General features: G+C 41.2%; 4 pseudogenes and 1 gene segment (V, D, J or C); 2 read left to right on the forward strand and 3 right to left on the reverse strand.

Moving 5' to 3' along the window:
* The window catches only part of LOC146548598 (histone H1 pseudogene), an 8,311-nt pseudogene extending 7,378 nt beyond the window's left edge, over window positions 1-933 (forward strand).
* A 12,366-nt stretch (window positions 934-13,299) lies between these two features.
* Window positions 13,300-15,590, reverse strand: LOC146548599 (Ig kappa-b4 chain C region pseudogene; annotated as a pseudogene).
* A 23,687-nt stretch (window positions 15,591-39,277) lies between these two features.
* LOC146548600 (Ig kappa-b4 chain C region pseudogene) lies at window positions 39,278-45,319 on the reverse strand (annotated as a pseudogene).
* Window positions 45,320-47,015: 1,696 nt separating this feature from the next.
* Window positions 47,016-48,135, forward strand: LOC146548601 (Ig kappa chain V region 3368-like). The segment is given in 2 exon segments: window positions 47,016-47,136; window positions 47,330-48,135. Coding segments are annotated over 2 exon segments (360 nt in total).
* A 138-nt stretch (window positions 48,136-48,273) lies between these two features.
* LOC146548602 (Ig kappa-b4 chain C region pseudogene) lies at window positions 48,274-49,479 on the reverse strand (annotated as a pseudogene). Its single transcript, XR_014890524.1, has 2 exons — window positions 49,371-49,479; window positions 48,274-48,779 (listed from the first exon to the last, which is right to left on the reverse strand). The product of XR_014890524.1 is annotated as an Ig kappa-b4 chain C region pseudogene (transcript).
* Window positions 49,480-72,089: the final 22,610 nt, after the last annotated feature.

Below are 72,089 nucleotides of genomic sequence, written 5' to 3' on the forward strand. Positions count from 1 at the left end.
AGACATTCATGACGCCCTGCAGAGCTTAAACCACTCTGCAGAAAGACATGTGATGTGCACACCCGGAGGAAGCACCACCAAGTTGAGATGTTTTTCAAAATGTTACTTTTTTAGTTTCACTATTAAATTAACAATTTCTTTGGTTGCTCGTAAGATGCAGTTTGCCATGAGATGAGCTCAATGAATGGGGTAACTGCTAATACATTTATTAAACTGTGTACCTTTCAGTAATTTAGGGTGATTTGACATATGCTGAGTATAAAAAGGTTTGCATTGAAACTGTCAGACATGACGTATTCATACCTGGGAACTTTTCAGGCATAAAGGTCAAAAAGGGGGGAAATGTTAGATTTGTATTGTTGATTGTCATTTATGCTTAGAAATATTTACTTATATATGCTTAGAGTTTTGTAATTAGTTGTAGATTGGTAGAGGTTTTGATCCTTGATAGTCTGCAAACTTTGTGTGTACTTTGGGAGCATGAGAGGTCATACCGTGTCTTATTGTTTTATGGTAGGATTAACGTAGTTGCGTCTGTTCTAGTCTAAGTGCTCTTTGTTTAGATGAACTGCAGGACTTCCTCACCGTGTTATCTAGGATGAACCATCTAGGGTGAGGGGGAGGCTACCCTCTTCCTGACCAAGGATGTTTGACCCTTTGATCAGCAGTCCCCACACACACACACACACACACACACACACACACACACACACACACACACACAGGCAAGGTACTCTTTGTTTGTATGTAGACGTCGTATGTTAATGAACCTATGCATATTCATGTAACCTCAATAAAAGGACAGTGTATGGGAGAACGGACGAGAGCTACTGGGGTCAAGCGAAGGAACGGCGCTCTGTCTGGTTCTCTCCCGTGCACGAGTAACATGAAGAACTTTGCCTATTTGTGTCTTGCTTAGCAGTGTAATTATATTGTCTTCAACGTTCCAGCGGATGGGTTCAAGCTACAAACCTAACAGAAACTCTCCTGTAAATATTCAAACTGGGAAGTAGTTATTAAATGAGAATATTTTAGTAAACTGCAGTACTGATATATGTATGTATGTAGATTGCTCAGCTACATTCTTGGTCACAGAAATATTTCACATGATTTGATCTGAAGATTTAAAGTTTAGTTCATCAAGTCTTTAACTTCATCTTTGTGACATAAATTATTCTGACATTTACACTTTTTAACCTGCACTGATGTTCTGAAAGAGACATTTTTAGTGTCTCCTATGTTGATAAAGAAAGTTTAGTTTTTCTTTGGGTTATTTTATCAATTCTGACTTTGAAGAAAACCAGGACGGGTCTCATCACGGGTCACATGCAGGTTACAATAATCTGTCACCATGTTTTCTACTTCTTCTACACCCAACAGCAAAGATCATCACAAAATCCCACATGATGGAAAATAATGCAACTGCAAAAGACTTTAAAACTATTTATAACAGGGAGCAGCTGTTGGCTGTGATTCTATTTTTAACTTATAGCTTTTTCTTTTCTTTTTTTAGTTGTTTTCATTTTTTTTACATTTACACTCTGATGTGATACAGCACATGTGATTCTCTCAGTCAAAGTTACTGAAGCAGAGATTTTCAGTGTATGGAAGCATCACTGCTGAACCTGAAGGATGATTATCAGACAGAAGAGCAGCTGAATGGAAACACATGAAAACCACTATTTGAAGACCTCAGTTTTTATTTGAAGTATTAAAACCATCAACAGTGCCACAAGCATGAAAACATGAAAACTATCAAAGCAATACAGACACAGAGGGAGCAGACTGAGAGAAGCTGCAGACTAAAGCCAGTATCAGAGTCCCAGTGAGTCAGCTCAGGACTGGGAACACTGGTCTGTCATCAGAGTCTCTGAGAGTGGAGTGTGGGAGCCCTGGGTGGCCTCACAGGTCACAGAGCCCACCTTCTCCCACTGGTCTGCAGGGAGCCTCAGGGTGCTGCTCCAGCTGTAGTGGCCGTCATTCTGCAGCGCCCCGGGGCTCCTGCTCTCCTCCCAGCTGATGCTGCCACTGCCATCCACCTTCCAGGACAGCCTCCAGTCTGAGGGGAAGCCCTTGTTGGCCACACACATGACTGTAGCCTTCCCCTGCTGCAGCTCCTCACTAGAGGGCGCCAGCACGGTCAGGGAGGGGGGGACTCGACCCACTGCAGAGAGAGAGAGAGATGTTAGAGAAACTGGGAGTTTGGGTGGAAATGCTCTCCAGATGTTTCACTTCCCTCTCTGAGCTTGGTAACCATGGTAACAGACAGGCTTCACTGCTGAACCATGGCAACAGACGAGTTTCAGTACCAAAGATAAAAATATTAAAGTGTTTCTTTGACTTCTGATGGTCTCGTCTGTTATCTGTGAACTATTACTTAGTTTTATAATTAGAATTAAAATAATCAGAAAATTAATTTATCAAAATTTTATTGAACCTCTATATTTAAACAATTTAGTATATAAAACAGGAAAAAACAAACTTATTTTTTGTCTTTGGACATAATAAAAAATAAGTAAAAGACACATTAAATCTCATAAACTGAGCCCAACTCAGTCAGCAGAGTATGGTTAAAAGGCTGATAACAAGTAGTTCAATCAACGCGGAGTTGCTTTAACCCCAAGTTAAGCACGCGCACGAGGATACATAAAGCCCTGATTAGTGGAGCACAGATTAAGCGAGTCACCATGGAGACGGAGGGAAAGAAGGCGCGGTCAATGTATTTTACAGCGCTTGACGCCGAAATTCTGATGGCAGCATATGCTGATAACACGCAAATTTTGCAGAAAAAAAGTAACACAGCCTCAGCTGCAAAAAAAAGGGAGCATGCATGGCAAAACATAGCCGACAGAGTCAATGCGTGAGTGTTAATTTAAACATTGATCTAGGGATTTCCACCCATTTAACACGTTATTTTATTATATTTTATTTTTTATTTTATACATTTTATTTTGTGATGATGTGAGCACAAGTGCAACCCAACAGGCCCCAAACGTTCCTGGCAGCAAGTAAAAATGAAATATAAAAATATAGTCCAAACAGGTAAGGTGTAATTGTATTATGAGCCATAGTGCTTGGTCTGTTTGTCCGATGTAAATCAATTGCAGTTAGAGGCTACATTAATTTTCTTTCTGTAAGCACTTATTGAAATTATCTGAGCACATTACAAGTACATATTTGCTTACTCTGTATGCTCAAATGTGACCCGTTATGGCCACTAGAAAAAAAAACGGAGGCCCGAAAAACAGGTGGGGGTCCTCCACCACCACCACTCACAGAGCCTGGCCACTTGGCTTCCACATTTGTGATAATGTTGGCAGCATCACATATGATCTTCACAGTGCAGAGAACACAAATTAGCATCCATTACTATAATGAAATGATTTGTTAGTTTGAAATGCTACAGGGAACTATGTACCTGTACATCAGGGGTGCCCAATCCCGGTCCTCGAGAGCTACTGTCCTGCAGCTTTTAGATGCATCCTTGTTCCCACACACCTGAATCAAATGAATGGCTTGTTATCAGGCCTTTGCCAAACATGATGGCATGCTGAAGAGATCAAACCATTTGATTCAGGTGTGTGGGAACAAGGATGCATCTAAAAGCTGCAGGACGGTAGCTCTCGAGGACCGGGATTGGGCACCCCTGATGTACATTAACGCTGTGGAGAGACTTCCTGTTCACATACTCTCCTTCATTTACTGAAGGAGCAATGATTGGAATGTGAGTGCCATCTGTACAGCCAATCACGCCTGGGAACCGTGAAAGTAAATGTAAAATTTAAGTAGTAGTTCAAGTATCACCACATCATAAATTAAGTTTTGTTCATCCTGATACCTGCAATTTTGTGGCATCCCTCTTTGATAAATCTTGTGGGTCTGTGACCGGGGAACACCACAGACGAGTACAGGAGACGTGTCAGTGCAACTGTAACATTCCTGACTGCCCGACAGACGGTAGCCTTGGAAACGTGCTCAGCGTCACCAATATTATACAGAAAGCTCCCGTTTGCAAAAATACGAAGTGCAATACAAATAATATGTAATGAACTGAGAGGATGTCCGCGATGTGTCACATGAGCAATATTAGGCCTGAGGATGTTCTTCAAATGAATTATAGATTGTGCTGAAAAACGGTAACGTTCACACAGAAAATCATCAGGGAATGATAAAATGTCCAAACGCGCTCTAATCACTCTCTCCCGGCGGAGAGCTCTGCGGAGAATTTGGGCTTCAACATCTACTGGCTCTTCAAGGAAGGGGCACGCCATGTCTGACACTTCCTACAGTCAGGTTTCTGACAAAGAGGCGGAGAACGTCAGGGTTAGTTGAAGTAAACCTGCTAGGGAGCAGGTTAGCTTCACGGAGTGTGTCGTCATAGTAACTCACTCAGGATTAATCTAAACTCGCTTTGTGAAACCGAAAACCCAGAGTTTTCGTTCACTCAGGGTATACTTAGTCAGAGTTTGCACTAAACTGGCTTCCTGAAATAGGGCCCTGAACTCAGGATGGATAATAATGTTTTTGTCCTTCATTTTCAGAGTGTCTCTCTGCCTGACCTCCGTGGTTTTGGAGTTCAGTGTTTTATTTTTATAAATAAAACACTGAACCAGCAGTTCAAGAAATGACTTTCTATAAATGGGCATTAAAAGTGTCATGGTCAGGGGGAGCTGGCTGTGTTTTTCCATGATGTCTCTGTGCTTCCACCTCTGGGCGGAGCCCTCGTCAGCACACCTGCCATGCTCACCTGATTGTGATCCAGGACAAGCGGCAGTGTTTAAGACCAGCATCAGCATCTCTTCTTTGCTGGTCCGTCTGCCCAAAACATGTTAGTCACTGTCACTGGCTGGTTTTCTGACCCAGCGCTCTGAGTGTATTTTGTATTTCTTATGTTAGATTTGTGATTATAGTTCATGTGTTATTCCTATTTAACTTTTAGTTGAGGTTAAAGTTAGCCATTATTTATCATTGTCTTCTTGGTTTCTGTGTTTGGGTTCTTGTCTAGTTTATCATGTGTGCCAAGTCTGCTAAACTGGTATTATCTTGTCTGTGTTTCCTGTTTTATTATGTAAAGGTCCTGTGTTTCCCTTGGTCAGTGTGCTTAGTTTTATACCTCCTCGGCTGTGTCCCAATCCAGTGACCGCACGCTTCGGAGTACGCGCAGTTCACGTACTACGTACGGTGCGTACTATAAGTACGAGAAGGGTGGAAGTGAGAGGCTTGTGAAATGGGACGGTCTATCCTTCGTCGCGCTGTTCAGGTTGCCTAGCAACCATGATACTATCCGTGAGAAATGTTTCATACAGCTTTGTGTGACAGAAATGAAGGAGAAAAAAAATGTTTTGTTGGTCATTCATTTTTGTCATGACATCACTTAGTTGAGTATCTGAGGCTGAGACCACGGGACTATATATATATATATATTACAGCAGTGAGCTTGAACTCTGTGTCAAAGATTCAAGTTGCAGTTATTTATATTTTCTATCACCTTAATCTTCACTCAAAGACAAGTATCTGTGACAGTGTATATACAGATGTATTATATATAAGAGACAAATATTGTTCGCTTAATATGTTGGCATTATTAAATTTGGCTCAGTGCTTACATATATGTGTAAAAAGTAAAATGTATGAGCTGTGAAAACTGTTTCTGATAAAATGAAGAGTAGACTGATATATGAAATATTCCTTTATTGGGTGAGAAAATCAGACCATGTCATAACTGCTTTAAGTCACACAGAATAGATATCAGAGCCTTAAACAGGCTGACGTCTGCTAAATGGGTCAAACTGGGCAGAAAGTCTACAAACACATAACATCCTTATAGAATATGATGTAACACTATAGATCAACTTAGCTCAGAATATATAAAGCATATAAACAATTACAGCAACATGATGCAACAAATACATCAGTGCTACTGATCCAAAATACTCAAAGCTTCATAGAACTGAAACCAACATTTATCTTTACATACTTTAGGTTTCTGAACATTAAACTTGTTGCTGCCTTTCATGGTGTGTAACTTGAAGGCCCTGAGTACTTTCTCCCACACTGAAAACACTGGGATGATCACATTATTTGAACATTACCTAATAAGACTGATTCAGCACAGACAGTTATGTTAAACTTTCCTAGCAGTCCTTCACAAACAGGGAACAGTCTGTCTATTCTCTCCATCTGTCAGCTGCTGCTGGCTCTTCCTCCTCCTCTTCCTCACACACTGTTGAGTTTGTCCTGGTGGATCATCAGGGGTGCAAAGCCTCACAGATGATGTGCAGCAGTGGGTCCCTCAGTCTGTTCTCACTCTGGACACTTGCAGTCGTCACACATAGAAATCAAATGTGTGATAAGCTGCAGGATTCAAACACAAGTGTAACTTATAAACACATGTTCATACTTTTATTCCACAATCAGAGAGAAAGAAACAGAGAGAGAGTGCAGGACAGACAGACAGGTGACAGTCTCAGGTGTACACACTGCTACAAACAGGAGGATTTAGTGTTTGTGTTATTACGAGTGCTAAACAAGAAGAGTTCCAGATGTTACAGTGGACACATGTGTGACTGCTGTGATTAAAGCATCTTTCTTTCAGCTTAACGAGTGAACCGTCAGCTCGTTCAAACACACGTTAAAGTGCGTTTGGCTCGACACCACCGAACAGAGGCAGCAATATAACACAGCTCACATTAACAGTGCAGTGAATCCTGCTTGTGCCGTGATATTCAGGACTGCAAACCGAGCAGCATCACCGACTTTCAGCTTGTTGTGTTTGTGGATATATGACTGACTTTAATTTCCCACAAAATCATCAGATTCTCTTCAAGATTAAGGTCGACGATCGAACGGCGTAGATTTTAAACTAAAGGCTTTAAAACCAAGTCAGTACAAACATCACTAATGTCACATAACTTTGCCGACATCTGGCCAACAATGTTCTTTGTTATTAAACATTTGCACATAAATAAGTGACATAATATTCAGTACTTACTTTCAAAAGTTTACTGTTCGACACCAACTTCAGTCATCCGGCAGTTTTTTTTTTCGGAAAAATATCAACACCCACCGATGCGCTATGAATCCTGGGACAAAGCATACACCGACCCATCCTTCAAATTGAGGGAAATAAGGGACACATTTGTCGGCCGCTTTTGGAGCAGCCTTCAAATTGGGACAGCCTTTGTCGCGTTGCTGTGGCGTAATCGGCCTTCAAGGCTACGGACCCTGAATTGTGATACAGCCTGTTTCCTGTTTAAATTTAAAGAGGTCTTCTCTGGCATGGTCAGCTGTGGTTACATCGCCCCTGGTGCTGTATTAGATAATTACATGGAGAAACCTTTTGAATACAAACGCGCTCACACACAGGTACTCACAGACACACACTATCTTAGCTGCTGCCTCTAAGCATGTTGTGCATTATCGGTCTTGTGTGCTGCTCAGTAACATTCAGTATTTATTATTTACTGTAACTTGTGCTTATTTTGGTTGTTGTTCTCTTTTTGCTCGTTTTCTTCTTTTTTTCCCAGCAGCTGATTTAGTGTCTTTCTCTCTGTTTTTCTTTTTTGTGTTAGCTTCTTCCCCAACTTGTCGTTTGTTTTTCTTTCCTTTCCTATCCCCCGGTCCTGTCTGTTTTGATTGTAATAACTTAACGGTAAAAAAATAAAGAAATAAATAATAAAAATCAATCAAGTGGGCCAATATGGCAAAGTGGTAATGATCCACGCGGGAAAATAAATCTTCAGCATCTTTCTTTTTCCTTCAGACCATAATTCTGATTGCAACAGTGCCGGACAGGACAGTGAAATTATAATAATAATAATTTTATAGAAGCATCTGTTGCTGCCCATCAACCTGGGAATCGTTATAAGACAATTTTCAAAGAATCTGAAGTTCATTATTCTGCAGTGACAAAATAAGATAAGTCCCAACAAAGGAGCCAAAAAAGGAAAAATCAAAATAAAATGTTTGATTGTGGTTGTGAGCCACCACTGAACATAACAGCTTCACTGCTCCTTGTTACTGATTCTCCAGTTATTTGAACACTGCTGAAGAGAAGAAGACCATTCTTGTAAAAGATTTCCCCGTATGCCATAATAATGGTGGTGACACAAAGCTCTAACACATCTATCTAACATCTCCCTGTCATCAAACATGGTTTGAACTGTCTGGTATCCTTGGAGTACACAGCATACGATTCATGACATTTCCATTCTCATTAGAGTATTCAGTGATCCCTCAGACATTTTAATCCAAGAAGACACAATTCATACTTCATTTAGACGAACTGTAACAGAATAAGTGGTTCAGGAAAATCTGTCCTGGAAACAGAACAGCCTGATGGATTATGAATGGCTTGAGTAGGTCACATGCCAAAGATCAAGTAAAAAATTCTCTCTTTAGTAAACAGCATCATCAGATTGATACACGTTTCTGTATCAGTCAGTCAGATGATTTCCATAGAGAGGCACTTTGCATCAGCAGCACCATGCTCCAGTGCTCTGGGAGAGTTTATAGTCCTGAGAGTTGAACACTGGATGACTGACAGCTGTCCTTCATCACAACAGAAGCCACAGAAATCCTCCTCATCAAAAACATGACTTTGATCTGCGTCCTCATCTGGACTCTCCTCTGCTGCTGCTTCACAGGTAAAGTCCAGAGAATCAAACTCCTCTCCTCTATCAACATCTGTCCCTCTGAAATGAAGCCCACAAAACCATGAAGCTGCTTTATGTTTTTGTCTCTGTGTCCTCAGAGTCCAGAGGACAGATCACAGTGACTCAGCCTGGAGCAGTGAGCTCTGCTGTGGGAGGATCTGTGAGCATCAAGTGTACGACCAGTCAGAATGTTTATAACAACAACTACTTACACTGGTACCAACAGAAAGATGGAGGAGTTCCTAAACTGCTCATTACCTATGTTAGCAATCGACAATCAGGGATTCCAGCTCGTTTTACAGGCAGTGGATCAAACTCTGACTTCACTCTGACCATCAGTGGAGTCCAGGCTGAAGATGCAGCAGTTTATTACTGTCAGAGTTTTCACTATCCTAACAGTCAGCATGTGTTCACACAGTGAAAAACAGTCGTACAAAAACCTCCCTCAGTCAGACTGAACAGAAACTGAAGTGACTGCTGCAGCTGGAAGATACTGCAGAGACTGATACAGTTCACTGAGGACACACACACACACACACACACACACACACACACACACACACACACACACACACACACACACACACAGACAGCATTAACATTGAGTGTATTGCTGTAAATTAAAAGACCACCAAATACTTTGAACACACAGAAAACATCAGTAGATAAATTAAGTATTTATTAATTAGCTGCTGTAGAAATTTAAATAGTAAACTTTTGAATCCAGCATTCGTTTCCTCTTTCCCATCATTGCTTAGACTCCACTTTGTTAATTGCTTTATCAGAGCATAACTTTGAAATCTTTAAATGATTTTTTTAGTTTGAATCTTAAGTCTTAAATTTTAAAGCAACATGAATAAATAAGGAGCTACAGAAAAAGCACTTTACTGCTCACAGACGTTCCTACATGATAGAGAACAAATAAGTTTAGAGTTCAGAGTTATCTCAGCACAGATGTGTTTACACATTTTAATATTATTTTACCTCAGACTGAATAAGAGCTGAACTGACTGCTGCAGAGACTGATGGATTTCCTCCAGATTTACCTTAAACAGCATCATAACCACTCATAACAACACTATTAATAGAAGCAGTAATAAACATGCATTTCACTCTTTATACAATGTAATCAGAGTATACAATGAATGCATTGTAACTGTATTTGGTATCAATAAACACAGATTTGTGTGTGATTGTGATTCATGACTTCAACTTGGAAGCTGATCTTCTCTGAGCTGAAGACTCTGCCTCTCATTCCACTTTTCAAAGTCGTGCCAGGTGGTCCTTGGGCACTGTTCTCGGCTCGTGCTAGGACATCCGACTGATGGCTGTTGCCTCTGGTTCTCTGAGACTCTCACCCTCTGGGTGCCCCATCTGGGGCCTTCCTCCTTCTCCTGCTGTGGCCTCCTGGATCTCCTGGATCTCCTGGATCTATCGCTGTCTGCCTCTGACACCCAGGAGGGCATTATTGCACCTCCCTGCCCTCATTATTGTCTACCTTTTGTGACAATGACACACACCACAAAAAGATTGTTAATTTATGTATCTGTGCATTTTCATATCTCTGTGTTCCAGGTGCTGTATGTTTTTGTTCCCTTTGTTTTTTCTTACAGGTGCAGCAGTTGGTGACACATTGTTGGACAACACGACAACAGGCAGAGGAAACAAGAGGAACCATAGAGAACTTATAGAGCTGATCTTGCAACATGTTTTTGGCACCACAGTGCATTCAGATCATAATTCAGATTGCATAAACTGCCAGACATGACAGGATTAAACAACATATATTAATAACATGTTTCTGTACAGGAGTATTTGAGTAAAGTAGCTCAGAGGTAAGGCAGGACAAAACCATTTAAGAATTTAAAAAGAAACACAAAAACATCAAATTACCAGGACAATGTCTCTGTTTCCCATTTTAATATCATGATTCAAACAGGAATTAAATGCAATTTGTAAACATTTAGATATAAAATTAACTAAACTGAAGCAAAGTAGTAAAAAGTAAAATATTTATAGCTTTCAGGCTCTCGGACGCTAAAAGTTTAAATACACTGATATCCTGGAAAGATGAAATGGATATGGATATCGTGAATAATTAAATGAAGTGCTCACTCAGGTTAAAACACCATCACATGAGACACATCACACTTCTACATCTGGCTGGCTCTGTGTATACTAATGTTTGTTATTCAATGTCCTGTCATGTTTGCTGTATGGCAGGCAGCATGAAGGTTCCTGGATTCAGGATTCTTACACGGAAACAAATTTAAAGAGGCAGCTTTATTTGTTGGGAAATAATGCACAAAATAAACATTTACGAAAAACAAACCAAAACTTGAACATGGAAAATAAGAACTAGACTCTGGGGGACTAGAGACAGAAACACTAGGAAATAAGGAGCATGGAACTAGGAATGATGGACAGAAACATGGAGAAACTTACAGCACATGGGACAACACGACAACAGGCAGAGGAAACACACAAGGGAATGACACACAGGAGGAGAGCACAGATGGAAATAATCACACATAAGGAGACCAAGGGGAAGCAAAACTGAACACAGGACAAGGACTATCAGAAGAAAACAGGAAGCATGACGAATATGTAGATGCAGAAAAGACACTGTGACTGGGGGAACAAAAACAGAGACAGACACTAGACACTGAGACATGGAGACATGACTGCCTGTGCAACAGAGGGAACAATAAACATGGAGACAAGAGCTTATACACAGGCTTGAGATGGACACTGAGGGAGGGAGAACTAGGATCACTAAGAACTTAAGAAAAAAAGATAACCAAAACCATGAATAAAAGTAATCAAAGAATATAAATTAACAACACAGACAAAACACTGGGTCACAGATCCAGCACTGTGACATGTCCGCTTCTAAACAGGACTTTTTTTTACATACTTAGCATGCTAAAACAAAAACAGAAGGACAAAGTATTGTTTAAAATACTCATTTAAAATTGATTTATTTCCAGACATCCAGTCTGGATCCTGAAAGAAAAGAGTTTGTATCATCATGATTGAGCTAAAACCTCTGAGTGTAAAGAAACACAGCTTTCTTCTTAATCGTACAGTTTGGTTGTCTGAAATCAAAAATGAAAAAACTGTAATAAATAAATGCAAAATAAGAAGGCATTTTACTATTTTGGTATTATATCCACATTATCACATGCTGATGATCTGACAATAATAATGAAACTATACATGCATCCCATCCTATTCCAGCTGTCTTAAGGTCAGAGGCAGGGTACACCCTGGACAAGTCAAATAGTGAAACTAATAAAGACTTTAACAAAAAGAATGAATAATTCAAATAATGTCACGATCTGCAGCAGCAGATTGTGTGGAGCGGAGAGTGAGAGGACCCAAAATCAGACACGTGGAAACAGGATGGAATTTACCAGAAAGCGAGGCGTTCATTGAGACTGCATGAAAAATACAAAGCAAAGGAAAAACAGGACTAAGACACAAATACCTAAACTGGGCAAAAACCAACACTGTGAATGTCGTGCATGAAGCATGAAACATGAAAGCTGTAACTTCAATAACTCTGATATTCTTTATTATTAACTGGGAGAAAAAGTGCCGACTCAGTCTTTTGTTCCAGGACAGACTGTCTCTGTCAGATGTAAAACCAGCAAGCGTCCTCCTGACAGACCGTGGTCTTTGTCTTGTGTTAAGAGGTTTAGTGAAGTGAGTTTCTCTCATTTTGCTGTGAACACCAGAAGAGATTAACTTCTATATAAGTTGATTAAAGCAGACCTGTAGTCTCTCATCTGCCTGCATTCCTGTGTTTGTTCTGTTAGTCTGTTCTTAACATCATGTCCACTGTCGAGCTCAATTCTGTCGTCATTATTTGAGTCCAGTTATTGTCTCGCTGCCTTCTGTGAGTTACTCAGCCTCTGTTTTGTGTGCTTTAACTCTCAGACTCCTGATCTCCACCTCATCCTGACAATTAGAGATCCTCAGCTAAGTCTCCACCTGCTTCACCTCTGCCACCACCAGCTTCTAGACTCTTCTCTGCTTTGGTGCTTCATCACAGTTTCACTGTCAAATAGTTCATTAATCAAACTTCAGTAAATCTTCACTTAAACTTGATTTAAATGATCTCTGTTTAAACATACAGATGACACCCTGCTCTTTAATTTTACTTATTAGGTTTTAGATCAGATTAAAATGTAGATCATAAAACAACTTTGAGACTAGAAATTATGAAGAGCACACAGATAATCTATGGTTGACATGACCTCAACATCTTATAGAGAAATATTTAATATGTGGATTAAAAAATATATTTAACCATTTTCACTGCACATTACACTTGATGTGTCTGTTTACATTTTTATTTTGGTCTGGTTTAATAAATATTACAAAATCTTAATTTTTTAATGTGCATTTATTAAACTCACAGAGTCAAAGAACATGTTTTCTCGGTACGTTTTTATTCTTTTAAGAGTTTGAAATATCAGCTTTACAACAGACACAAAAGGATGAAACTAGAGGAGATTGTTGCTCTGATTGTTGTCATTATGAGATGGAAACATGACTGTTTAATGAGTTTATTTTTTAAATCTGCAAACACAAAGAAACAGGCAGAAGAAAATCAACATCAAAGACTCAGTGATTGACATCAGGACTGGGAACACTGGTCTCTCCTCAGTATCTCTGAGACCGGAGTCTGGGAGCCCTGGGTGGCCTCACAGGTCACAGAGCCCACCTTCCCCCACTGGTCTGCAGTGAGCGTCAGGGTGCTGCTCCAGCTGTAGAGGCCGTCATTCTGCAGCACTCCAGGAGTCCTGCTCTCCTCCCCTCTGATGCTGCTGCTGCCACTGCTGTCGCTCGTCTTCCAGGACAGACTCCAGTCTGAGGGGAAGCCCTTGTTGGCCACACACATGAGCGTGGCCTTCCCCTGCTCCAGCTCCTTGTTGGAGGGACCCAGCACCTTCAGGGCGGGGCGGGTATCACCTAGGAAACACCAATCAGCTTAGAGGACACGAACCACAATTTGAATTTCTCCGTTAAGAAGTTTCTGTCAGGTGTTTTTTCTGCTCCACCAGTCATTCACTCACACATTGTTTCACTTCCCTTTAAGAAACCTCTCATGCATATCAGCACAGAGAGAATCATCACACAGTTTGAGCTGAAATATGTTCAAACTACACTGGAAATAAAAGAAGCAGATGTGGAAACATTTACAGCAGAAGTTTGGCTTTAAAATGATTAGAAGTCTAAATCATGGACGACTGAAGAAATGAGTGGACACAAGCACAGAGCAGCTACTCATTCATGTAGATTTGAAATGTTATTGAACAGCTCACATGATTTCAAACTAAATCTGAAACATCTGACACGATAAAAACATCAGAAAGCAAACTTTGACTCATCCAAACAGCAGCTGATGTGGTGGAAATTTACAAACTAATCATAAGATGATGAAGTTTACTCTTGTCTACATTTTACTGTGACAGAAATGTAGATTAAACAAGAGAAACTCGCAGAGCTCATCTGAATTAGTCCAGTAAAAAGGACAAACATCAAAAACTAAATTATTTTAATAAAAAAAAATACTTTTCTCTCATCTAAGCAGCCTAACAAGTAGTTATAAAAGAAAATGATAAAACATTTAATAATAAACACAGTTTAATTAACTTACTTCCAACATCCAGTCTGGTTCCTCCACCAAAAGTCCACCACAGTGATACAAACTCATTGAGGCGCCGTACAAAAACCTCTGACTGTAGAGAGACACGGCTCTCTGACTCTGTCAGACTGAACTAAACCTACAAGCCCTCAAAATACAACTTTACCATCAGAACTACAAATAATAATTAATACTATGAAACATCCCAGATTTTCATTGGAAATTGTCCTGAGTGTCTGAATATTCATTTCCAAAGCTGACTTTGTTTCTTAGGACAAAATTTATGAATAAAATAATTAATCAGTTACACAAAAAGTTTCCTAGCCTTTCATATTAAATGAAATCAAAGAAAAGAAAATTAAATTAAAGAGAAAAAGGACATAGAAGTAACTTTGTTTTTGACTTACTTCCAACATCCAGTCTGGTTCCTCCACCGAACGTGTACCACAGTGATACAAACTGATTGAGGCGCCGTACAAAAACCTCTGACTGTAGAGAGACACGGCTCTCTGACTCTGAAACAAACAAACTCAACAAAATCATTCACTGTTTGTATAATTTATTAATATTATAATAGTGTAATTAAAACAAATAAAGCCCATTACAACAATATTTAAAGAATCTGATTTCAAAATGTAGATTTTACAGCTTTCACATGTGAAAACATCTCTTGAAACCTGACACTTATTTTTTCACAGCTCTAAACACTGAAACTAATTCTCAGCCTAAAACGCTTCAAAAACACTTCAGATTCATGTCGTTATGTTTTGAATTTCACAAAAATATTAAGTTCTGGAAAGTGTACCAGCATTTTTTTCTATAATTTTTTTTTTACATTTCTGAAGGAACATGTCCATTGTTAAGACGCTGCCTACACATACAGGGTTTTTTTTAATGAGTTTTTATTTCTATTTTGGAATTCTGTCTACAAATAATGGTGTTTTAGGAAGTTTTGAAAATTCCTTCCAGGTAGATAGACGGTGCTCTGTGCTGTTCTCACTGTGAAGGCTTCTAACTGGTAAACATTACCATTCAATTCGGGTTTTATCACCATGTGTTGCTTTGGTTCACTTTTGACATGTTTCACACACACACACACACGTTTTCAAACGACTTCACTGACATTTATTCGTGAACACTTAAATGAACTCCAGTAAATGTTTCCCCATCACTGCTTTTCTCAGTTGCTTTGGTGAAAGTCTTACATCAGGAACGTCATTCTCACCACTCTTAATGCAGCTCTCCAAATATGTAAGGCCTTTTTCACCACACAGACTCATCTATGCAAAAGACACTTCATAAAACACTTTCACCGTCGTTTTAAGACATCAAAACAGGTTTTTTTGTTTTGTTATTTTTCTCAAAACCTCACCTACTTTGGAAAGAGTACTGCAAAAAATGTAGGCCTAATGTCACAAGGGGCCAAAGGCCTGTACGAAACTGGACTCAAGTGCTGGACCACATGTGGAGACGGTTGAGTTTGCTTCACACAAATCTTTATTTGGCACAAAAACACAGAGTTATACTTGACGTGGGATTCCTGACAAGAAAACGTAGCGTGGTGGCCTAAGGTGGCGTGGTGATCAAGAGGGAGAGAGGAAAAGGGGGTTAGTGGGTTCTCAGACTTCTCCAGGTGTGGTTGAATTTTAAAGAAGAGTATGGCTTATGTTGGAGTTGGTGGTACTTTGAGGGGAGTAGGTGAAGGTCCAGGTGAGCTGAATAGATTTAAGATGGGCTGACCTGAGCTCCAAGGGATCCTGTGAGAAGCAGTGGGAAGAGGGCAGCAGGTGTGATATTGAAATCCTTCCCAGGAGACGGAGCATGAAACTGCAGTGAGTATGGCCGAGTGCATAGACTTGGGCAAGGAGCATGAAGCATGGTAGCCTGTTAGCACCGAGGGTAAGTTGGCAAACTAGCAGTGAAGAGACGGCAACGCTGGTCTTAAATATCCTGAGTAGGTTGCTCCAGGTTGGCTCCATGTGAGGAGATGACGGCTCTGCCCAGGGGCAGATACAGGAGAACATGGTGGAAATTTACCAGCAGCTCACCCGGACTGTGACAGCTAATGAGAAGTTTAAAACTGTTTTCAGAAACAAAAATCAAGTCTGATGGTTTTTTTGCAAAAGCAAAATAATACTCATTATTATTGTGTCATGTGTCAGGAAAAGAAAATGTATACAATCTGAGACCACAGCACCAACTACTGTATAGTCCAGTAAAGTCATACTGCACATGTTTATTAGGTTATTAAGTACACCTGTTAAACTGCTTGTTAATCCAAATATCAGCCAATCACATATCAGCAGCTCATAGCATTTACACATGTAGACATGTTGGACACAGCCTGCTGAGGATTAATTCAAACATCATTAAGAAAGATAATTAAAAGTGTCATGGTTGTTGATGCCAGACAGGCTGATCTGCTGGGATTTCTTTACACAGCCATTTGTAGAGTTGATGGGAATGGTCTGAAAAATGTTGATGTCAAAGGCCAGAGGAGAACGGCCTGAAAGATTTGCGTTTATAGGACGGCAACAGTAACTCAATCAACCACTCGATACAAACAAGACGCAGAAGAGCATGTCTGCAAGCACAACATGCGACCTTGAAGCAGATGTGCTACAGCAGTAGAAGACTGCACTGCAGGGCCTGTCACCTAAGAACAGGAAACTGAGGTTATAATTCACATGAGCTGACCAAACTTGTAAGAACAAAAAAACAAAAACACGGTGCTCCAATGGCCTCCACAGTCACCAGATCTCAGTTAAAGACAGCATTTTTAGGATGTGCTTGAAAGGGGTGTCCAGCTGGCAAATCTGCAGCAATGATATGATGCTATTATGTCAATGAGGGGCAAAATCTCTGACTTGTTGAATCTATGCTACAAAGCATTCAGGCAGCTCAGAAAGCAAAAGGGGGTCCAGCCCGGTACTAGCAAGGTGTACCTAATAAAGTGGTCTGTGAGTGCATATAGTGTATGTTTCTGTGTAATTACAGTAGCAGTGCCATGGCATGGACGTGTGACACAAGACTGAGATTATGCATTTCCAAATGTTTCAACTTAAACGTCTTCTGAGAACATGTGTCCATATGTGATTATAATTGAAGAGCAATTTCACTGCTTTGAAGTCATTTGAGTGGAAACACTAATGCAGTGTTGGACAGTATTCAGCAAAGTGACAGATCTGGAGTTCTGTCTGACAAAACTGTTTCGAAGAGTTGTGAGATTCAAGTGGATCAACAAAGTAACAAATCCCTTTATTAGTGTAGAAACAACAGCAGTGTGTATGTGTGTATAAAAACAATGAGAAAGGCTAATTTGATTGGGGAAAAGCATCACTGATTTGAAACTGCAGCAAACTGACAGAAACTGTAATATATGTTTGAGGTGGATGGTACTGGAGGAAATCATGTTGTATCATGTTGTTTTTAACCATATTTAATTTTGGATCACAGCCATCTTAATGGTCTCCTATAGCAACATTTTAAAATTTACATTGTCATCAGAAACTTTAATAATCAACAACATCGCAAACAAAACCAATAAAATGTTATGCTTAATTAAAAAATGTGTTTCCAATAAGTCAAACAGCATGTCTCACTCAATAGTACTTTACATACAGTGAGTATAACTGCATTCATACAAATAATATGTGGTATTACATTCTTTCCAAATACCAGCACAGTGGCACAAGTGGTTTAGAAAACACTTTCTCCACAAAGTCTCTTGTATTCCCACTGTGAAGCTTTCAGTTAGGTCACATGATCTTCACCAGCAAGTAGAATTTACTCCAAAAAGTTACATTTATAGAGTTACATTGATTCAAGTAAGTGTGACCCACCACTGTACACCACCATAAAATCACTGACTAAATGCTTTCCATGAAATATTTAATGCTACAAACATGAACGAAGGAATTTAGAAAAGATTTGAATTTCTTACTTCTCTACATCTTAGCAAAGAGCAACTGTTAAATGAACTTATTTCAAATATAATCAGTTAGTAGTTCTTCAGAACCCATCAGGATCTGCGTGGCGTACAGAATGTTGTAAAAACATGTAGTGAAGTCCAGACCTTTACTTTTTCACATTATGCCTTTAAACTTGTTCAGATGATTTCCATAGAGAGGCACTTTGCATCAGCAGCACCATGCTCCAGTGCTCTGGGAGAGTTTATAGTCCTGAGAGTTGAACACTGGATGACTGACAGCTGTCCTTCATCACAACAGAAGCCACAGAAATCCTCCTCATCAAAAACATGACTTTGATCTGCGTCCTCATCTGGACTCTCCTCTGCTGCTGCTTCACAGGTAAAGTCCAGAGAATCAAACTCCTCTCCTCTATCAACATCTGTCCCTCTGAAATGAAGCCCACAAAACCATGAAGCTGCTTTATGTTTTTGTCTCTGTGTCCTCAGAGTCCAGAGGACAATATACAGTGACTCAGCCTGGAGCAGTGAGCTCTGCTGTGGGAGGATCTGTGAGCATCAAGTGTACGACCAGTCAGAATGTTTATAGCTCCAACTGTTTAGCCTGGTACCAACAGAAAGATGGAGGAGTTCCTAAACGTCTCATTAAGTATGCTAGCAGTCGAGAATCAGGGATTCCAGCTCGTTTTACAGGCAGTGGATCAAACTCTGACTTCACTCTGACCATCAGTGGAGTCCAGGCTGAAGATGCAGCAGTTTATTACTGTCAGAGTTTTCACTATCCTAACAGTCAGTATGTGTTCACACAGTGAAAAACAGTCGTACAAAAACCTCCCTCAGTCAGACTGAACAGAAACTGAAGTGACTGCTGCAGCTGGAAGATACTGCAGAGACTGATACAGTTCACTGAGGACACACACACACACACACACACACACACACACACACGTGCACACACACACGTGCACACACACACGTGCACACATTTGATTTCAATCTAAAAATAGTTTCTTTCTCGTTTTCCTTTACATTTAACTAAAAATAAGTCAGATGTTCCAAAGTCGAACAGTTATTGAAAAAACGCTTCATCATGACCTTTGACCTCAGTTTCATACTACAGCCGCCGTAATATAATCTATGATTTGTTAAATTTGAACAATTATCAGTAAAATAAGACCTTCCTGTTAACATATACAAAATACAATCATTAAATATCATACAGCTCGACATAAAAACTACATTTTATTTTAAATAATCTAAACATAAGTTTGCGGCTCAAAAACAGAAGTCATGAGTTGCTTTCATGATTAAATCACATGTGTCCATAACTACACATACATAACATCCAAATCATATGCAGTGACATATTTGTCACATATATACAACCCTTTTATTTTATTGCTGCAGCTACCAGTGTCGTCCAGTTGGGTGATCCTCTGCTCTTCATTCTTCAACCTTAGGGGTTAGACAACCCTTCAGTCGTGGCACAGATCAGGGGATTATTCTGCCCCGATTTCAAACAACGATCTGTGTATCCTCCAGAAAAAGGAACAGGAAGGTGTCCCCCTTTTTGCCCAAGAGCCTCTCGAACCTCGTTGGTCTGGTGTTCCTGGATTTCCGCCAACCCCTTCATGGTTATTGCTGTGTTTATGGGATCCATCCTTTTGTGGTGACTAGCTGGAGCCCAAACGCCATGACCCTTGGACCCAGTTGATGTCTCGGCAGTCACTGTGTCTGTCTCTGCTGCGGAGGATCCTCGCATATCTGTGACCTTGTCTGGTGTCTGTTCCTTTCTCTGTAAGAGACAGAAAACCAAAACACCTCTCTTCATAACCCTAATAATCGGGCGACCGTGGCTCAGGGGGTTGGGAAGCGTATCTGTAACCGGAAGGTTGCCGGTTCGATCCCCGGGCTCTCTGTCCTGGTCGTTGTGTCCTTGGGCAAGACACTTTACTCTACCGCCTACTGGTGTTGGCCAGAGGGGCCGATGGCGCGATATGGCAGCCTCGCCTCTGTCAGTCTGCCCCAGGGCAGCTGTGGCTACAACTGTAGCTGCCTCCACCAGTGTGTGAATGTGAGAGTGAATGAATAGTGGCATTGTAAAGCGCTTTGGGTGCCTTGAAAAGCGCTATATAAATCCAATCCATTATTATTATTATTATAATCTAATGTTGTTATCTACTGACCTACTAGTGATTCAGAATTGGTTTAAAAACATTCAGAATGTCCCAGGGACTTATTCTAATCATATCCTATGTGTGTGTAAGCGTGTTTGCATTTAGCCCTCTGCACTCAAAGTCAATACCTACAATATATCAGTCCGGACCATCACGCCGAACGAAGCTCATGACCTTCAAAAGACCAAGTGCCAACTCATTATAAGCACATTTGCAAGGTGTGTCTGAAAATTATTGAAACCCCTCTTTTTAACAAAAGACAAACAAATTAACAAATCTTCTAAACGCTATTCAGTTCATTTCAATGATTAATGCTTAAACATGGACGTGATGATCTATGCTTCTCACTGATTCTCTACAAAGGACCAGAAACTTCTCGGACCGCTATTAGCTTAAGCTTTACCATACCTAAGGTATTAAAGACACAAATAAAGTTATAAAAAGTTATGTTAAAACTCAACTTCCCCCCCCTTTTTTGACACATCCCAATGTGTCAAATCAACGGAGCTAGAACATTCAAAAAAGAAAAGGTTAGGCAGCTACAAGGTTTCCCAGATTGTTATGGTGATCTGCGTGTAATGTTCTGACTCAGGTATTTAATATTTTAATAAATGTCGTTTAATTAACTGCCACTACTTAAACTTAGCAAAAGGCATAATTGAAGAAAAGATCACAAACAATAACATGATATCAGTGTTTTGTAAGCGCGTGCGGCCTTCTGTGCTCGAAGCCTTTTCCCTCAATAGATCAGTCAGACATTCACGCTGACTGTAGCTTTTAACCCTTATTAACTTGAGCACAACTCTACAATGAGCAACAAATCGCGATATGTATAAAAATGATCATGGTTACACCTGCAATGAAAAATTATATCATTATCCTAACACCTGTAAATAGAAGATTCATCAGAAGTTATAACAATCACAGGAACACAAATGTTAGTATAAGGTCAAAAGCTTCAATAAATGATCATCGATGCAATGCTGTTACATGATTCTCATACAATAATACTGCTGATATTAAAATAACAGTAAAAGACCCCCTTTTATCCCGTTTCACTTGACCCATAAACGTGTATAGATGCCTCTTTTAAATTTTATTTCCCCCTGATTTCTCCCTCACTGACCACAGCAGGGGGATCTTAGTTTTGACTCAGCCATGAATCCAGCTCACCTGATTCATCAGTGAGCTCCACCATCACTGGTGTCTGACAGGGTGGCGCTGCATACTCTTCCTTTAATGTCACTATTTTCAACCTGTTAATTAGAGTGCTTAAACCTGAAGTCGACTACGTCCACAACAAGTCAATACAGCTGTAAATGTGGCCAATTATCAATCTATTACCAATCAATAACAACAGATAACTTCTATTTTATGCATGCGTTCAATCAACCACTCACCCAGAGGATCTCCAATCCCAGGAAATTCCTTCTCCTCATTTAATGAGTCTGTCCTCCTTCCATGCCCCGGTAACTGGTCCATCCAGAGCCATATGATCTCAAAATATACATACAACAAGCCAAACCACACCTTGGTCACACCAACCCTTTTCCGCCCCGAAGATGTCCAATGCCATCCTAGTCTGGACTGCCAAAGGTGACTTTAACGCTGACTGTTCTGACAATCCATTTTATAACGTTTCCTGGTCAGATTTGCCAATCTCTGCACCAGGGTTTTAATCGTTTTGCCATTTTCATTAGTTGTTATTTTTATTTAGTTTCGACTCCAGATTTTCAATTTTTACCAGTTGTAATTAGTTTTTACCAATTCTTTGCTAGTTTAGTCTAGTTTTTATTCTCTGAAAATCCTTAGTTTCAGTTTAGTTTTAGTTGTGTTTTGCAAAAATTAAGTGTAACAAACTCTCAGTTCCATCATATCAATCATGCTCTTCTGGTTATCCTTGGGTGTTGAGACTAATAACTATTAACTCTTGCCGCACCGAGTGTTCCTAATTTTGGTTGAAGTGAATTGATAACCTTTTTGAAGGCGATTGATTCACACATTTATTTAGATGTCCCAGTCCTGTTATCTCGGGATACATCACGCTGCCTTATCTGGGGTTAGCTATTTTCTGGGGATGCGGGTTGAGTGGGGGAGTTCCTCAAGGAGGGGGAGTGTGCTCCCCCTGATGAGGTCTTCTAGGTAAGCTAGGTTAACCTTCTTGTGTGAGCTTTTCAAGTGCACTTCGAGGTTTGTGGGATTTTTAGTTTTATACATGTCCCTCATAACCCCCTAATCACCCAATATTTCATTTTTGCACACTGTAGTACACATTTAGTTTTTGCTTGTAGCTCTCATACTCTACTTGCCACTCCTCTAAGTCCTGATGTTTCTTAGAGAGGACAACAGTATCTTTAAAATTATATCACATGTGTGGGGGTGTGGCCTTGCCAATTGTTTTTCTTTTTTTTTTAACTCAGGTTTTGTTTAATTTTTAAAAATAAACATCTAGTAAATAATTCGAGGGGTCTTTAAGGATTAAGCTTATTTAGTTTCACGGAGAACATGACTAATTTATTAATGTGTGCTCTACACATTGGGACTTTGTACTTATATTTATTTCACTTTTTCCTAATAGACAACTCTTTGACAAAGGCAGAGAGAATTCATAATTCAGGGGGAATTCATAGCAGAATAATTGAGCGAGATTCAAACATAGATTCTTCTGAGGATGCGAGTCATGTGAGCCAGATACGAGAGGGTCACAACCCAATAAGAACCACACAAAGATTATCGAGATGCAGTGGCAGATGTAATAGAGAAAAACACAGGGCCACCTGAAAACTGTCGTCCTATCTGGTCCAAAACCAACATGTAGGAGAATCTGGAATTTTTGACTTTGAGTTAAAAATAAAATATGGGTAAAATGCAGAAATGTTTTCCAGTAAAGTAAAAATAAGAGTCGCAATTATAGCTGAATCCATGACACCTAATTGTTTCTACAAGATCACGTCGTTGCTAAAAGTTATCAGTGATCTCAATGTGCGAACAGAACTCCCAGTATCTGGAGTTCAAGCTCCTCTTGGCTGAGAAACCAGGGACAAACATGTGAACAAGACCTGAATAATACCAATAATGAAAAGTTCTCTCCGAAAATCAAGAAAAGGAAGCCCCAATCAGATAAGAGTGTAGCAAAATATGGTTCACTCCACTTGCCTGACATGGTTAACAGTCCAAGGCATTTCAGTTGTAGAATGGTTGGGTGCAACAGTAAAACATATGTGAGATGTGGGAAGTGCCAAATGTTCCTTTGTGTCTCCAAATAAAAATCACAGTACTTCCTCAGATATCATAAATGAATTGGCTTTTGTGAAATAGAAAGCCCAGTGCAATCACTTGTTCCTGAACCAATGGCTTACAGCTAGTGAAGTGTCAGTGACTTCTAAGTTGATCCCTGATCTACATTTTTATGATAATGTTATATAAATAAGTTTTAATATCCTGCTTACAAAAATTTCAGAGGAACATGTAATCTTCTTAAATAGCTCTTGAATGTTGTTAGTTTCACATTCGTGATCAATGAACTCCCCTTGTGCACTGTAGTGCACATGTTGTAAAATTTAAATAAAATTAATTAAAAACAATTTTGTTTTTGTAATGTGTTTATTTTACCGTCCCAACACTTGATTTATCTTAAAAAGAAAAAAGAAAAAAGAAAAAGAAAAAATGAAAATACTTATCAATGCAACTAAACACATTTTGCTATAAATCTAGTTAATTTTAGTTAGTTTTGTGAACATTCATTACAGTTTTGGTTAGTTTTCCTTTTTGTCTTGATTTTATTTCCGTTAACGCAAATTTTCAACTTCTAGTTTTCTTTATTTCATTTGTTTTCTTTAATAATAATAACCTTGCTCTGCACCCTGGAATAAACATAATCAACTTGATCAACATTTTGCTGCGTGTCAATTCACCATCTTATCGATTCAAGTGCTCCATCCTTACGTGGTTTGTGACATTATGTTTATCTAAATCTCCACTTCGTCTCTAAATGTTTGAAGAATTTTTCAAGTTCGGGGTCAAATTTTGAGAATTTGACCATAAGTGAAAGTTATGGCGTTATCACCCCCTTTGGGGATTACCTTTTTCCAGTTTTGATGATATTCCTCCCCATTCTCTATTTTTTGCAAGTACCCCTCTTCGGTGGCGAGAAACTGTTGGTGTGATCAAGCGGGTCCTGTAAAAACAAAAGCTCAGGACAGAACAGTCACCAATCATGTACTTCATTCAAAATTAACATATATTGAACTTCATATTGATCCTCTGAGTGTAATGGTACATTTTAATTTGAATTTCTCAAAGCTAAACACAATAATTTTCTTTATTTCGCTCTGGTTGTTGTGCAGCACCACCCCGCAGCACATGCCCCTGTTATTCTATCTTACTTTTAAATTGTTGACTACTTCAAGAAAGCGCCCAAAAGACGGGGACCAGTGTTTATCATTACATATCTCCATTTTGAGTGTGGCTGTCTATCATTCCCCTGTTATTCATAGACCTCGGTGGAGGGCTTTTTTTTTTTTTGTTTTTTTTTACCTCTATAAAAATTAATTGACTCTTTACAGTGACCCACTATGGTTAATAATAACAACATGTTCAGTCATGAGTGGAATCCAACCTTTTCTTCACTTTAGCATTTAACATTCCCAACCATATAATATGATACATTAATCGAAACACAGTTATTAAACACAATTTTCTTAATGCAAACATCAGTAACTCAAAATTAGCAACCAAAGGGTTAAGTCTGCAGTTCACGCTTCTGTGAAGCTACAGCCTCCCCCTTTGGTCTCTGTCATTCTTCTGTTCTTGCAAACAAAACAAAGCAAGACAAAACCTCCACCCTTCTTCTACAGGCTGGGTGAATTGTCTGTGGACATTCAATAATCCTAAAGTCGGCACCGTTTTTGTCTCAGTATCAAGTCAGTTAAAACTTTTAGTCGTCAGTCCGTGACAGTCCATTCACATGCATACCTCCACACACATTCATACCAGATATTGCTGATAATGGAGTCTCACGCGCAACCTATTCGAGCCTCCCTCACCAGCAAGATGACGTCATCATTTTAAAGGAAACAATTCCTTTTTTTAGGACTGGATTGACTCGCTGCAATCCTTTTAGGCTCAGGACTTCTCATCCGATCAGTGTCCCATATAAGTGAATTTCTCCCAAGCTCATTATAATCATGGAGAAAAAATACTTTGCGACTGTTTTCAATAAGAATATTTTATAGCGCTTTAAAGTTCAATCTCTCAGGCCTGGATTAAAGAGCTGATTTGTTAAATCAGGAACTCACAAAATACCAAAATATCACCACCGGTGGATCACACCTCTCAGATGTTCTTATCTCAGTGCACTGTAACAAAAGCAAAAACAAACATAACCAATAAAACACTCATATAATAACAGATACTGGGGCCCATTGCAAACATGTCCAAAGATCAAACCCTCTTTCTCTCTCTTAGAGAAAGAGAACAATCCAAACCTCACTGATAGAATCAACCTAGTGTCAAACAAAACCCAAAAATCAACCAAAACTTCACACACTATATTGTGTAGGCATACAGGCACTGTAACTCCTTTTTGCACTGACAAAAACATGTTTGATTAACTTAATTCAATAGTGGACACTGGTTACACACAAATGTTTTGCTTTGGCAGAAACTTAAACAACTGAGTCAAATCAACACAACCTTTTCATATTCTCTCCGAAATAAAACTCACATCATTCACTCATGATTTTCGCTCTGTACCACTGCTCCTTATCAGGCTGTGTGAAGCACAATAAACAATTCAGTGGAGGCCTTGAGCCATACACAGACATCACGCACAGACATTGTTTTCACAACCAAACTACTTTAGACCCTGTCTCCTAAATCTACACAAATGCCCTCTGTGTGGCATGAAATGCATTTAACCAATAAACAATCAATGGCTTCTTATTGTTGTAACCGACTCCGTATTTGGATGTTTGTGTGCAGCATTTGTTAGTAAAGCATTCTTCATTGCATCAGCGTGTGTGTGTATCACTTCTCAGTGAATTGAATCAGCATTTCGATTTTTTTGCACGTGTGTGTGTCATTTCTCACTCAATCAACGAATGTATAGGTTCATATGTGTGTTTCTCTTCATTCTGAGTCAATGCATGTAGATGTGTGTGTTTGTGTGGGTGTTTGTGTTCATCACTTTCCTGTTCTGGTGTTCTGGGTAAACCACGGCCTGAAGCGTGCCCTGGGTCCTGCCCTCCTCCTTTTCAGTCCGTTTGCATCCGTTGGTGCTGCTGCTCAAAGTTCTGTCCATACTGGTTCTGGCCCCAGTTGAGGCAGTCCTTTTCTCCAGTGTCCTGCATCTTCTCCTTGTTCTGCTCCTCCTTAACTTGACCCTTTTGCTTCTGTAGCTCCTTCAGGACTTGCTCCTGCTGTTGGAGCTTTTTCGTCAGGTTTGGCGGCCTCCTGCTCCTGCAAGCTCCGGCCTGATTTCAAGTCCTGTGTCTGGGACTCCAAGCCTGATGGGTTCGATTATCAGCCAGCTCCTCCTGAGCCATGGTCAGTTTCTGCTCTGATGCCTTGAGCTCTTACTGAGGGCAGAAACCTCAGTCTTTTCCGTACAGGTCAGATTGAAGTCCATAGATGTTTCCCTTGCTTTGCTCCACGGCCTTTTACGGCTCTGCTGTTCGGCTCTTCTCAGAGTTCAGCTCCTGGCCGAGCCCCGACACCTGTGCCTTCAGCTTATTTTCTCCTGGTGTTTTGTCCATTCTGAGGTGCCTCCTGACCTCAGTTACTCCTCCTGTCTCTGGCACGCCCTTTTTGCTGCCCGATGATCATTGTTGGTCCATCACTGTCCTGCACAGCTTTGATGCAGAGTGGTTAAGGTCAGCATTGTTTTGCTCGGCCTCACTTTTCATCTGGGCTTAATGGGCGTCTCGTCACAGCTCTGTCAGCTGAAGCTGTCTTTTTTCATATGGCAAGAGTGTGAAGAGTGTGTGAGAGGGGTGTGTCCGATCAGGCACAATGCTGGTGGCTTTGCGAATGCCTCGTTTTCCAAATTCAGATTTTTATTTGTCACGTACACAGCAACAGAGGGAACAGTCTGTTGTTGGGATGGCTGAGGTCCTTCACGATCTTCCTGGCCTTGGTCCAGCACCGCCTGCTGTAGATTGAGTGCAGTTCAAGGTGCTCGGAGCGGATGGTGCGCTCAGCTGATCGCACAACCCTCTGTAGAGCTCGTCTGTCCGGCATGGTGCTGTTCCCGAAGCCTTTCTCAGTCTTCTCAGAAAGAAGAGATGCTGACGGAAATCTCCCCGTGTAGTGAAACGGGCCTTGGATTTAACGCTCTCCGTCTCTGCTGCATGAGATCATTTTCCTGCAGCACTGTTGACATTTTCAAGTTTTTGTTGTGGGTCCAGCTGCTTTAGCATTTGGTCAGGGTCACATCAAAGATGGTAGAGGAGAGAGCAAAGATGGTAGGGGAGAGCAGGAGTCCAGGGTCAGCCTCGGCTTTCCGGCAAAGCAGCCTGTAATCAAGCATAAAGAGAAAAAACAAAACAAAAACAAACGAACAGGAAAATGATGTTATTTTGGCTGCGTTATTCAGAGAGGGGAGAAACAACGGGACCAGGCCCTGTGTCAGCCTTCTCTCCCCCTTTTTTTGTTTTTTCTCACCATATAATCCACTCATGACCCACCAAGCTGACAGGACATCACAGGTACATGTTAAAATTCTTAAGATCGTGTTTAAAAGCACAAAAATTGGAATTTTCTTTCATCTGGTAATCACTTGTATTAATCAATCAGCAGAAAACATGTCACAATTTGACTTTTCTAACCACTAAATTTGTCGTGTTATCACTGGTTGGTCAGACCAGTGCCTTTTTTTCAAGTTAAGTTGTTGTCCTGAAACCCAGAGAGTTTATTTGTTAGTAGTGGATAAACTTTATTCTTTAACGGCGGGTGTATGTTAAGTTTCACTGCTTGAAACTTGCTGGAAAATCTTCACGTGTTCATGAATGTAAGCTGTTTCTTGGCTAATTTAACGTTTTTTTTCTCAAACAAGGCATTTCTCTAACATGTGCCTCTCTCTCACATTTCTCTGCTTGTGTGTTTTGTTTCACCTTTTGTTGTGATGCTCCGGACGCCTTCCCAACCTCCACAAGTCTGTTGGCCCCAATTTTATGTTTAAAAGCTTCTCTTAATTTCTCCTTTAATTCTCTGCTAGCTGCTGTCTTTTCCACAGCTGCTGATTCTTGCTGAGTGTGGTTTCCATTACTATAATTTGCTTCAGCTGCTGTGCTTGTGGGGGCAGTTGGTCCAGGCCCGTAGCCACCTGTATCAACACACTGAGAGATTTATTTAATATCATTTTTATCACAATCTTACTCTGCCGGCTGAAGTGCCGGTCTTAATCATGCTCGATTTATCTCTTCTATATCAAAACCCAGCCAAACATCAAACATTCACCCTAGTCATTCATAACCTTATTGGTAATATTATAATCAGCAAAATCAGCGTTTTAATTACAGGCATGTATCATTATTTGCAAATCATAATTATAAAACTCAAAAACACGCTAAACAGCAACAAAAGTCCTCTGTGCACGTCATAGCTCATTTGCATGTTCACACACAGTCTAAAAATAGCTCGCAGCGCTGCAGTGCGCTGTCGTCACACACAGGGTCACACAAAGCTCAGACAAAACTCTTTTATTTTATATTACAAAGACGTCTTATATTTACAATCACTGACAGGCCTGACAGATTCAGCGCCTAACAATTTTGACAAATTTATCATAACGGGTCCAACCGAAGAAAGTTAACTTTTTTGTAATCAATCAACCAGTATCTGTTTCTTCCAGAACAGCCTCTGGCCTAATCTCTAAAGAACCTAAACAATTTCGACAACTTTATCATAACGGGTCCAACCGAAGAAAGTTAACTTTTTTGTAATCAATTAACCAGTATCTGTTTCCACAGTCTCTGGCCTAAATTCTAAAGTCCCTAACTCAATTTAACTTTGTCCAAAAAAGCACATGACACCGTTTCCAACGATGAGGAGACTCGGTAACTCCTAGCTTATTTCAGGATGCCCTGTACCCCACAGATAAGCCAAACTGAACTAACCCTGTTCGACGACAGGTCAAAGCCGCGCGTCCACGGCCAGGAGGGGGCGTAACCCCCGGGCTATGCGCTTCTTAGCAGTTTCCGACTGCCGTCCTATAATAATTTTCACCTAACCGATTTTGACAAATTTATCATAACGGGTCCGACCGAAGAAAGTTAACTTTTTTGTAATCAATTAACCAATATCTGTTTCCTCCAGAACAGCCTATGGCCTAATTTCTAGAACAACACATAGCCAATTCCCTACCAAACTACTTGAGACTTTAACTCAATATCCTGGGACTAAAACCCAATATTTCTTCCTAGCAGTTTCCGACTGCATTAAACACTCATTAAACCATTAATTAACCATTAACCGACTTTAACTGCATAACACACACGGTGATTCTCATCAAAATCAAAACAGACCCTCTACCAGTAATTTCAGTGAGTAGACTTTAATTTAGTCATATCCAATTTGGCACACTTTGGAAATAATTCAACAGGTAGTGCCTTACCTTTAGATAAGCCGGCTTATGCCCACTCACGTCAGACCACTGGCTTGTGCCTGTCCGTTCGACAACCTCGGACCATCCAAACCTCTAACTTCCACCCCAATACCACAGGACGAGCCCCCAAACTGTTACGGATTCAAATATTGGGGATGGAGACAAGAGAAAAAACCACAATAACAACACTGGTCCGGCCGGGTTAAGTCAAACGATGATTTTAATGAACACACGCGTGGGAGATGGACACTGTATGCAGATAGCCTCGGATCTCAAAATGGTGGAGCATTGCTCAAACTCTTATAGCCTCTGGTGCCTCCACCTTATCATAAAACCTAAACATTCACATGCTTTCTCTCACACAGCGCCTAAGCTACGACCTTGGCTCCCCGTCTATCTGCTCCTGCTGAGATGGGGCAGAAAACTCCAGTATATTCTGTTCTCTTCTAATCAGACAAATAAGGCGATGACTTTCTGCGAACAGTATTTCTCATAACTCAGCAGTATAATGCATCATAAAACAATATCATTCATCCACAATAAATCAGCAGTCTAATGTAATGCAAATCAGTTTAACTAATGCAATAGTTATCAGCTTCTTCTAATTCAGGAGAATAATGCCAACTAAAACTACATAATAATTCCCAATCTTTAATTAGGGGTCTAACATGGCATAAAATAATATTATAATCTAACAATGGATTCACTAAAAGTCTTTAAATGTGTTTTGAACAATCATCATCAGATCAACCAAACTCCCTGTTGGAGTCAGTCAGTTCATTTCCATAGAGAGGTACTTTGCATCAGCAGCACCATGCTCCAGTGCTCTGGGAGAGTTTATAGTCCTGAGAGTTGAACACTGGATGACTGACAGCTGTCCTTCATCACAACAGAAGCCACAGAAATCCTCCTTATCAAAAACATGACTTTGATCTGCGTCCTCATCTGGACTCTCCTCTGCTGCTGCTTCACAGGTAAAGTCCAGAGAATCAAACTCCTCTCCTCTATCAACATCTGTCCCTCTGAAATGAAGCCCACAAAACCATGAAGCTGCTTTATGTTTTTGTCTCTGTGTCCTCAGAGTCCAGAGGACAATATACAGTGACTCAGCCTGGAGCAGTGAGCTCTGCTGTGGGAGGAACTGTCACCATAAAATGTACAACTGGACAGAATGTTTGGAGCTCCAACCTTTTATCCTGGTACCAACAGAAAGATGGAGGAGTTCCCAAACTGTTCATTTACTATGCTACCACTCGAGCATCAGGGATTCCAGATCGTTTTACAGGCAGTGGATCAAACAAAGATTTCACTCTGACCATCAGTCAGATTCAAACTGAAGATGCAGCAGTTTATTACTGTATGGGTGGATTTGATAGCAGCTACTGGGAACTGCGCACACAGTGAAAAGCCGTCGTACAAAAACCTCCCTCAGTCAGACTGAACAGAAGGTGAAGTGACTGCTGTGCCTGGAAGATACTGCAGAGACTGATACAGTTCACTGAGGACACACACACACACACACACACACACACACACACACACACACACACACACACACAGCTTTTCAGGCAACTTTCACAAAATGCAATGATATTCAAATCTCATAATCACATCAATTTAAACCAGGACCTTTTTGTTTTCTATTAAATAAATATTAGTGTTTTTATTTTTTTATTTTCGATAAAGTCAAAAATATTTAAAGTCTTGTAAAAACAATGAGTCTCCAAACACTTTTCAGATGGCTGATCCCCAATCAAATAGCAATAATGCTAATACTGATATCAAAAATATTCATTAAAGGCAGAAAATAGTTTGTATTCAGTCTGAAAATGTACAAATTGCAACATTACTTCATTGTTTACTTTGATGCTGTTTATTAGTTGTATCTCAATACTGGTACGACCTTTTTGACAACACAAAATATTTGCTTCATTCATTAAAATGTTGAAATAATCAGTTTTAATAAGCTGTGAAAAATCAAGGGAGAAAATTAATGATTAATAAATATAATATTTTTATTTACAAACATTATCATTGTTATCAAGATAATACATAGGAATACAAGTTATTTACAAAGAAACACGATTTACTGTGTGTTAACACAGTAAATCTAATTAGCCTGTTGATTTATCCATTATATGTCTTTTTTTCTTTTTTTTTAACTAGTTTATTTATTTCAATGAATCAGTCTGTTTGTAACCAGATCAAAACTGTTGTTTAATAAAATGTGTTAAATGTTTTTTTGTTTTTTTTTAAATCCATGTTAATGTATTTATATACATATATAACAAACAGCAGAAATAACAGGACATGTTCTGTTGAAAAATCTTTATTGTTGTAAAATATTGAGACAAGTTCATAAAACAGGCAACAAAGAGATGAAGAATAAAGAGACTGAGATTGAAAAAGACTGCAGACTGAGAGCTTTAGCAAATTTAAACAACAACAACAACAACAACGTCATGTCCCCAGTGAATCAGCTCAGGACTGTCTGCTGCACCCCGGGGCTCCTGCTCACTTCACAATCAATGCTGCTGCATCTGCGGCCGTCAACGATCCAGGACAGACTCCAGTCTGAGGGGAAGCCCTTGTTGGCCAAAATTCGTTTACAAACACAACTCACTAAAACAATTTTCTGCATAAACAGAGATATTTACTATACAATTAACCTTAATCTGAAACCAAGGAAGATGATGCAGAAGAATTTTTATTCATGTAAAATTTAGTTTATCCACAACTTACTGTGAAGATCATACAAAGAAAAATCATTGAAGGAACTGGTTTATCAACAGCAAGTAGGTAAAAATTTCAAACACAAATTTAGACATAAATTTCTGTCAGCCTCCCTGTGATATCAGGAAAAACAACAAAATAAAGTTTGGATGTTTTTTATCTCACCCAACAGCCAACAACTGAAGCAAATATAACATATTATTGTTGGAGATTTTGCGCTCAAAGAGCATTTGTTAACTGTCTATAAATTCTACAGGGTTCATGTGTGTCACATGCTAAATATGCTGTGAAAAACTTTTTTTAAACAAGTCCTGCTGGAGTCAGATGATTTCCATAGAGAGGCACTTTGCATCAGCAGCACCATGCTCCAGTGCTCTGGGAGAGTTTATAGTCCTGAGAGTTGAACACTGGATGACTGACAGCTGTCCTTCATCACAACAGAAGCCACAGAAATCCTCCTCATCAAAAACATGACTTTGATCTGCGTCCTCATCTGGACTCTCCTCTGCTGCTGCTTCACAGGTAAAGTCCAGAGAATCAAACTCCTCTCCTCTATCAACATCTGTCCCTCTGAAATGAAGCCCACAAAACCATGAAGCTGCTTTATGTTTTTGTCTCTGTGTCCTCAGAGTCCAGAGGACAGATCACAGTGACTCAGCCTGGAGCAGTGAGCTCTGCTGTGGGAGGAACTGTGAGCATCAAGTGTACGACCAGTCAGAATGTTCATGGCACCTACTATTTAGCCTGGTACCAACAGAAAGATGGAGGAGTTCCTAAACGTCTCATTTACTACACTAGCAATCGAGAATCAGGGATTCCAGATCGTTTTACAGGCAGTGGATCAAACTCTGACTTCACTCTGACCATCAGTGGAGTCCAGGCTGAAGATGCAGCAGTTTATTACTGTCAGAGTTTTCATGTTATCAACAGTCAGCATGTGTTCACACAGTGAAAAACAGTCGTACAAAAACCTCCCTCAGTCAGACTGAACAGAAACTGAAGTGACTGCTGCAGCTGGAAGATACTGCAGAGACTGATACAGTTCACTGAGGACACACACACACACACACACACACACACACACACACACACACACACACACACTGACAGATACTCGCTGTTATCTCTTAAACAACTACCATCATTTTTTGCGTAGTAAGGAAAAGTGGAAGAAAGTCTAGAGAATCTCCTCTTGCTTGAAAAATGATGATAAAGAAAGCTGGGCCGTGTATTGAAAAAAGCTTAGCTATGACCTTTGAACTCAGCTTGAAAATATTGAAATATAGAGAACTGAAAAATCTCATCAACTTGGCTTAAAAGAGTAAAAAACAGTGTAAATATCATTGTTGATAAAAAAAAACTTTTAAGAGTAAATGTAACAACTCCTTTCATTTTATTTTTATTAATCTTTGTTTGATAATGTCAGAAAAAAGCTTATATTATAAAAACATTACATTATAAAAGAAAAGTTTTTATTTAAAAAGCTTATATTTTATGATTTCAAAATGTTTGTATGCAGTGCCACTAATACTCTTGATAAATAAACATTTTGAATATCTTGTAAGTTTTTAAACATTCCCAGAAAACAACTTAATACAGCACAATTCAGTATAGATACAAGTATGGTATTGTCTTGATTATTATTTGCTCAGTGCTGTGATGAACAAGTTAATCCATTAACAGGTATACAGAACAAAGTTACGGTGCACAGACGCTCTGCTGATGATATATGATAAACTTTTCAGATTGGAGTGGTAAAGGAATCAAATATTTAGAACATATATTAGAAGGAACAGAATTTATCCCATTTGACAGACTAGTTACACAATATGGGATCAACAGGAAAAGATTTTTAGAATATCAACAAATTAAATCCATAGTAAAAAAGAAATTCAAACCGGGTCAAGTTGAACTACAAACACCACCAAGTGTGGTTCAATTTCTTACTCTTAAAACCCCCAAATTACTTTCCAAAATTTACAGAATGCTTTCTAAAACAGATGAATCAATATCACTTCCTATTGCAAAGTGGGAAGCGGATTTATCAGTCAGTTTAGACCAAAACTTCTGGTCTCAGATTTGCTTAAAAACCTTTAAATTGATTAAAAATCCCAGTCTGCAATTAATACAATACAAAATACTACATAGAGTGCACTATACAGGTCATCGGATGTTCAAGATGGGCTTTACATCTTCCAACAACTGCTCACACTGTCAAAGCAATACACCAGAAAATTACATTCACGCTCTTTGGTTCTGTCCACCAGTGCAGAAGTTTTGGCGCGAGATATGTGAGGACTTATCGAAGTGTCTGAAATGTAACATTCCAACTTCCCCCTTAGTGTGTTTGTTGGATGCATAGCCAAGAAAACAGTCCTCATGAACTGGAAAAATAAAAACAATCTTAATTCTAACCAATATAGAAATTATCTATTAGATTACATTAGTTTTGATACAGCCTCTGCCACCACATCAGATCAATTGCTCTGGGCTCCTTTGATCGGCTCCATCACCTAGTGGGGGGTCATAGTCTGGTCCTGCCTTCAATGTTGTGATTGGTGTGGGGGTAGGGACAGGCTTAGGGCGTCAGGGGGTTCCCCGGAGGCATCTTCCTTGGGGGGCTCAACCCGGGGTAGCGGTCATGTCCGGTTGGGGGCTCTGTTGGCTCTCAGGTGACTGTTTCCTCGCGGCTGCGTGCAGCGGGGCTAGGGGAGGGTCTGTGCTGACGGACGTGGGTTACTGACCTGGTAGCCTGGCTGCCCCTGGGTGGGTCCGGGATGGGCGTGAGGTTCTGGTGGCGCTCCGTCTCTAGGCTGGGGCCCTTGCCGGGCCTTGGGGGCTTGGGTCCTGGTAGGTGTGTTGCCAGGGTTGTGGGCGGGTGGGTGCATGGGGGCCCGGCCCTGGCGCAGGGTGCCGCCGGTGTGTCGAGCCACCTGGGGGGCTCTTCAACCGGTGGGGGAGATTGACACATCTTGCAGGAGCTTTCCTCTCCTCAGGAACTCTCTGCAGGAGGGGGAGATACAGGAGAGGTGGAGGAAGATCTCAGCCTGGGCGTCTATTGTCTCATGTAGTCTGGAAGATGAGTGGTGGGGGGGTGGGCGCAGTTTTCTCTGTGGTGGGGTTGGGTGGACTGTCCCGGGCTCTGTGGGGCCGGGAGGCGCTGCTGCACTGGGCCGCGGTCTGGATGGGCCTGGGCCCCCTTTCCCTGGCGGGTCGCGGAGTATGGGGGTGCCTACTGGGGTCAGCGGGGGAGCTGGCCCCAGGGAGGGGTCACCTGCCCCTCCCTACCTTCCCTCCCCATCTCCAGCTGCCTCCCTCTTCCCGCTCCACCACAACCACCCACACATGCAGGGCCTTGGAGTAGGGGTATGTCACCAGGGTGCAGAGGAGGCTATCCCCCCCCTCTGTCCCCTTCTGGCTGCCTCTGCCTCAATTTTATCTCACAACTTAGACATTCACATTACTCACACTCTCATTACACATACATATAGGATCTTGGGGGTGGGCACGATACACGGAGTCCAAGTTACCATCAGGGTGTACACCTCACCCCTGGTGTCGTTGCCCACCTCTCAATTTTAAATACACGTAGACATCGAGGGCTAGCAGGAGGGACCATGCGCTTACCTGCTGCTCTCTGGCAGGTAGCTCCATGCCCTCCTGGGTTTTAAATGCACCTTAGAACACACATGCATCAACACTACAATGAGCGGGTGGGGGGAGGTTTGGAGTCTTCTCTCACCCCCGTTATCTGCGGCCTGCTGGAGCGGGAGGGCCGGGAGGAGGAGTTGGCCGTCCGACTGCGGTCTGGGGTGTGGGCCTCCCTGCTGCTGCGGAGTCGGGGCGGTCTGCCTCTCCCCACCGCAGGGAAAAGGGTAACACCACCTGGGTCTGGGTGCAGTTCCCGCCTCCAGGGGCAAGGGTACCTAGACCCGGTTTGTAGAGTACGCTTGGGGAGTGTGATCGTGTGTACAGCGTCTCTTTATGTCTGTCTCCACGTCGGTTGAGTGTGAAGTGCACATGAGAGCATGAGGGTGGGAATGGATGTTTGTGTCTGTGTGTGCCTGTATGTCTGTGTCTATATGTCAGGTTGGGTATCAGACGCCACCTCTCTGGGGACATCTCAGGCCCTCCAAGGTTTGGAGGCCTATCTCCCCCCACCACCAGTTCCCCTGCCAGTGGCGGACTCCCTCAGACATCGGTGCGTTGGTGGTTCTTTGTATCTGGGGATGGGCATCCAGGTACACGCCGGCTCACTCCTTGGCGGCCGCTTATCGGGGCCTGGATCCTGGGGCTCGCTCGGGCCACTTTGGAGGTGGGGTGCCCCCGGCCTCTCGGCCTGGGGCTCGGTCACTCAGGCACAGCTGGCTGCCGGCGGAGCTCACGGGCACGTCACTGCAACCCCCCTGGCTTCTGCTCCGCGGCTGCTGGGTGAGTCCTCATCTGGGACTCTCCTCAGCTCTTTCTGGGACAGTGGCGCGGCTGCCCCTCTGTGGGTCTTCCTTGGTCTCTTGTGTTCTGGGGGCCTCTGGATGTCTGGAGTTTTGATCTCCTCCATACCTGCTTCATGCCCTGGAGGACGGGGCTGTGGCCCCCCCACACCCTCTAGCAGATTATTACATGAAGGAACCTTTTAAAAAAACAAGCGCGTCCATGCTCACAGGTGTACACACGGGTGATCACACCCACAAACTACACCCTTTTTGGCTCCTACCTCAAAGCACACTGTGTTCTGTTGATCGTATGTGCTGCACAATAATGTTTAATATTTAGTATTTACTGTCATATTCCCATATATCATTGTGATGTTGTTTATTCTATTACTCTTGTTCTCTTCTGCTTCCTTTCTTTTTTTCTTTCTCAACAGGTGATCCAGGTGATTGATATATGCATTTTTTTTTCTCTGCCCGTTCTGTTGGTTTTTGTCTTTTGCCCTTCTCCCCTGTCCCTCTTCTCAGCTGTTTCTCTTTCCCTCTTTCTTTCTCCCCTTCTTTCCCCCAGTCAAGTCTGTCCCGTATTCAGCAAGTGAAAATAAAATAAACAATAAAAGGTGAATCAAATGGACCATTACGGCAAGGCTGGGATGGTCAATTTGGTAAAGTAAATCCGTTGGGCATCTTTCTTTGCCTTTAGACAACAATTCTGATGGCAAAAGAGCCAAACGGGACAGGCAAAAAGAAAAAGAAAAAAAACAATGAATAATTCCAATAATGTCACGATCTGCAGCAGCAGATTGTGTGGAGCGGAGAGTGAGAGGACCCAAAATCAGACACGTGGAAACAGGATGGAATTTACCAGAAAGCGAGGCGTTCATTGAGACTGCATGAAAAATACAAAGCAAAGGAAAAACAGGACTAAGACACAAATACCTAAACTGGGCAAAAACCAACACTGTGAATGTCGTGCATGAAGCATGAAACATGAAAGCTGTAACTTCAATAACTCTGATATTCTTTATTATTAACTGGGAGAAAAAGTGCCGACTCAGTCTTTTGTTCCAGGACAGACTGTCTCTGTCAGATGTAAAACCAGCAAGCGTCCTCCTGACAGACCGTGGTCTTTTTCTTGTGTTAAGAGGTTTAGTGAAGTGAGTTTCTCATTTTGCTGTGAACACTAGAAGAGATTAACTTCTATATAAGTTGATTAAAGCAGACCTGTAGTCTCTCATCTGCCTGCATTCCTGTGTTTGTTCTGTTAGTCTGTTCTTAACATCATGTCCACTGTCGAGCTCAATTCTGTCGTCATTATGTGAGTCCAGTTGTTGTCTCGCTGCCTTCTGTGAGTTACTCAGCCTCTGTTTTGTGTGCTTTAACTCTCAGACTCCTGATCTCCACCTCATCCTGACAATTAGAGATCCTCAGCTAAGTCTCCACCTGCTTCACCTCTGCCACCACCAGCTTCTAGACTCTTCTCTGCTTTGGTGCTTCACAACAGTTTCACTGCCAAATAGTTCATTAATCAAACTTCAGTAAATCTTCACTTAAACTTGATTTAAATTATCTCTGTTTAAACATACAGATGACACCCTGCTCTTTAATTTTACTTATTAGGTTTTAGATCAGATTAAAATGTAGATCATAAAACAGCTTTGAGACTAGAAATTATGAAGAGCACACAGATAATCTATGGTTGACATGACCTCAACAGCTTATAGAGAAATATTTAATATGTGGATTAAAAAATATATTTAACCATTTTCACTGCACATTACACTTGATGTGTCTGTTTACATTTTTATTTTGGTCTGTTTTACAAATATTACAAAATCTTAATTTTTTAATGTGCATTTATTAAACTCACAGAGTCAAAGAACATGTTTTCTTGGTACATTTTTATTCTTTTAAGAGTTTGAAATATCAGCTTTACAACAGACACAAAAGGATGAAACTAGAGGAGATTGTTGCTCTGATTGTTGTCATTATGAGATGGAAACATGACTGTTTGATGAGTTTATTTTTTAAATCTGCAAACACAAAGAAACAAAGAGACAGAAGAAAATCAACATCAAAGACTCAGTGATTGACATCAGGACTGGGAACACTGGTCTCTCCTCAGTATCTCTGAGACCGGAGTCTGGGAGCCCTGGGTGGCCTCACAGGTCACAGAGCCCACCTTCCCCCACTGGTCTGCAGTGAGCGTCAGGGTGCTGCTCCAGCTGTAGAGGCCGTCATTCTGCAGCACTCCAGGAGTCCTGCTCTCCTCCCCTCTGATGCTGCTGCTGCCACTGCTGTCGCTCGTCTTCCAGGACAGACTCCAGTCTGAGGGGAAGCCCTTGTTGGCCACACACATGAGCGTGGCCTTCCCCTGCTCCAGCTCCTTGTTGGAGGGACCCAGCACCTTCAGGGCGGGGCGGGTATCACCTAGGAAACACCAATCAGCTTAGAGGACAGGAACCACAATTTGAATTTCTCCGTTAAGAAGTTTCTGTCAGGTGTTTTTTCTGCTCCACCAGTCATTCACTCACACATTGTTTCACTTCCCTTTAAGAAACCTCTCATGCATATCAGCACAGAGAGAATCATCACACAGTTTGAGCTGAAATATGTTCAAACTACACTGGAAATAAAAGAAGCAGATGTGGAAACATTTACAGCAGAAGTTTGGCTTTAAAATGATTAGAAGTCTAAATCATGGACGACTGAAGACATTAGTGGACACAAGCACAGAGCAGCTACTCATTCATGTAGATTTGAAATGTTATTGAACAGCTCACATGATTTCAAACTAAATCTGAAACATCTGACACGATAAAAACATCAGAAAGCAAACTTTGACTCATCAAACAGCAGCTGATGTGGTGGAAATTTACAAACTAATCATAAGATGATGAAGTTTACTCTTGTCTACATTTTACTGTGACAGAAATGTAGATTAAACAAGAGAAACTCGCAGAGCTCATCTGAATTAGTCCAGTAAAAAGGACAAACATCAAACACTAAATTATTTAAAAAAAATACTTTTCTCTCATCTAAGCAGCCTAACAAGTAGTTATTAAATAAAATGATACAATATTTAATAATAAACACAGTTTAATTAACTTACTTCCAACATCCAGTCTGGTTCCTCCACCAAAAGTCCACCACAGTGATACAAACTGATTGAGGCGCCGTACAAAAACCTCTGACTGTAGAGAGACACGGCTCTCTGACTCTGTCAGACTGAACTAAACCTACAAGCCCTCAAAATACAACTTTACCATCAGAACTACAAATAATAATTAATACTATGAAACATCCCAGATTTTCATTGGAAATTGTCCTGAGTGTCTGAATATTCATTTCCAAAGCTGACTTTGTTTCTTAGGACAAAATTTATGAATAAAATAATTAATCAGTTACACAAAAAGTTTCCTAGCCTTTCATATTAAATGAAATTAAAGAAAATACAATTAAATTAAAGAGAAAAAAGACATAGAAGTAACTTTGTTTTTGACTTACTTCCAACATCCAGTCTGGTTCCTCCACCGAACGTGTACCACAGTGATACAAACTCATTGAGGCGCCGTACAAAAACCTCTGACTGTAGAGAGACACGGCTCTCTGACTCTGAGACAAACAAACTCAACAAAATCATTCACTGTTTGTATCATTTTGTCAGCTCATGTGAAAACTGAAAATATTACAGTGCATCACATTTAAATAATGAATAATTTATTTGGAATGTAAAACTTTTGACTTTGATTTCTTGGGACTTTTTCCATCCATCCATCTTCATCCGCTTTATCCGAGGCCGGGTCGCGGGGGCAGCAACCTAAGCAAAGAGACTTGGGACTTTTTCTGATATCAAAATCTGAGAATAACAGAGTGGATCCAATTTACAGAAATGTAAATGTTAATTAATATGCATCAGTGTAAATGAAGACTTTGTGATTTCCTACATTTTTAGAGACTATATTCATAAATATAGAAAAATCAGATATATTTGTGTTTGATGCTCTGATAAACTGGCTGATCCACTCCATACAAAGATGCATATATATTGACAAAGGACACAAACATACAACGGTACTGAGCCAGCACTGAACAGCAAGACTAAGGCTACGTTCACACTGCAGGCGAAAGTGCATCAAATCCAACTTTTTTGACCCTAAGCGACTCATATCCGATCATGGTATGACAGAACAGCACAAATCCAATATTTTCCAAATCCGATCTAGTTCACTTTCGTATGTGGTACTGAATCCGATACATATCTGACGTTTTAGAAAGCGACTGCTGTGTGAATGGTCATGTTGCATTAAATCCGTCTTTTACATCACTGACACAAGACAGGTGCCAATTATCAGCGCCAGAATAGACAAACGAGAAAGCATGACAGCGGAAACTGGAGACGGAGCGAGTCAATGGACAAAAACTGAGGTTTTCGACTTTATTAGCATATGGGGAGACAATTCTATTCAAGCTAAACAACACGGAGGTAGCAGCCACTGCTCCAAACAAGGCCATTGTTAAAGCACAAGCTCTCTTTTTTCTCAGTGTCCTTCATTCTCTAATTAATTTGTAAAATTCTGTTGGCTGTGCAAAAGTTGATAGACTGCTGCAACAACACCTACTAGCTCTGTAGCCGCCATTTTTACTTCCGTAAACAGAGCGCGTTGTGTGTGACGTCTTCTTTTGCTCATGCGGGCCGATTCGAGGGCCGTGAACCGTTCACAGTAGAGTGCGTTTGATGTCACATTTTATTTGTAGTGTGAACAACCAGACAAAAAAATCGTAATTGAGCATTAAGACCTGCAGTTTGAACATAGCCTAAGACTGTGAACTCTACTGGAGGGATGAAGGCCATTTATGGGCTCAAATTGTGGTCATAAATATTTTGTACTTGTGAATCAAATGCATAGTTGTGAACTGAGTTTTGTAACCTTGTAAACCAAAATATGTGAAAGTTTTATGTTTGTGCATCTACAGATAAAAATTTGTGTGTGTGTCAAAAATATACACGAGTTATAATTTTTGTTTGTTGAGGTCTGGTTACAGATATAAAGCAAAAAACTATGTGCAAATCTCTGCGCTCATGTGTGTGACTCTCAACTTACAAATTTTGACCCGATTTTTCTTCCTTTCAGCTAATTGGTCAATGTCATGTCAATCACAAATTTAACAATTCAATCAGAGAACAGATGGGTTTGGCTGTCGGAGGGGCGCTTTACTGAGCTTCAGGTCCTGGAAGGGTAATACAGTTGGAAGCTGGAGGATCACTATATAAATATCAGATAAGCTTCATACAAACTAGGTCGCTTAATGATAGCTGTTGAAAGCATAAAGTTGTGGTATACCAGCAGTCAGAACTACCACTGCTTTTCTAGTACGCCAGTTATCTTAGCCACAGTTTCTCATGAATGAACATCATGTTTCCATGTGTAATTTGACATTTTTGGGAAGTTTTTTCTTTTTATCATTATTGTTATCCTTTGCATATGGAAGTTTAGGCTATGAGGACGATTGGAGATGAACAAAAATGTTGATGTAATATATACAGAATGTCAGAAAAGAAAAGTCTGTTATTGATGTGATTAGCAGAGTAATCCAAAGAGCGGGAATGTGCTGGAAATTTATTTTATTTTATGAATTTGTCACATGTTTTAGTAATATCACTTTTGGGTCACTTCAAGGTTCACATGTGGGGAAGCATTCAGCTTTTACTCTATTGCACAAAGTCAGACATCGTGAGAAAGTTGGTGACACCCAGAGGGGGAGAATTCAACAGGTGGTGAAGTCTTTTGTTAATAAGGTCTTTGAGGATGGGGAGAAGAGGCAAGGAGCAGTCTCTATGTGACACTGGAAGAGGAGACAAGGTTCTAAACTCTCTCTCTCTCTCTCGGACGAGACAAGGGTGAGAACAACAACTGTTTGACTGTATTTAAAGAGGGCTGTGCCATTCATCTTCAGGCTACGTCCACACTAGCCCAGATAGATTTGAAAACGGTGTTTTCATCTGAAAACACTTCACGTCCACACTAGGGTTTTCAGTTGTTTTCACAGAGTTGCGGGTCCACGCATGTGTGAAACGCAAGAAGATTCGACCTGCTTCATTTCTGTCTGCCGCGTATTTACTTTCCAGCTCTTTAAACGTCACAGCAAAATGTTGAGGAAAAGCACAGAGTTTTTTAAATGGACTAACAAGGAGGTGGAGTTGTTGCTGCGAGTAACACAAAAGTACAAAGTTGCAAAAGCGAGTAAGAGTTAAAGAATTTGAAGAAAAGCAATCTGGAGCATGTACAGACTGATATGAGTCTTAATAGAGCAAACAAAACAACTGCTGTATAATGCCCTCCGCTATCTTAGTTTAATTGGTCAAATGACTGCATCACATGACTAACATGCATCATCGTTTTAGAAAGTCTCCGTTTTCGCTGTCCGCACATGATGCGAACACACCATTTTCAAATGTATGCATTTTCGAGAGCGCAGCATTTTCCTTGAGTGAAAACGTTGTCTCAGTGTAGACGGGACGCCAAAACAGAGAGAAAACGATGTGTTTTCCAATGAAAACACATTAGTGTGGACGTAGCCTTAGAGACTGCGTTTCAGTGCCCCACTGAATGTCCTCTCTCTCACCTGCTTGGGAATTAAAAGGTGTTGGCTACTGCTCATCGTGTCTGTGGACTGTTAATGAAATTTCCATGACATCATTCTGCAGTGACAAAGTGAGGTAAGTAACTCACAACAAAAGAGCAAAAACTGAACAAGTGTTTGTTTACATTGTTGAGTCAACATTGATTATAAAACCTTCGGTGCTCTTTGGCACTGATTCTGCTGTTTGTTCTAAAGTCTTATAATTATGATTATGTCGCCTCATTCAGTGTCAATGATGGTGATGATACAGGAGGATAAAGGTGAGCTCTAACACATCTGTTCAAATTCATACAGCGTTCACATCCCCTCACTGTAGGGGTCGAGTTATATTTTTCCTTAACACCAGAAAAAGTCGCCAGATTTGTCGCTAGTCGCTTTTTAGAAAAAAAGTCGCTAAGGGGGTCTGAAAACTTGCTAAAAATAGCTACAAAGTCGCTAAGTTGGCAACACTGGACTGACGTTTAGTCCTTTTACAGCATCCTGCCATGCGATTGCATTTGCCCCTAACCATTGGGAACCCTCACATTAACTTTTATCGAGTGGAAAAAAGTCCTCGGTTAGCGTTCGTCCTCCAGCTTCACTGTTTATGTTATGCTAACATAGCTTTGTCGTGCTAGCGATCACGTAGCACATCATTATATACCAGGTAGTCCAACTTCAGTAACCCTACAAACGTCACTGCTGTTTACTTTCCTGTCTTTGTTTATGTTGGAAGTGATAGCAGAGCTGTACGTTTTAATTTGTTTCATAAATCTCTCAGTCAGAACATGGTGTAATATATTTAGATGGAAGTCTAAATATAAATTCTGTTTTCATGGATGGACGTTAAATTTAATTGTTATACCTGGTAGAGCAGCCACACTGATCATTTTATTAAAGATGAAAGAATTTATAAAGTATTTCAACTCTCAGTAATACTGCAGTGATCATTTGACTTAAGGACCTGCAGCGGAGTTTGGGCCCAGACATGGCTAACGACGTCAGACTTAAAGAACGGATACACAACATGAGGCGAGAGAAGGAGAAAAAAGCTCCACCCAGACTGAGCTCCTGATGGGTGAACAGTTTGAGGACAGAAAAAAATCCACCTCAGCACAAAAGCACATGAATCTTAATACACCATAGAAGCACATGACAAGAAACAGGCATGAGTAAGGGGTGAGAGTAAGTCGGTGTAGACAGCACATCCGGTCCTGCAGCATGGGCTGGGACTAGACCCGCCGTCTGACCTCAGCCTTGGAGATAAGCGTTCAAAGGTGTTTGGAATCCAGGATGGGGGACACAGGATGGGAACGAAGAGTCTACAGAGTCTGTCATCAGAAACAGAGTTTTTTTGTTGGTCATCTCCAGCCTTGAGACCACAGCTGGCGCCGATATGGTAGCCACATGAAAAGATGGTAGTTTCCTTTAGTGCAAACAACTGCATGTCAATTTTACAGTCGCTCTCAATGTTTATCAATCTCCCGTTGGAGATTTTGCGCTCAAAGACCATTTGTTAACTGTCTATAAATTCTACAGGGTTCATGTGTATCACATGCTAAATATGCTGTGAAAAACTTTTTTTAAACAAGTCCTGCTGGAGTCAGTCAGATCATTTCCATAGAGAGGCACTTTGCATCAGCAGCACCATGCTCCAGTGCTCTGGGAGAGTTTATAGTCCTGAGAGTTGAACACTGGATGACTGACAGCTGTCCTTCATCACAACAGAAGCCACAGAAATCCTCCTCATCAAAAACATGACTTTGATCTGCGTCCTCATCTGGACTCTCCTCTGCTGCTGCTTCACAGGTAAAGTCCAGAGAATCAAACTCCTCTCCTCTATCAACATCTGTCCCTCTGAAATGAAGCCCACAAAACCATGAAGCTGCTTTATGTTTTTGTCTCTGTGTCCTCAGAGTCCAGAGGACAGATCACAGTGACTCAGCCTGGAGCAGTGAGCTCTGCTGTGGGAGCAACTGTGAACATCAAGTGTACGACCAGTCAGGATGTTTATGGCAACGACTGTTTAGCCTGGTACCAACAGAAAGATGGAGGAGTTCCTAAACTGCTCATTTACTATGCTAGCACTCGATATTCAGGGATTCCAGCTCGTTTTACAGGCAGTGGATCAAACTCTGACTTCACTCTGACCATCAGTGGAGTCCAGGCTGAAGATGCAGCAGTTTATTACTGTCAGAGTTTTCACTCTACTAGTCAGTATGTGTTCACACAGTGAAAAACAGTCGTACAAAAACCTCCCTCAGTCAGACTGAACAGAAACTGAAGTGACTGCTGCAGCTGGAAGATACTGCAGAGACTGATACAGTTCACTGAGGACACACACACACACACACACACACACACACACACTAACATTTTATCAACGGTTAATGATGATTAAATGAATATGTATTGAAAAAAAGACTACTGTCCCTGTCAGATATCATGAATCATTCACATTCTGTTAATTTCTCACCTTTTGTTTGTTTTGCGAAAACCTGAAAGCCGCCAGACAGAGAATAAGAAAATCCTCACTCAACTTTGACCTCAGGTTCACACTGGAAAATATTCTCAAAGACTTGAATCAAAAATAAAAACTTTTATTAAACTTCTACAGCTTCTGCTCAAGAGCCAGTTAAACACCTGAAGGTCATTTTATTACACTGGAACAACAGATGGAACAATCTCACCACTAAGACCTGAGGTGCAGTTTTCATTCATAACACCTGATCTTACTCACAGGTGGAGACACATCTATCAATAGGAAATACTACAAACTCCATGTGCTGAGTTACAGTCATAACAATAAAAACCAGAGGAAATCTGAGCTCACAAAGGTTTTTGTGTTGGGAAACTTCCAGGAGTTCCAGTTTTTACAGCTTTTGCACATGTTCAGGACTGATGTTTGGAGTTTATCATCTCTTCTGACCTCATCATTCCTTCATGTGGTATGTTTCTCTATTTAAATCACTGTAAAAACCTATGTCAAAATGTCAAAAAATTGTTGTTGTTACTAATCACTTGTGAAAAGACCAAAGCAACTGCAAACCAGGAAAAAAATGTTCACAAACTACAATTCCATGTCCGAATATTCAATATCCTCTATATGTAATAATGTAAAGTGGAAATGGCTTCAGCACTGAGAAGGAAACAGCTGCAGCTGACTGACTCTGTGTGTTTGCATATGTGTCCTGCCTCTCTGCTCACAGCTGTTAAGAGGCCAGTGTTGATCAGTGGCTGTCCAGGCCTTTCAGAGCCACTCACACACCAGCAGCACAATGATGATGTCACTGACTCTACTGCTGGCCACCCTGGGGCTCCTTGTTCAGGGTGAGACTCTCTGTGAAAACTTTGCTTCAGCATGCAGCCAGGTTCACCACAATGATGTTCTGCTATGATGGAGAAACTCTGAAACCAGCAGCACTGACCTTCTTCCATCTGTTCTCCATGTTAGAGAAATGATCCTCTAATGTTTAGATGTTGATCATCTTTCTCTAAACTTCTCCTATTTTCATGTTTTCAGGTTCATCTGGAGATGTCGTCCTGACTCAGACTCCAGAAGCTCAGTCTGTTGTTCCAGGACAGACTGTCTCTATCAGATGTAAAGCCAGTTCAAGTGTTAGTTATGAGTTGCAGTGGTATCTTCAGAAATCTGGAGAATCTCCCAAACTCCTCATTTACAACGCAGACAGTCGGTACTCTGGAGTTTCTGAGCGTTTCAGTGGGAGTCGGTCTGGAACTGAATTCACTTTGACCATCAGTGGAGTTCAGGCTGAAGATGCAGGAGTTTATTACTGTCAGCAGGACAACAGCTTCCCGTTCACACAGTGAAAAACAGTCGTACAAAAACCTCCCTCAGTCAGACTGAACAGAAACTGAAGTGACTGCTGCAGCTGGAAGATACTGCAGAGACTGATACAGTTCACTGAGGACACATAAACACATTTTATTAGAGTTTTCCTTTCTAACTCAGTTTGAAGAACAATACAAAAATGATTCAAGAGCATAAACAAGACCTTATTGATTTTTAGTATCAGGCACAGTCCACTATGGACACTTGGACGTCCACCCCTGACCCAACCTGGACGTCAGTGTGACGTTTAACATTTAAACTTTGGACTGGGTCATTGTTGGACGTCATGTGCTCGTCTATGACAGGTGCAGGAAAATTACATGATTAATAAATATAGTATTTTTATTTACAAATATCATGATTGTTGTCATCAACATGATACATATGAATATAAATTATTTACAAACAAACATGGTTTACTGCGTTTTAGCCTTTTGACTTTTCCAGTATTTATATATTTTTCTTTCTTCTTTAAGTGGTTTATTTATTTCAATGAATCAGTGTGTTTGTAACCACATTAAAACTGTTATTTAATAAAGTATGTTGAAAACGTTCAAATCCATGTTAATATATTTATAAACATATATAACAAACAGCAGAAATAACAGGACATGTTCAGGTGAAAAATCTTTATTGCTGTAAAATCTTGACAAGTTCATAAAACAGGAAACAAACAGATTAAGAATAAAGAGACTGAGACTGAAAAAGACTGCAGACTGAGAGCTGTAGCAAAGTGTAGAAAACAACAACAATAACAGAAAACAGCATCATGCCCCCAGTGAATCAGCTCAGGACTGGGAACACTGGTCTCTCCTCAGAGTCTCTGAGAGTGGAGTATCGGAGCCCCTCGTGGCCTCACAGGTCACAGAGCCCACCTTCTCCCACTGGTCTGCAGGCAGCATCAGGGTGCTGCTCCAGCTGTAGAGCCTGTCTGTCTGCAGCGCCCCGGGGCTCCTGCTCACTTCCCAACCAATGCCGCTGCATCTGCGGCCGTCAACGATCCAGGACAGACTCCAGTCTGAGGGAAAGCCCTTGTTGGCCAGACATGTGAGCGTGGCATTCCCCTGCTCCAGCTCCTTACTGGAAGGGGCGAGCACCGTCAGGGTGGGACGGACATCACCTAGGAGACACCAATCAGCTTAGAGAACAGGTAACAGGTAGTTTCTGTCAGATGTTTTTCTGCTCCAACAGTCACTCACACGTTGTTTCACTTCCCTTTAAGAAACCTCTCAGCACAGAAATAACAGCAGTGAAATATGTCCAAACCACATACAGAAGGAAAAAAGTGCAACATTTGACAAAAGAGTGTTAAACTCACAAAAATCTGACTCACTCATGATTTTAAGGATTACTGGGAAATACGTTTAGAAAACAACTCAAACTATTTACTTCATAAACAGAGATATTTACTATACAGTTAACCTTGATCTGAAACTATCTAAGTTTAGTCTGTTTAATTTCATTTGAAGATTTTTATTCAAGTAAATGTTGTTTATCCACAACTTACCGTGAAGATCATGTACAGAAAAATCACTGAAGGAACAGTTTTATCAACAGCAAGTAGGTTAACGTTTCAAACACATATTTAGACATAAATTTCTGTCAGCCTCCTTGATATATCAGGGGAAAAAAGTTTTTAAATGTTTTTCTCTCAGCCAACAGTCAACAATTGAAGCAAATAAAAGATCTTATTTTTACAACAGTAACTTACTTCCAAATTCCAGTCTGGTTCCTCCACCAAAAGTCCACCACAGTGATACAAACTCATTGAGTCGCCGTACAAAAACCTCTGACTGTAGAGAGACACGGCTCTCTGACCGTCAGACTGAACTAAACCTACAGGCTCAACCAGTTAAAGCAAATAATTGTAGTGCATAACCTTGTGTTTTCCAAATTTAAATAATTTTTTATGTTTACTTTTCTAAAAGTCAGTTTGTTTCTCAGCCTACCAAAACCAAACCCCCAAAAAATAAAAAATAAAAATGCTAAACATAACTTGGACATTACTCAAGATATATATTTTTTCTAAAAAAAAAAAAAAAAAAATAGGACATAGAAGTAACTTTGTTTTTGACTTACTTCCAAATTCCAGTCTGGTTCCTCCACCGAACGTGTACCACAGTGATACAAACTCATTGAGCCGCCGTACAAAAACCTCTGACTGTAGAGAGACACGGCTCTCTGACTCTGAGACAAACAAACTCAACAAAATCATTCACTGTTTGTATCATTTGATAATATTATAATAATTAAAACAAATAAAGCCCATTACAACAATATTTAAAGAATCTGATTTCAAAATGTAGATTTTACAGCTTTCACATGTGAAAACATCTCTTGAAACCTGGCACTTATTTTTTCACAGCTCTAAACACTGAAATTAATTCTCAGCCTAAAATGCTTCAAAAACACTTCAGATTCATGTAGTTATGTTTTGAATTTCACAAAAATATTAAGTTCTGGAAAGTGTACCAGCATTTTTTTCTATAATTTTTTTTTAATTTCTGAAGGAACATGTCCATTGTTAAGACGCTGCCTACACATACAGGGTTTATTTAATGAGTTTTTATTTCTATTTTGGAATTCTGTCTACACAGCAAATTCAAAAGTGTTAAATGTTTTGGTGTTAATAGTCTTCTTGCAAAAGTAGAGTTAATTTTACTCTAAGCAGAGTCACATTCTTTTAATGTAACTCTGAGGTGTAAAATGATAGTAGTTAAAATCGAGTGTTAAAAATGAGTGTTTCTCTGTCAAATCTGGAGGTGTTACAATGGAAACATTAACTCTTGACCTCTTAACTCTGAACTCCTACAGGGGCTATGACACCAACAGAGTACATTCACAGACTCCGCCCCCAGCACGGCTCCAATCGAAGCTGAAGTGAAGCCGTTTCGGAACATTTTGCTCTACATATTTGAGTTGTTTGCCATGCTTGGTAAGTCATTTTTTCAAAGATTGTTTCAATTATTATCATGAGCTTTTACTTCTGTGGCTCTTTGGAGTTGAGACGAAGCTGTGTGAAAGGCATTAGCCATGTTGCTCGGTGATAGCATAATAATCTGTTTTAGCTAGCTGAAAGGTATTGTTTGCGGGCAAATACCACAGCCTTGAAAAAAGCTTGCATGTGAATTTTCAGTCAAACTTTTGGTCAAATACACCTAAAACAATGTCTAGAATGTGAAATGTTGGTATAATGGTGCTACTTGAAGCCTGAAAACGATCGCCCATAAAAAAATTTAAATAAAACAAAAAACCGAGCAAACAGCAGCAGCAGACGTCCTGACTGGATTCTACGTTAGCATTTAGATCCCTCCAGAGTTTTGTGCACACGGTTTAGGTAAAAATGAAAAAGGTTGAGGTTTTACATTTAGTTCAGTATTACCTGTTGCCTGTGTCTTTGTCTTTTGGGAAAATACTTTACACAAGTAATGGCTCAAAGCGGATTCCTTTTTTTTTTTTTTTTTTTAACTGTGCTGCAATTGTTTACTGGATTATTTGTGCCATCAATTAGTGTCAACTAATTTTTATTCAATCTCCGCACAGGATATGCTTGTGAAGATAGAATATGGGGGAGAGCAGAAGTGCGTTGAAGTTCCACAAAGGGATGAATGAAGGACATGCATATTGTATTGAAGAAATAAGTGATGAGATGCTGTTATTTGCATTTACCATGTCAGACCTTTTGATAAACAAAATTCTAATGAAAGTGAGAACGTGTACACTGTTACATCTTTCAGAAAATGTTTTGAAATTGTGGTGCACAGTTCAGAATAAATGTTTTTCAAAAACCATTGCATCTTTTTAGTAAATGTTTATTTCCAAAAGAAATTTCTAGAAGTTCAGAACAGTAAAATTCCCGCTTTTTAGAATGAATTAGAAGATAACTCTTACGTAGTTAAACTAAAATACTCTTTGAGAGTTAATATATAAACTCTTAACACCAAGTGTTAAATTATCAACTCCAGACAGATTTGGTGTTTAACACTAAATCAGAGTTAACGTACCAACTCTCCAAAACGAGTTAAATTAACACTCTCTGGTGTGGACCCATATAGACACTTTAATAGTGTTGAAATCAAATCCGACAGTGTTAATTTGGACATGCTGGATTTGCTGTCTACAAATAATGGTGTTTTAGGAAGTTTTGAAAATTCCTTCCAGGTAGATAGACGGTGCTCTGTGCTGTTCTCACTGTGAAGGCTTCTAACTGGTAAACATTACCATTCAATTCAGGTTTTATCACCATGTGTTGCTTTGGTTCACTTTTGACATGTTTCACACACACACACACGTTTTCAAACGACTTCACTGACATTTATTCGTGAACACTTAAATGAACTTCAGTAAATGTTTCCCCATCACTGCTTTTCTCAGTTGCTTTGGTGAAAGTCTTACATCAGGAACGTCATTCTCACCACTCTTAATGCAGCTCTCCAAATATGTAAGGCCTTTTTCACCACACAGACTCATCTATGCAAAAGACACTTCATAAAACACTTTCACCGTCGTTTTAAGACATCAAAACAGGTTTTTTTGTTTTGTCATTTTTCTCAAAACCTCACCTACTTTGGAAAGAGTGCTGCAAAAAATGTAGGCCTAATGTCACAAGGGGCCAAAGGCCTGTACGAAACTGGACTCAAGTGCTGGACCACATGTGGAGACGGTTGAGTTTGCTTCACACAAATCTTTATTTGGCACAAAAACACAGAGTTATACTTGACGTGGGATTCCTGACAAGAAAACGTAGCGTGGTGGCCTAAGGTGGCGTGGTGATCAAGAGGGAGAGAGGAAAAGGGGGTTAGTGGGTTCACAGACTTCTCCAGGTGTGCTTGAATTTTAAAGAGGAGTATGGCTTATGTTGCAGGTGGAGCTGGTGGTACTTTGAGGGGAGTAGGTGAAGGTCCAGGTGAGCTGAACAAAGTTAAGATGAGCTGACCTGAGCTCCAAGGGATCCTGTGAGAAGCAGTGGGAAGAGGGCAGCAGGTGTGATATTGAAATCCTTCCCAGGAGACGGAGCATGAAACTGCAGTGAGTATGGCCGAGTGCATAGACTTGGGCAAGGAGCATGAAGCATGGTAGCCTGTTAGCACCGAGGGTAAGTTGGCAAACTAGCAGTGAAGAGACGGCAACGCTGGTCTTGAATATCCTGAGTAGGTTGCTCCAGATTGGCTCCATGTGAGGAGATGACGGCTCTGCCCAGGGGCAGACACAGGAGAACATGGTGGAAATTTACCAGCAGCTCACCCGGACTGTGACAGCTAATGAGAAGTTTAAAACTGTTTTCAGAAACAAAAATCAAGTCTGATGGTTTTTGTATTTTTTTAACCTTACAAAACTGATGAAATGGAGAAAAGCAAAATAATACTCATTAAACTATATGTGTGTTCTGCTCACATCATCGACACATTGTCAGCCTGGCTGGGGGGCTTCTTTGCCCAGCCTGGAGTCTCCCGGTGTAGACTGCTCCCTGTGATAGTGTTTCCTCACCCGGCTCATGTAAAGATTGATTGATTGATTGATTGATTGTTTACTACAGTGCCGTGATCTTCCTCATGCTGTGTGTGTTTTGTTAGATTCTTCCCAGTTTAGGTTTTGTGGAGTTTTCTGTTCAGCAATAAAAGCTGCCACTTTGAGTTCAGTCCTGTTTCCAGTGAGTTTGAGTTTGGGTCCAATTCCTGCCTGGACACAGCCCGATCACGACAGTTGTGAGCTGTGAGTTGTGGATCAATGAAGAAACAACGGCAGTGTGTATGTGTGTATAAAACAATGAGAAAGGCTAATTTGATTGGGGAAAAGCATCACTGATTTGAGAACTGCACCAAAGCGACTGAGAGAAACTGTAACATATGTTGGAGGTGGATGGTACTGGAGGAAATCATGTTGTATCATGATGTCTGAACCATATTTAATTTTGGATCACAGCCATCTGAATGGTGTCCTACAGCAATATTTTAAAATTGACATTGAAGTTATTTTAAATATAATCAGTTAGTAGTTCTTCAAACGCATCAGGATCTGCGTGGCGTACAGAATGTTGTAAAAACATGTAGTGAAGTCCAGACCTTTACTTTTTCACATTGTGCCTCTAAACTTGGTCAGATGATTTCCATAGAGAGGCACTTTGCATCAGCAGCACCATGCTCCAGTGCTCTGGGAGAGTTTATAGTCCTGAGAGTTGAACACTGGATGACTGACAGCTGTCCTTCATCACAACAGAAGCCACAGAAATCCTCCTCATCAAAAACATGACTTTGATCTGCGTCCTCATCTGGACTCTCCTCTGCTGCTGCTTCACAGGTAAAGTCCAGAGAATCAAACTCCTCTCCTCTATCAACATCTGTCCCTCTGAAATGAAGCCCACAAAACCATGAAGCTGCTTTATGTTTTTGTCTCTGTGTCCTCAGAGTCCAGAGGACAGATCACAGTGACTCAGCCTGGAGCAGTGAGCTCTGCTGTGGGAGGATCTGTGAGCATCAAGTGTACGACCAGTCAGAATGTTTATAACAATGACCGTTTAGCCTGGTACCAACAGAAAGATGGAGGAGTTCCTAAACGTCTCATTTACTATGCTAGCAGTCGACAATCAGGGATTCCAGCTCGTTTTACAGGCAGTGGATCAAACTCTGACTTCACTCTGACCATCAGTGGAGTCCAGGCTGAAGATGCAGCAGTTTATTACTGTCAGAGTGCTCATGTTATCAACAGTCAAGCTGTGTTCACACAGTGAAAAACAGTCGTACAAAAACCTCCCTCAGTCAGACTGAACAGAAACTGAAGTGACTGCTGCAGCTGGAAGATACTGCAGAGACTGATACAGTTCACTGAGGACACACACACACACACACACACACACAGTAATGTTTATGTGGGTTTGACTCAAAACATCAGACTTGTGTCCATCCTGACGAGCTCGCACAGAAGAACATGTGAAACACAAAACAGTTGATACTGTGAGTCAGATCTGTGATGAAGAAACTCTCCTGTAAATATTCAAACTGGGAAGTAGTTATTAAATGAGAATATTTTAGTAAACTGCAGTACTGATATATGTATGTATGTAGATTGCTCAGCTACATTCTTGGTCACAGAAATATTTCACATGATTTGATCTGAAGATTTAAAGTTTAGTTCATCAAGTCTTTAACTTCATCTTTGTGACATAAATTATTCTGACATTTACACTTTTTAACCTGCACTGATGTTCTGAAAGAGACATTTTTAGTGTCTCCTATGTTGATAAAGAAAGTTTAGTTTTTCTTTGGGTTATTTTATCAATTCTGACTTTGAAGAAAACCAGGACGGGTCTCATCACGGGTCACATGCAGGTTACAATAATCTGTCACCATGTTTTCTACTTCTTCTACACCCAACAGCAAAGATCATCACAAAGTCCAACATGATGGAAAATAATGCAGCTGCAAAAGACTTTAAAACTATTTATAACAGGGAGCAGCTGTTGGCTGTGATTCTATTTTACTTATAGCTTTTGTTTTCTTTTTTTTAGTTGTTTTCATTTTTTTACATTTACACTCTGATGTGATACAGCACATGTGATTCTCTCAGTCAAAGTTACTGAAGCAGAGATTTTCAGTGTATGGAAGCATCACTGCAGAAGCTGAAGGATGATTATCAGACAGAAGAGCAGCTGAATGGAAACACATGAAAACCACTATTTGAAGACCTCAGTTTTTATTTGAAGTATTAAAACCATCAACAGTGCCACAAGCATGAAAACATGAAAACTATCAAAGCAATACAGACACAGAGGGAGCAGACTGAGAGAAGCTGCAGACTAAAGCCAGTATCAGAGTCCCAGTGAGTCAGCTCAGGACTGGGAACACTGGTCTGTCATCAGAGTCTCTGAGAGTGGAGTGTGGGAGCCCTGGGTGGCCTCACAGGTCACAGAGCCCACCTTCTCCCACTGGTCTGCAGGGAGCCTCAGGGTGCTGCTCCAGCTGTAGTGGCCGTCATTCTGCAGCGCCCCGGGGCTCCTGCTCTCCTCCCAGCTGATGCTGCCACTGCCATCCACCTTCCAGGACAGCCTCCAGTCTGAGGGGAAGCCCTTGTTGGCCACACACATGACTGTAGCCTTCCCCTGCTGCAGCTCCTCACTAGAGGGCGCCAGCACGGTCAGGGAGGGGGGGACTCGACCCACTGCAGAGAGAGAGAGAGATGTTAGAGAAACTGGGAGTTGAAACTGCTCTTCAGCTGTTTCACTTCTCTATCTGAGATTGGTAACCATGGTAACAGACAGGCTTCACTGCTGAACCATGGCAACAGACGAGTTTCAGTACCAAAGATAAAAATATTAAAGCGTTTCTTTGACTTCTGATGGTCTCGTCTGTAATCTGTGAACTATTTCTTAGTTCTACAATTACAATTTAAAAAATCAGAAAAATAAATTTTCAGAATTTTATCATAACTCAAAAATTAAACAATTTTATATATAAAAATAGAAAAAAACAAACAAATTTTTTTTTGGTATATTTGGGAAAAATAAAAATAACTTAATTACAAATTAAATCTCATAAACTGAGCCCAACGTGGTCAGCATGCTTTTAGAGCCGGGGTGGGCAACTCCAGGCCTCGAGGGCCGGTGTCCCTGCAGGTTTTAGATGTGTCCTTGAACCAACACAGCTGATTTAAATGGCTAAATTAGCTCCTCAACATGTCCTGAAGTTCTCCAGAGGCCTGGTAATGAACCAATTATGTGATTCAGGTGTGTTGACCCAAGGTGAGATCTTAAACCCGCAGGACACCGGCACCCGAGGCCTGGAATTGCCCACCCCTGTTTTAGAGTATGGTTAAATGGTAACCATATGGCAGTATAGTAATTTTAAATCTTCATCAAAGGCGAAATGAAATGGATGACAAATTATTTGCAGATACTTTGGCAAAAGGTTAAAACATAGAAACAAAAATGTGCCATCTATGAACTGTTTTTGAAGAAAAAATTCTAAAAAAAAGTTTTAAAAATTTAAGTTTCATTGAAAGAAAATGCTCAAAAAGATTTTAGTGTGAAATAATAACGGCATCATAATTGCATAATTTGTAGTAAACTGTGCACTTTTCTGTTGCACTGTCTTGTGTCTGTATCACTCTGTTCTGTTTTTGTAGTTCTTGTATACTTGCACTTTATTATAGTCCTATGTTGATTTACTGTTATATGTAGCACCAGGGTCTTGGAGGAACGCTGTCTCATTTCACTGTGTACTGCACCACTGTATATGGCTGAAATGACAATAAAGCCACTTGAACATGTTACATGTCAGTCGTGACTTGAGTGTGTTCAAAGCAAAAGGAGATAAAAGACCACAAATAAGCTGATTATCAGTAAACCGCCTGACATAACACAACACTCATCCACAAGAAAAACTGGCAAACAACAACAACAACTGGTAAGCTGCCTGAGTCGCACACAGTGGAGTGCCCGCGGAAACATAAAATGTCTCTGTTATGGGTCGAATATTTCACATTTCTATCAAGTAAATTATTCCATGCTGTGTTTCAAATTAAACTGAAGAGTCGTGAGTTCATTAGTCTTTGGTGAATAAATAATGACATCGTCTAATATGCCATGTGTCGTTGTTTCTCTCAAGCTATATTTACCAAATTTGGACTCTTTTAACTCTAACACATCGATCCAAATTCACCCACAGATGTTCAACTGTCTTAAAGTCTGAAGGACTTGAAGGACACTTTATATGATTTATGTCAAAGAACAAGTGGTGTCATGAAACGGCTGAGCAGGCAGGCAGGAAAAGACTCAAATGCAGACTCCCAGAAACAGGACGTAAAATCAAAAACCAGCTTTATTTGCTGAATGGAAATACAAAACAAAACTAGACTGGGGGAAGTATAAACTACAAACACAAAGAGGCACACAGGGAAACACAGCCATGAGGGAGGACGCAACACAGGACTGAGGGAGACGCTGACCTAAATACACAGAGGGATAACGAGAACACACGAGGAACCCAGCTAACGCGAATAACCACAACGAGACAAAACGACCATGGAAACACAAGACCTTCACAATAAAACAGGAAACATGATGCGGGAGCGCAGAAGAGGCAGACGAAAGGGAGTGAGGGAACACGAGGGAGAGAGCAGACACGACGGGCTGGGAAACATAGATAAACATGACGGAATGAAACACACGGAGGAGAAACAAGGCACAAGAACTCACACCACAATATAAACACAGACACACAGAGGGAGACACAAAGGGCAACGACACAAGGGGAAATCTAATAACCAAATCTAAACAGAACAATGCAGGCATTAAAGAATGATCCTTAACATAAACAAGTAGACTTAACATAATACAAAAAAATGACAAAAACACAGGAAACGCAAACCGCTTGGTCGAATGAACCAGGACAATGACAAGTGGTCTTGAATCATTTCAGCAAAATGCCCCTGCAGGAGAAAAGCCTTCACATCTCCTCACTGCACGAGTAAATTTTGACAACATTTCTCATCTGTCTATAAATCATGAAGGGTTCATGTGAGTCACATGCCAAATATGCCATGACAACTCTTTTTAGACACATCACACTGATCCAAGTCTCTGCTGGAGTCAGTCAGATGATTTCCATAGAGAGGCACTTTGCATCAGCAGCACCATGCTCCAGTGCTCTGGGAGAGTTTATAGTCCTGAGAGTTGAACACTGGATGACTGACAGCTGTCCTTCATCACAACAGAAGCCACAGAAATCCTCCTCATCAAAAACATGACTTTGATCTGCGTCCTCATCTGGACTCTCCTCTGCTGCTGCTTCACAGGTAAAGTCCAGAGAATCAAACTCCTCTCCTCTATCAACATCTGTCCCTCTGAAATGAAGCCCACAAAACCATGAAGCTGCTTTATGTCTTTGTCTCTGTGTCCTCAGAGTCCAGAGGACAGATCACAGTGACTCAGCCTGGAGCAGTGAGCTCTGCTGTGGGAGGATCTGTGAGTATCAAGTGTAGGACTAGTCAGGATGTTGGTGTTGTGAGCAGCTACCATCTTTTGGCCTGGTACCAACAGAAAGATGGAGGAGTTCCTAAACTGCTCGTTTATGCTGCTGATACTCTAGAATCAGGGATTCCAGCTCGTTTTACAGGCAGTGGATCAAACTCTGACTTCACTCTGACCATCAGTGGAGTCCAGGCTGAAGATGCAGCAGTTTATTACTGTCAGAGTGTTCATGCTATCAACAGTCAGAATGTGTTCACACAGTGAAAAACAGTCGTACAAAAACCTCCCTCAGTCAGACTGAACAGAAACTGAAGTGACTTCCAGCTGCAGCAGAGACTGACACAGTTCAATGAGCACAAACACAATTTCATGAACAGACTGAATTTTTCATTATAAAACTTAAAAATCAAAAGTTCACTGTTAAATGATTATTATTGTGGAAACGGAGATTTCCTGAGTTTTGAGTGGGTAGAAAGCAGTTTCCATCATAATAATCATTTTACAGTGAACTTTTGATTTTTAAGTTTTATAATGAAAAATTCCAGTGAGGTTCCTCCAGCAAAAGTGGATTCTGAAACTGAACAGCCAATCAGAGCAGAGTTCAGGATGAATAAAGTCACTTAGTGCATTAGTGTGAACTCATCTGCCTTCTGCAAAGAGGACCTTCTGTTCATTTAGATCAGCCACAGAAGAACTCAGGCACACATTTCATAAACAGCTTCACTATCATTAGCTCACACACTGATGCTAAATCAGTTGCATTTCAAGCCAAACACCACCCAGCCGAGTTACAGCATCTCCAACACCACCACCCTGAGCCCTGGAGCTCCTCAGGGTTGTTTGTTTCCTCAGCCCACTGCTGTTCAAGGTCAAGTTTCAAGTTTCAGGTTTTATTTTCATGTACAGATAAACAGTGTAGCCACATTAATCCATAATGAAATTCTTTGGCTCCTCAGCTTTACAAGAGCATATAGAGAGTGTGCAGTTATGTTAAGAAGAAAATAACAGAATTTAGCAGTAGAAACTGATTCTCCAAGACTCTGAAGCTGTGTCGTCCCTCTGATGTAATCATTTTTTATCTTGTTCGTCCTGATCACTCCCAGTGACAAGCTCAACATCTGCACCTGTGCCACCTTGAACTCGGCCTCCTGTCTTTTCGTCAGTGCCCTCGTCTCCTAACCATATATCACAGCAGGTCTTCCTTCTGTCACAAATCACCCCTGACACTCGTCTCCACCCACTCCTCCCTGACTGCACTCTCTTCTTCACCTGCCGTGTGCACTCTCCGTTGCTTTAGATGGAACAGGACACAAGACTGTAGCCTTGTATCCTCACTGTAGGGGGTCAGCACCCATTGTAGAGAAAGAGAGAGAGAAACTGTTCAGTGTTTCACTTCCCCTGCTAAGCTCAGTGACCATGGCAACAGATAGGCATCATTGCCAAATCAGAACAAAGTTGTAAGCAGACATTTGGTTCATTTCACATATTTGTGTTTAAACAGTTAATTTAAAATATCAGATCAAAGAAGCAGAAATGTCTAAAATGATAAAAGTTTGAATCCAAATCTCAAAGACGGGAGGCCGTGGTGGAGGTGGCAGAGATTTCCATTAGGAGTGGCCAGGATGGATAAGATTATAACTAAGCACATCAAAGATTAGAATGATTACACCTAAGAGAGCTGAGGTGATATGAAGCTTCCAGGCAGGAGGAAAAGAGGAAGATCTCAGAGTTTGTTCATGGATGAAGGAGGACATGCAGAGAGTTGGTGGGACAGAAAAAGATGATCTACTCTGGTGACCCATACAGGGAGCAGTGAACGTCAGACAGACGTGATGATCATGTCTATGTTGGGTCCGCCGGTCCATGATCAATTCTGGGCATTTGGTTGTCCAACTATGACAATGTGACCTTCAACATTTAAACTTTGGACTGGGTCATTTTTCAGACATCATGTGCACGTCTATTACAGGTAGTGGTCAAAAATCTCACGGTTGGGATCTGATCACGTTTTAAGTGATGGATCGGATCAATTTTCAGATCAGCAAAAAAGAAAAAAAGACAAAAATTTAACATTTACTTATTAACTTATTTAAGTATTTTTTGCCTATTAAAAAATTCAACTCAAGACTCATTCCACGCAATTATATAAAAACAAATTAAGGTACAGTATAGGGCAGTACAGGGCTTTGTATCTAACACTCTGCTGTGATATAACGAGCAGTCACGGTCACGTAGCTTTCCGCTGCCATGGAGGTCCACCCATTTGTAGTTGGGCAAGAGAAGAGGACAGTTCAGCCATAGCTTTAAACTTTTCCTGCTCATACATGCCTGGGTACAATCTTGTCACTGAAGTGGACACACAACGGGATATCATAGCGTGGCTCAAGCATGTTCATCATAGTTTAAACAAGTGCTGTCCGCGTAAATCTGCTTAAAATGACGTTAATGCCATAACTGCATTAACGCGGCAAATCTCCGTTAACTAGTTACCACAGATCACACCATGCGTGGGGCTGCACGGCATCAATGCGTCAACTAACGCGTTGACTAGTTGTTTTGCACAACGGAATACGGCCTCCCGTCTGCAGCTAAACACCCCGATAGCTTCCGAAATAGCTTTAGCCCGGTCGGATTGGGCAGCAAAGGGCTGCTTAAATACCACAAACTCCTCTGCTCCTCCACTTGGACTGCTAGCGCTGACCATACCCATATGGAAAAGAAATAGAAAAAACTTGCATCAGATGTGGCCTACTTCATATAGTGAATCACATAAGGCTTATATGATTTACTCATGAAAGTGGCCACTTTCATATATTGTTTTAGTAAGTATCCAAAACATACAAGGTTCATTTATATAATTTTTCTAGGGATCTTATATCTGTTTTCACTCTTGTATGCTTTCATCCCAGTTTCACACAAGACAGATACAAACTTTATAAGATTTATATATATCTTTTCCATCGCTTGACAGACTGACCACGCACACCATACACACACTCTTTCTTCTTTTTCGAATCTTCGGATCACATGTGTACCGAACCGTGGAGTGGGATCGGCTCGGATTACGGATCAACCGTGATCCGTTGCACCACTAATTACAGGTGCAGGAAAATTACATCATTAATAAATATAATATTTTTATTTACAAATATCATCATTGTTGTTATCAACACGATACACAAGAATGCAGATTATTTACAAACAAACATGATTTACTGTGTCAGCCTGTTGATTTTTCCAGTATATATTTTTTCATTGACATTTTCCTGTTTTTCTTTAACTGGTTTATATATTTTAATTAGTCAACTTAATTGTTTGTAACCAGATTGAAAATGTTATCTAATAAAATATGTTGACATTAAAAATGTTGAAATCCATGTTAATATATTTATACATATATAACAAACAGAAGAAATAACGAGGAATGTTTGGTTGAAAAATCTTTATTGCTGTAAAATCTTGAGACAAGTTGTTAAAGCAGGCAACTAAGAACTTAAGAATAAAGAGACTGAGATTGAAAAAGACTGCAGACTGAGAGCTGTAGCAAAGTTAAAAAAAAAAAAGCAACAACACCCCCCCCCCCCCAAAAGAAAAACAAAACAAAAAAAAAACAGCATCATGCCCCCAGTGAATCAGCTCAGGACTGGGAACACTGGTCTCTCCTCAGAGTCTCTGAGAGTGGAGTATCGGAGCCCCTCGTGGCCTCACAGGTCACAGAGCCCACCTTCTCCCACTGGTCTGCAGGCAGCATCAGGGTGCTGCTCCAGCTGTAGAGCCTGTCTGTCTGCAGCGCCCCGGGGCTCCTGCTCACTTCCCAACCAATGCCGCTGCATCTGCGGCCGTCAACGATCCAGGACAGACTCCAGTCTGAGGGAAAGCCCTTGTTGGCCAGACATGTGAGCGTGGCATTCCCCTGCTCCAGCTCCTTACTGGAAGGGGCGAGCACCGTCAGGGTGGGACGGACATCACCTAGGAGACACCAATCAGCTTAGAGAAAGGGTAACAGGTAGTTTCTGTCAGATGTTTTTCTGCTCCAACAGTCACTCACACATTGTTTCACTTCCCTTTAAGAAACCTCTCAGCACAGAAATAACAGCAGTGAAATATGTCCAAACCACATACAGAAGGAAAAAAGTGCAACATTTGACAAAAGAGTGTTAAACTCACAAAAATCTGACTCACTCATGATTTTAAGGATTACTGGGAAATACGTTTAGAAAACAACTCAAACTATTTACTTCATAAACAGAGATTTTTTCTATACAGTTAACCTTTATCTGAAACTATCTAAGTTTAGTCTGTTTAATTTCATTTGAAGATTTTTATTCAAGTAAATGTTGTTTATCCACAACTTACCGTGAAGATCATGTACAGAAAAATCACTGAAGGAACAGTTTTATCAACAGCAAGTAGGTTAACGTTTCAAACACAAATTTAGACATAAATTTCTGTCAGCCTCCTTGATATATCAGGGGAAAAAAGTTTTTAAATGTTTTTCTCTCAGCCAACAGTCAACAATTGAAGCAAATAAAAGATCTTATTTTTACAACAGTAACTTACTTCCAAATTCCAGTCTGGTTCCTCCACCAAAAGTCCACCACAGTGATACAAACTCATTGAGTCGCCGTACAAAAACCTCTGACTGTAGAGAGACACGGCTCTCTGACTGTCAGACTGAACTAAACCTACAGGCTCAACCAGTTAAAGCAAATAATTGTAGTGCATAACCTTGTGTTTTCCAAATTTAAATAATTTTTTATGGTTACTTTTCTAAAAGTCAGTTTGTTTCTCAGCCTACCAAAACCAAACCCCCCAAAAATAAAAATGCTAAACATAACTTGGACATTACTCAAGATATATATTTTTTCTAAAAAAAAAAAAAAAAAATAGGACATAGAAGTAACTTTGTTTTTGACTTACTTCCAACATCCAGTCTGGTTCCGCCACCAAAAGTCCACCACAGTGATACAAACTCATTGAGCCGCCGTACAAAAACCTCTGACTGTAGAGAGACACGGCTCTCTGACTCTGAAACAAACAAACTCAACAAATAATTTTTTTGCACACTTTATTAATCCTGTAGGGAATAAGTCCTCTGCATTTAGAATCAGAATCAGAAGCAGAAAGACTTTATTTATCATCTCGGGGCAATTAAGATACAACAGAGCAGCATGACGTTGAAGATAAGGACAGGGCATAAACAGGCAATAGAGTGAGATAATAAATACACAGAATATACATTATGTACACAGTTTTAAATTAAAGTGACTGAATAAGTAAATATATAACTGTAAGTGACTAAAAGTGAGTAAAGTGTCGGCAGTATAAAAAGAGTGTAGAGTAGTTTATGTTTATGGGTGTGGGAAATGTTCTTATTGGCTGGAGTTAAAAAGCAGAGTGGCTTTGGGGACAAAGGTGGCTCTCCTCCTCCTCTCAGTCCTGTAGGAAATGCAGCAGGGGCGTCGCCCAGAGGGGAGCCATTGAATTCCGGGGTGAAGAATGTGAGAGGGGTTGTTGATGATTTTGGCTGCCTGTCTAAGGGCCTGTTGGCTTAAAACTTGTGCCAGAGTTCTGACAGGCAGGCCAATGATTTTAGAGCACACTGATGCAGTGTGCTGCAGTCTGTTCCTGTTCTGAAGGCTGAGGGAGTGGAACCAGCAGGTGATGGAGAAGGTCGTGATGCTTTCCAGGAAGGCATTATAAAAAGTCATCATGATGGCTGTGCTGACTCCAAAGGAGTTGAGTTTCCTAAGAAGGTATAGCTGTTGGTGGCACCTCCTGAGAATCTCCTCTGTGTTGGCAGAGAATTTCAGGAGGTTGTCAAAGATGGTTCCCAGGTATTTGTACTCCTCAACTACCTCCACTGGCTTCCCATGGATGGTGGTGGTGACTGAAGCAGCCAGATCCCTCTGCCTACTGGAGAAGGTCACCACCATCTCTTTGGTTTTGCTCACGTTCAGTTCAAGTTTGGAGCTGTCACACAACTCTACAAACTCCTGCAGAGTGGGCCCGTGGTGTCGAGAGGGCCTGACAGCAGTGACAGGAGAACTGTGTCGTCAGCATATTTCACCAGGTGACAGTTGGGCTGTGTGGATCTGCAGTCATCAGTGTAGAGGATGAAGAGCAGGGGGGAGAGCATACAGCCCTGGGGGGGAGCCAGTGCAGGTGGAACAGAGACTGGAAAGAGACTTGTTGAGCCGAACTTTCTGAGTCCTGTTGGTCAAACGGTCCAATAGCCACAGGATCAGCTGATCATCCAGGTGAAATCGGGAGGAATGTTTAGTGGCCAGGATATGAGGCTGCAGAGTGTTGAACGGTGGTGAGAAATCAGCAAACAGAAGTCTGACGGAGGAGTCAGGGAGCTCCAGATGTTTGTGGATGAAGTCCAAGATGAAGATTTTTGCATCATCGACACCTCTGCGTGCACGGTAAGCAAACTGGAGTGGGTCCATCAGGGGGTCAGTTGCTCTTACGATGTGCTGTTTTATGATCTTCTCCATGGCTTTCATCACAAGGGAGGTGAGGGCCACAGGACGAAGATCATTCAGAGACTTTGGGTTGTTTCTTTTGAAGATGGGGATGACTGTGGAGTGTTTCCACAGCTGGGGGACGGTTTGACTGCCAATTGAGTGTTGAAATAGAGTCCGGAACACGCTTCCTAGTTGCCCTGCACAGTGCCTCAGAACTGCTGATGTTGTCAGGGCCGGGTGAGCTCCTCTCCCTGGTCCTCCTGAGGGCTCTCACCACGTCCTCAGTCCTGAAGGTGAGTGCAGAGCTGCCAGGTGTGAGTGAGGATCTGGACTCCTCAAGCTGGGTGATGTTGTCCGTCTCGAATCTGCTGTAGAAAGCGTTAAGGTCGTCAGGTAGGGAGGAGGGGTTGCTGCCCTCCACCTGGATGGTTCTGGGGGTGGTGACCACAGTATTTACAGAGGCCATGGTTTTGAGGCCCTGCCAGACTGAGCGGAGATCCCCTGTGGTGAATTTTTTCTTCAACAGTGTTTTTATACTGCAGTTTAGCAGTTTCTATGGCCCTCTTCACCTCCCTGTCGAGGGAGAAAGAATGCTGTCCCAGTCAGTGGCTTCGAAACATCCTTGTAGGGTGAGGATACTTTCTGCTGCCCACTGCTTGATGTTTTTGGTGACCTTTTTAATCCTCTTGAGGGGCCAGCAGGATGGTGTGGTGGTCTGCTGAGCCGAGAAGGGGGAGGGCTTTAAGTGCATCTGGTACAGAGCCATAGCATTTATCCAGAGTCTTCCCCTGACATACCGTTGGTATCCTTTAAGCGAATTGTCAGGGGAACAGTGACTGAAATCACCCAGGATGAACTTGGGAGAGTCCGGAGTTAATTACTCTAGTTTGTACAGAGTGTTGATGAAGTACTTTGTGGTTTTAGCTGCATCAGCTCTGGGGTGGATGTAAACCAGTTTGATCGAAACCTGTGGGAATCCTCTGGGGACGTAGTAGGAGTACAGGGAAACAGCCAGAAGCTCGATGTCTGTAGTGCACAGCTTCTCCCTCACAGTGACTGTAGAGCACCAGCTGTTGTTTACATACAGACACACGCCACCGCCATGTTGCTTCCTGATGCGTTCGCGGTCTCTGTCCAGATGAAGGGGTGGTGAAAAGCCATCAATGTGAAGCGTGCTGTTGTCGTTGCTGTTGTTTAACCACGATTCTATGAACACCAGAATGGAGGCAGTGCTGTACTCATGCAGGTGGTTGACGCAGGCTTGCAGCTCGTCCAGCTTGGAGCGGACCGACCGCACATTAGCGAGGATAATGGACGGGAGTGCTCGTTGTTTGTGTGTCTCCCTCTTGAGTCTGGCTCTCACCCCACTCTTCTTTGATCTCCTCCTGGTTACCTTGTTATTGTGAGTTTTTTGATTTCCGTGTCCACGGAGTATTTCCTCGGGAAAGTAGTCCGTAGGAGCGGAGAGGAAAGCCGGACGCCGGGCTGCAGCTGCAGCTGGATGAGGGAGTCCCTGGTGTAGGTGAGACTTGGGGTCAGGGTCAGGAAAAGGAAAAAGGAAAAGAATACAAATATACCGAGCAGACGGTGAAAAACAACAACGAAAAGAGCATTCAAGTTAGAAAAAGAATGCAAAACTGCTCAGCTGACTGTCCGGTCGACCACATGAGCAGCGACCCGGAACCATTGCAACCCATTAAATTAGTGAAGTAGTGGGCAGCCGCCAATCCAGCACCTGGCGAGCAGTTAGTAGAGGGTACCTCAGGGGTACCTCAGGTGGCTGTTTGGTGGATTTAAACGCCTGACCTTCCGATCATAGGCCAAGCACACTACGGGGAGATCGTGGGTCAAGAGTTGGGAGTTCGCTTTGTAATCGTAAGGTTGCCGGTTCGAGCCCCAGCTTGGACAGTCTCGGTCGTTGTGTCCTTGGGCAAGACACTTCACCCGTTGCCTACTGGTGGTGGTCAGAGGGCCCGGTGGCGCCAGTGTCCGGCAGCCTCGCCTCTGTCAGTGCGTCCCAGGGTGGCTGTGGCTACAATGTAGCTGCCATCACCAGTGTGTGAATGTGTGTGTGAATGGGTGGATGACTGGATGTGTAAAGCGCTTTGGGGTCCTTAGGGACTAGTAAAGCGCTATACAAATACAGGCCATTTCCGTACTGAGCTATCCACGCCCTTTTTTTCTCTTTCCTTTTTTTTCGGTAGATTTACTCCTTGTGTAATTCTGATAGCTGATATGAAGCATTCTTTTGTAAAATCTTTAAAAAAAACACCCGATTTTTATTTTTCCATATTGTTTACTCATTTCAGTTCTATCCATATAAAATATTGACACCTGCAATATTGTGACAAACTGGCTAATCCCTCATTCAACTGCAGACAAAAGTAAATAACAGAGCATTGAAGAAAAGCGTTTACTAAATTCAAGTCTAATAACATGACATTTGGTTGTTTCTTAAGAGAGACCACTGCATCCACTAATCTCAGCCTCAGAGGGAGAGAGTTCCAGAGTCTGGGGTCACTCTGGTAAAAGCTCTGTCTCCTTTAGTTTTCAGCCTCGTATGACGTAGAGTAAACAGACCCTGATCACAGGCCTAACCCGCTGTGGACGTATGGCTGAAAAAGTTCAATGATGTAAGCTGGTGCTCGCCCATGATGATACATGAGTGAATAATGAATTACAATGAAGAAATAAATGAATAACATCCATCCATTCACTTCCGCTTATCTCGCAGATGTCTAAGGCTGAGAGGCAGGGTACACCCTGGACAGGTCGCCAGTCTATTGCAGGGCACTAAATGAATAACAATGAATAACAAAAGAGAGAACCAAAGATTTGACATGAAAATCCTAAATGTATGCAGAGTCGAGAGGTACCCCAAGAGTCCGTACACACGACTTAAATGTGATTAAATGACACAAAGACCTTTTATTTCACTGGCAAAAATCTGTCCTGGAAACAGACAAGAGCTTCCATTTTATCTTCGTTAAGTTGAACCGCTAATCATTCTTTAAAATACAGGGAGTGCAGAATTATTAGGCAAATGAGTATTTTGTCCACATCATCCTCTTCATGCATGTTGTCTTACTCCAAGCTGTATAGGCTCGAAAGCCTACTACCAATTAAGCATATTAGGTGATGTGCATCTCTGTAATGAGAAGGGGTGTGGTCTAATGACATCAACACCCTATATCAGGTGTGCATAATTATTAGGCAACGTCCTTTCCTTTGGCAAAATGGGTCAAAAGAAGGACTTGACAGGCTCAAAAAGTCAAAAATAGTGAGATATCTTGCAGAGGGATGCAGCAGTCTCAAAATTGCAAAGCTTCTGAAGCGTGATCATCGAACAATCAAGCGTTTCATTCAAAATAGTCAACAGGGTCGCAAGAAGCGTGTGGAAAAACCAAGGCGCAAAATAACTGCCCATGAACTGAGAAAAGTCAAGCGTGCAGCTGCCAAGATGCCACTTGCCACCAGTTTGGCCATATTTCAGAGCTGCAACATCACTGGAGTGCCCAAAAGCACAAGGTGTGCAATACTCTTAGACATGGCCAAGGTAAGAAAGGCTGAAAGACGACCACCACTGAACAAGACACACAAGCTGAAACGTCAAGACTGGGCCAAGAAATATCTCGACTGATTTTTCTAAGGTTTTATGGACTGATGAAATGAGAGTGAGTCTTGATGGGCCAGATGGATGGGCCCGTGGCTGGATTGGTAAAGGGCAGAGAGCTCCAGTCCGACTCAGACGCCAGCAAGGTGGAGGTGGAGTACTGGTTTGGGCTGGTATCATCAAAGATGAGCTTGTGGGGCCTTTTCGGGTTGAGGATGGAGTCAAGCTCAACTCCCAGTCCTACTGCCAGTTTCTGGAAGACACCTTCTTCAAGCAGTGGTACAGGAAGAAGTCTGCATCCTTCAAGAAAAACATGATTTTCATGCAGGACAATGCTCCATCACACGCGTCCAAGTACTCCACAGCGTGGCTGGCAAGAAAGGGTATAAAAGAAGAAAAACTAATGACATGGCCACCTTGTTCACCTGATCTGAACCCCATTGAGAACCTGTGGTCCATCATCAAATGTGAGATTTACAAGGAGGGAAAACAGTACACCTCTCTGAACAGTGTCTGGGAGGCTGTGGTTGCTGCTGCACGCAATGTTGATGGTGAACAGATCAAAACACTGACAGAATCCATGGATGGCAGGCTTTTGAGTGTCCTTGCAAAGAAAGGTGGCTATATTGGTCGCTGATTTGTTTTTGTTTTCTTTTTGAATGTCAGAAATGTATATTTGTGAATGTGGAGATGTTATATTGGTGTCACTGGTAAAAATAAATAATTGAAATGGGTATATATTTGTTTTTTGTTAAGTTGCCTAATAATTATGCACAGTAATAGTCACCTGCACACACAGATATCCCCCTAAAATAGCTAAAACTAAAAACAAACTAAAAACTACTTCCAAAAACATTCAGCTTTGATATTAATGAGTTTTTTGGGTTCATTGAGAACATGGTTGTTGTTCAATAATAAAATTATTCCTCAAAAATACAAGTTCCCTAATAATTCTGCGCTCCCTGTACTTATATTCAATAACATGCGAGCTGATTCATCTAAGTCTCTGTGACAGTCAGATGATTTCCATAGAGGCACTTTGCATCAGCAGCACCATGCTCCAGTCTCTGGGAGAGTTTATAGTCCTGAGAGTTGAACACTGGATGACTGACAGCTGTCCTTCATCACAACAGAAGCCACAGAAATCCTCCTCATCAAAAACATGACTTTGATCTGCGTCCTCATCTGGACTCTCCTCTGCTGCTGCTTCACAGGTAAAGTCCAGAGAATCAAACTCCTCTCCTCTATCAACATCTGTCCCTCTGAAATGAAGCCCACAAAACCATGAAGCTGCTTTATGTTTTTGTCTCTGTGTCCTCAGAGTCCAGAGGACAGATCACAGTGACTCAGCCTGGAGCAGTGAGCTCTGCTGTGGGAGGAACTGTGACCATCAAGTGTACGACCAGTCAGGATGTTCTTGGTTCCAACTATTTATCCTGGTACCAACAGAAAGATGGTGAAGTTCCTAAACTGCTCATTACCTATGCTAGCACTCTAGAATCAGGGATTCCAGCTCGTTTTACAGGCAGTGGATCAAACTCTGACTTCACTCTGACCATCAGTGGAGTCCAGGCTGAAGATGCAGCAGTTTATTACTGTCACAGTGTTCATGAGATCAACAGTCAGTATGTGTTCACACAGTGAAAAACAGTCGTACAAAAACCTCCCTCAGTCAGACTGAACAGAAACTGAAGTGACTGCTGCAGCTGGAAGATACTGCAGAGACTGATACAGTTCACTGAGGACACACACACACACACACACACACACACACACACACACACACACACACACACACATACACACACACACCAGGTTTAAATTAAACTACTAACATCTGTTCATTAGTAAGTTTGACTTCATTAATAGAATTTCTTAGAATCAGTCATATTTCTCCTTTAATAAAATATAAAAACAAATAAATACAGACAAAGGATCTTTTAAGGTGGTCACACTCTTCAGTCTCTCTAGAAACATCTACAGCAGGGTTTTCACAAAGTTAGTCAAAGTTTGGATCCATGAGGAAGAATAGGTGCTTAGTCCTGTTTGTGGATCACAGGATCAGCTCTTTACACTTTTGAAGACACTCGAAGGTGAATGGAGAGTTTGCCCAGCAGTTCAGTTCAGTGGACTTGCAGATATTTGACTGCGTCCCCTGTAGTGTCCTGTGGGGAAGAAGCTGGAAGTATGAGCTATCAGACCTGTTGATGGGCTGTTCAGAGTTTTCCTCACTTTACTGAAGACTGATTCCTGATAGGCTGAACCTTTTCACCAATTCTGTTCATAACCTTTATATAAATGATTTATAGATGTGAGTTGATGTTTGATGGTCTCAGGATTATATTTTAATGTTTGTCATTTGTGTTCATTCTTTTTGTTCACTGACTGCTAAAAATCACAGATTCTGAAAAAGTGTTAAGGTTAAGATGAAAAGTTAGGGTTAGCTTTACTCTTCAGTGATGACTTAGACCACACGAGGTTACAGTGGAAGTGGGTTTTTTTTTATTATTAATATATTAATCTCTTCATGTATCAAACCAACAGTCTGGAGTTTCTGATGATTTCAGTGGGCATCAGTGTGAGACTGACTTCACTCTGACCAACAGCTGCACTCAAACAGAAACACTTTAGAAGTTAGCATTGATGCTACGATTATCATCCAGGACAGACTCCAGTCTGAGGAGAAGACCTTGTTGGTCAGACACGAGCATGATCTTCACCTGCTGCAGCTCCAACCACTGCTCAGAGAAGGACTGCCAGCTGTGGATTTCAGTAGAAGTTTCAACTCTGCTGATCTTTCATTTCCCACTCTGAGCTCAGTAACTATGGCAACAGACAGGCATCACTGCTGAACCATGGCAACAGAAGGTTTCAGTACTAAAGATAAAAACACAAACACTGACTTCACGTTTGACATTGTTTAAAATAAATGCACAAATTCAAAGGTCAAAGGTCAATCACATAAAAAATACAATTAGATGAATTAGTCGACTTTATCTTTATCTCTCATCTTAATCCTTGAGCTCATTGGTTAATCTAATCAAAATATCAAGTTGTAAATAATGTAAATATTGTGATGTTCTCAGCTCTGAGCTGTAAACAGCTGCAGCTGACTGACTCTGTGTGTTTGCATATGTGTCCTGCCTCTCTGCTCACAGCTGTTAAGAGGCCAGTGTAGATCAGTGGCTGTCCAGGCCTTTCAGAGCCACTCACTGGTGACTCTGTAAGTTAGTGAGAGTCTGTTTATATCTCCTGTTTTATTTCATCTTTTCCAAAGTCTTGATTTGACTGAAGAAAGCGAGGAAGTGTGTCATCATTAGTCAAATACAGGTTACAGAAACGCATTCTGATCTTTTACTGTTTCTGTTAAACCCAACAGATGAA

The sequence above is a fragment of the Mchenga conophoros genome, linkage group LG22 (assembly GCF_057382185.1).
Source record: "Mchenga conophoros isolate Kocher_MC1m ecotype Shallow Benthic linkage group LG22, M_conophoros_male_GT1.1, whole genome shotgun sequence".
NCBI classification, from domain to species: domain Eukaryota; kingdom Metazoa; phylum Chordata; class Actinopteri; order Cichliformes; family Cichlidae; genus Mchenga; species Mchenga conophoros.